The sequence below is a fragment of the Pistacia vera genome, unplaced genomic scaffold (assembly GCF_008641045.1).
Source record: "Pistacia vera cultivar Batoury unplaced genomic scaffold, PisVer_v2 Contig76, whole genome shotgun sequence".
Taxonomy (NCBI): Eukaryota; Viridiplantae; Streptophyta; class Magnoliopsida; order Sapindales; family Anacardiaceae; genus Pistacia; species Pistacia vera.
Window position 1 is genome coordinate 147,808 of NW_022196623.1, and position 66,763 is coordinate 214,570.

Below are 66,763 nucleotides of genomic sequence, written 5' to 3' on the forward strand. Positions count from 1 at the left end.
GAAAGATTTTCTTTTCTTTTAACCCTTGTTTGTTTCCCTAGAAAAAGGTTTTCTTAACCCAAAACCCATAGATTTTTCGCCAACATCTCTGTTCTTCTTCTTGGCTATCTAACGGCGGCCATTTCAACTCTACACTTACCAACCCAATTCCTGAAACCAAAGTGCAAAACCCTCTTCACAAAATAGAAATAGAGGTAACAAGAAAAAGTAAAAACAAACACAATACTGCAGTGAAAGTGGCCCAACGAGAGTGTGAGAGCTAAATCTGAGCCCAATTTCTATTTGTTCATCACTGAATCTTCATGTTCCTAAACTAAATCATGGATGGTGCACGGCACTGTGGCCGGAGCAGCCATTGCTGTAGCCATCGGAGCACGCGCTTATTAGGGTCAATCCAAGAATTTGCGGAGTCGGTTCATGGGCATCATAGCCGCTCGTTGTGCTTCCTCTCGGTTCCAGGGCAGACACCTCGTTAATATCCTCGGCAAGCCCATGATTCAGGTTCCCTTTTGGCTTTCTCTGTTAGATTCCGCTTCAATTTTTTTTTTTTAATTTTTTTAATTTGATATATTTTAATCCCTTTTAATTTAATATGAACAAGTGCATTTAAATTGAATTGCATCTTGCATTTTAGGGGAGTTATAATTCCAATACTAAGAGACAATTCAATGATAAAGTTTTCATTTTTTTTTTTTTTAAATTCATTAGTTTTTTAATGAAAAAGCTTGGGGTAATTTTGGTTATTTATGTGAAATTTATAGTTTATAATAGTATTTTATGATCTAGTGAACTGAAACTGTTTGACGCACTGTTTTGAATGGTGTTCTGCAGAGAACATGGGAAAGATCCAAACTGGCAACCACATTGGAGCACTTGGGTATTGTATATATTTCCTTACCTGATTTTTGTGTCAATTCAATAATGCGCTATGTTAACATTTGAGGTTTATCTAATATTAACTTTGTCTTTGAGATGTGTTGGTTTTGCTTTGAGCTATTCAGAGTGAATACTCGTGAAGAAGGTGTTTTTGAATTTGATTCTGGATCTAAATTCAATTGCTTCTTTTGTTAGTTTGATATTCTGTTTGCATCACATATAGATGCATGTTTAATGGTGCCTTTGTTAGTAAATTTCCCCTCTTTTCGTTGTATGATTATTTTGAAGGTGAGATATGCTTAGATTTACAATGTTGTTGAAAAATTCGTTTGGATATGGTAATGAACATAGCTGATATTATAAAAGATAGAGCATATTTTGATGTTGCAACTTTTAATATGAGTTCTAGCAAATCATTACGAGCTTCGGGTGGTTTAGATTTTGTTTTTTATTTTATGTCTGTGCTTGTTCCTATGCCTGCACTTTGTGTTTATAATGTCTCATTTTGTGCCCTTAGGATCTAGTTGTGGTTATGGATGACGGGAAGATTGCAGAATGTTGCTGAGGATTTGGCACTAATGTGATAATGACTTCAGAATCTTGCCGAAATGGTAATAATTTCATTGCAAATTTTATGTCATGATTGGATTTGCTATCTTGTTTAACTTGTAGGTACTGAACGATGCAATGAAACACTAGAAAAACTTGATAAGAAGTATGATATTGTTGTCAATATTTAAGGGGATGAGCTTCTTATTGAACCAGAGATAATAGATCTGCAGGTACAGTTTTTTTAGCATGCATATGCTTTTAATTATGAAAAAAAAAAAAGTTAATATGGCCGATCATAATCCAAATAATTCAGAGAAAGTTTCTTTGAACAATATGAGGTGTCCTTTGACCTTGCTTTGACATCCTGATACGGGTTGAGTGAGCTTGACTATATGTGTTACAAATTGTAGTTCAATCTCTTGGTTGTGTTATCATATTCACATGGTACTTTGTGTCTTGAGTTCATGTTGAAGTTTACTTGTTCTGCTGCAGGCTGCTCCAGATGTAGTTTTTAGCACTGCTATAACATCTTTAAAACCTGAAGATGCATTTGATCCTAATCAAGTGAAATGTGTGGTGGTTATGCTATTTATTTTTTAAGGGGACTGATTCCATATAACAAGTGAGAATATATATCTGTGTGTACTATGTTACTATTATTATTATTATTTTTTGATAACTTCTTGGGCTGGTTGATGAACTTGCGTACTACTTGATACAGGTCAGGAAAGGTTAATCTACAGTTTCCATATATGCTTCATCTTGGAATTCAGGTGTCAAAATGGCTCCACCCTTTTCTTGAAACAAAAACAGGAACTTTCCTCCTGTTTGTGGTAACATTATTGTTATTATTATGTTATCTTCCGGTGCAGTTATAGTGTTTTATTGTTGGGCCAGAGCTATGATTCAAAGTTTCTGAAGATATATCTACGGCTTCAACCTACCTCACTTCAACTAGAAGAAGATCTTGAACAGTTGAAAGTTCTTGAGAATGGGTATAAGATGAAGGTAATTGACTTCTTTTCTGTGCTTGTGCCTTGAGTGACTTATTTTATATTAAGTCCTCACACGATAATTTCAAAAATGCATCACTTTTTAAAACCTACTGTTAGAAGTGTTTGGATCTGTCAAGGAAATCTGATCATTTGGCTGTCTCCTTAATAGCATTGCTAGTAAACTATTTTCTTTTTGATCATATCTATGACCATATAGGTTTTAATCCTTATTTTCAGTTTAGATAGATAGATAAAATGTTCATATATTTAGAGTGATAGATGAATGCTATATTGGTTTTATCTTATAACTCTGAAGCTAATTACCAGTGATGAATTATTGGTTAGTAAATGCAGCAAACAGGATTTTCCAGCCTCCATACACTATCAGCAATGGGTATGAATCACACCCACCTCTTCGTCTCCAGTTAAGCCGGCCCCAGCCTCAAAAAAATGAGACACTACCAAAATCAATGCAACTGGGGTAAACATTTTTCCTTGATGCAGTTGTAAGTTATATATAATTGATGTTATATAAGTTTATTAATTTAATTCAACTCTATACATTTTTTTTTTTTTTTTTTTTCAATATTTGCAACATACTGTAGCTGCATTAACAAAAAGTTGACAACTGGGGAAGCATATCACTCCTTAATCTATCAATAACTTACCCCACAGTTCAAAAGTCAAGCTTGATCAGTAAGCTTCTGCTACTAAATACAAGTAAAATTAAGTTGCAAGATCAACAGATTTAGCGTGCAATATTCTATTAAACAAGCTCTATTTATTATTGTAGAACAATCTGCCAAACCCAATATCTATGTGAATTTTATGCAATAATGGGAAAGAATGTGTTAGGTCTTACACTAACTTTTATTAAAAGGTGTTGTTATGATTGATACTGCTACAGTTGTAGAACCTATATGGTTTTAATGAAAGCTCACCAGCATTTTTTAGAATCGCATTATTGTGAAGTTGGAGATTTAAACATGTTCTTTTCCTCTTTGTTTTGCATTTAATATTTGGGGTGCTTTTGTCTTTAACTTTTCTTGAATTTACAATATATTTGTTGTCATCTTTGAGAATATGCATGGGAATTGAAGATGTTTTTATTATGAATAGTTTTATAGGTTGTGAAAATGCAAGAGTATTTTTTTGGTAAAGCACAATTGGGAATGGAAGATGGTATACATAGTGGTTTTTGTTAGAATTTTTTGAATGATTGAAAAGTATTAGCTATTGTTCATAGTTAATTTTTCAATCATCTAGGTATTAGATTTTATGAATGTAAAGGATGTTAGGTGCCTATTTATTTGGCATGTATGCAAACTCTTTGTATATGGAGGTTCACCATCAATAAAATGTTTTTTGAAAAATTAGTGTATCATTGTTTGTAATTTGTATTATTAAAATAACAATTGTAATAGTTTTTATATATTCTATAACATATACATTATCACTTTCAAAATGTTATGGAAAATAATTTTGTAACATTTACAAAATGCAATGATTGATACTTGGATAACACTTTTAACATGTTATTAAAAACCAATGTTTTAAAACCGGGTTCAGCCTGACTGGTTTAACTGGTTTAATCGGAACCTAGAAGCTTCAACGGGTCGGGTTTGTATTTTTCATATTCTCCCAAAACCCTAGGATTTGGGAGGATGATCGGCGAACAATTGACGGCCAGGATGTTGGGGTTTTTGAAGAGAAAGTGTCAGTGACTGCAATGGTGGTGACGGAGTTGATTTCCGGTGAGTAAATCAAACAAAACTGGTAGCGGAAACAACCGGCTTTTGCCAGTGATTAGCAAGGCTAACAGGGGTGGGGTGAGGTGTGTTTTGGTTGGGAGGAAGAGGGGAGTAATTTCTGGGTGATGGGCAGGGTTGTTGACTTCGGCGTTGGTGAGATCTGGCCGAAATCGAACCTATATCGGCCAAATCTTGGGTATATTTTAAGGGGAATAGGCTCAAAGGATGATTGGAGTCGCATCTGGGGTGTCGTCGCGGCCAACCAGTCACCGGCTGATTTGTATTTTTGGTGTGTTTGCTAAAGTTCAAACATATAGAGATTTAACTGTAATTTTTAGGGATGTATTTGCTGAATTTTAGAAGTTTTTGTCAATTGGTTTGATCGTCGGTCAACCCGAGACCCGGCAACTTTGTCAGGTTTCACCCCGGGTTGGGTTTTAAAACATTGTTAACAGCTCTTCTGTAGCATTTTAACAATGTTAAGATAAATCAATCTACAACATTGTAAAAATGTTATAGATTTGTTATCTATAATATTTTGAGAATGTTACAAAAAACTAAACTGTAACAGGTTAAGAATGTTACAGAAAACTTATTTATAGCTTTTTGAGAATATTATAGAAAACTTATTTATAGCATTTATGCAGTGTTACAAAAAATCATTCGTAACTATGAATAAGTGCTACAATATACTTAACAACAACATTTTATTGCAGTTACTGAAATGATTAGTAACATGTAAAAAGTGTTACCAATATCTATTTTTTAGTAACATGAGCTATCATAGCATTTTTATAAATGCTACCAATTACCTATGGTAATACTTTTTACATGTTATGGTAGGCCATTTTTCTTGTTGTGACAAGTGTTGCTACATGTAAAATAGCAAGTCCCCAAGCAAAACTTGGGAGCTTTGTTCTCATAAATAATGGTCTAGCAATCAATTGGAGGCGTTTAATAACTGACTCGACTAGACCATTCTGTGTATTAACATGAGCAATCGGCTTTTCAATCGTTGTTCCGATTGACAGACAATAATCATTAAAAGCCTGAGATATAAATTCACCAATGTTGTGTGGTTAATCCGAAGAGGATAATTACCTGTTAGGAGGGAAAATATTTAGATTGACTCAATTTGAAAGGAAGATATTCAGATTAACTTAGACTCCAATTAAGGTAGTCGAAGATCATGCAACTTCTTAATTCTACGTATTTGAATCTTATCTCAACTGTATCATGTAAATGAGTGCTATATAAATCCATCATAACTTGTTTTCAGGGGGCTGGACAATTGTTCTAAGCAAATTTTCCTATGAATTATATTGTTCTTTGTAAGCTCTCAAAAGCAATAATATAACAGTGGACGTCGGCTCAAGTTCTAACTTACCGAACCACTTTAAAATTGTCTTGTGTTCTTATTTATGACTTTTCCTTTTTTGTTTATTATTGATTTTTATTAAATTATGCGCACATCCATTCCTGTTCTGACAGGTCAATCGGAATTCTCTGGTTGGTGCAGAAATTTGTATCAACAACAAACATTATCAAGTATGACTCTTTCTTTTTTGTTCATTGTTGATTTTCATTAAGTCACGAGCACATCCATTCCTGTTTCGACAGGTCAATCGAAATTTTCTGGTTGATGCAAAAGTTTGTATCAACAACAAACATTATCAAATTGTATTGTCTTAATTGTATAATCTAGAAATTGCACTTGCAGTCGAATTATTTGAGCAAGTAATCTCGCAAACGCCATGTTGCGATTAGATAATAAACATACTGATAACGATTATAGATGGTGTTAAAATTATCTGAAAGCATTGCGGTCAACATCTCCACCGCCGCATGGCCTCCCTTTCCCGATAAAACCAGTCTCAGCCCCCCATATTCAGATTAATAGAGTTCCATTTTCTAAATAAACAAACATCAAATCAACAGCAATTTCTTCGCCGATTATTTTTCCAGTGTCAAAATAACGAGATTTACAGAGTGAAGAGTGCAACAATGATGACAATTCTACCGCACATTGGGGAGATTCCGACAATATTCTGTCGAATTTACGGGCGAAATTTTCTCATCAATAATAACGGTACTAGACCGAAAATAGTTGTCTACGTGGGTTTAGTGGTTATCATAAAATATTTAAAATAATTAGTATAATTTTAAATAAATTTATTAAGCGTCAATTAATTAACGGTTTGTGGTACAAACTTGGCAATATGAGATGGATATAGTGATTTTCTTTAATGAGAATATGTAAATCTTCTTTTATAACTTTTAATCCCTCTATAGTATCGGTAAGGATTTACTTCCATTTATAATTAAAGGACTAAAAATTCAATCAGGGAAACTAATAAAATATTGGCGTGGGACTATATTCATACCCAAATAAAAACACCCCATTTCTGAAAACACTTGAGATAAAAAAAGAACAGAAAAAATTGATGCTAATAGTCACCATCCTTTTCCTAATTTGTCGGCAATCACATATTTAAATTGGTGACTTGTTTTTATCTTGTTTTCATCTCAGATCAGTCTCTATTATTTGGACCTAAAAGGTCGTTTTACAACTATTGAATTGAATCCTTACATTCCACTTAGAAAGTTATCGTTGGGATGTCCTCTCCATTTGGGTTCGGGCATGTAAAATGGGAATGAAGCCCGAAGCCCAAATAAAATTAAAAAAATAAAAAAAAATTTGAAAGAGTTCGCAATTCAACAATGAATCTTCCTCCAATCCTAGTAAAATGTAGTATGTTGTTGGTGGTGATCAAAGTTACCAATTTGGATCATAATTTCCTCTCTTGTATTGCCTCTATTGATGAGAGTACCCAAATTTTTGACACAATATATTGATACCTACTTTTGATTAAAAAAAATAATAATAATAAATTGATAATTATACGCGTCTTTGTTTAGGGAAAAGCTCTATTGTAACACATTATTTGATTAGTGAAGTTTTTTGTGGGATGGTTTGCTGTCACGTCGTGGATTTTCCTTTCATCTTGAGAGGTTTTTCACGTTAAAAACTTGAAAAATGAATCATTATTATCCACAAATCTTAAAAAATTTGTTATACGAGTAACTTGAAATATAGAAGCTTCAGGAAAATCCGGCAACACACATTCATCAAAACCTACGTTCCAATAAGGTAAATTTAGCCACAAAGAGTAAAAACAAGCAAACCCAAAACCACTACCACAACTAAATGTAGCATGAAGGACGTCAAATTCTAGTGCTATTTCTTCACACCATCCTAAGAACATGTCCAAGAATCAGATCGATAGATGATAAACAAACTCGAGTGCTATTCTGTTCATCGATAAGATTATAGATAATTTTCCCGAAATGGAGATTCAAAGATGAAGAAGCTTGAAAGAGGTTGATAAGAAGATGAATGGAAGAGAATCCATGTTTTCAGAATTAGGAGGCAGGTCATGATGTGGCCTATTTAAAGGGATTTCATTTTGGAGGGAGAAATGATTTGACCTTTCTTATAATTTGGTCAATTTCTTATAATTTGGTTGTTTATTAAGTGGATAGAGATGATGCATATATAGATGAATTAATATTTGATTGAATGTGATGTTAATTGAAACTGGAGTTCATGGTGAACTAGGTCAACAAATGTGAAACTGGTCAATAAACATGAAAAATTAATATATTGGCACTGATAGAATTTGAGCTGACTCCTCACCCAATAAGACCTTGTTGAATGAGAGGATTATCCCCTCTTATAAACCAGTAGGTTTGAGCGTGTCTAGTCATTATGAGACTCCAACACTCCTCACGATCAAGCTCATATATTGGGTCATGCCTGTTGATGGAGGTAGTTGTTGGCTCTAACTCCTCACCCGTTAGTCAAGCCCTCAATTGAACTGAACCTGGGCTCTGATACTATGATAAAATTTGAGATGAGTCTGACTTCTCATCCAATAAGGCCTTGTTGAATAGGATGATTACCCCCTCTTATAAACTAGTAAGCTCGAGCGTGTCTAGTCGGTATAGGACTCCAACTATCCAACATGCACTTTTGACTAACAGAATGATAACAGAGTTAGTGTTTGGGTTTATAAGTGATTTATTTTAAATAGTTTATGGGGGAGGTTGACAAAAACTGTAAGAGTAATAGATAAGCATCTGCTTTGTTGAACAAAATTCCATTAGCTTTATCTATTCATGGTCTAACAACAATTAATGTTACTAATAAATGAATAAATAATATTAAGAAAATAGATCCATTACCATAATCTCATTCTCATATACAATAATTAATATCTTAAACTTCAATTGTTAGATCTTCCTTTTATCTTCAATCCAGGAATTGATCCATGGCTTCCACAAAAGACCCTTTAAAATTCTCTTCATCTTTGGTAGCATTGTTAATTATCTCCTTAATTTCCAAAGCTTTCTTTTTCAATTCCTTTCCTTTCTCATTTTCATTCATCACCATCTCAATTTTCGCCACTATTTCCTCATGAAAAATCTCACAACTCCTCCCTCTAGCAAACTCCACACATACCCCAATCTGTTCTTCTAGGAACTTCACATTATAAAACTACTCCGCCGCCGTAGCCCACCTGATCATCGGCACGCCGTGGCTCAGTGATTCAAGCACAGAGTTCCATCCACAATGACTCAAAAATGCGGATAATGATTTATGAGATAAAATCTCCACCTGGGGTGCCCATTTATGAACTATTAGTCCAAGTCCCGAGTCTTTGATTCTCTCTTCAAACCCTTCTTGCAACGATTCATTGGCTCTGAATTTAGAGTTTATATCAAAGCCTAATGGTGGCCTAACAACCCAAATGAAATTCTTGCCACAACCCTCTAAAGTAGGACTGTAAACGAGCCGAGCCAAGCCGAGCTGAGCTTTTGACTTATCGAGCTTAGATCATTTACTACAGTGTCGAGCTTGAGTTTGAGCTCGAGCCTAGCGAGCCTTAGAATTGAGACTCGAACTCGAGCTCGGTCGAGTTTAAGGCGAGCTCGAGAGCCCGATATTGAGCTCGAGCTCGTTAAGGCTCGTGAGCTCGTTAAGGAATGAGAGCAATGATATGGGGGAAAGTTTTGAGTTGTTGAGCTTCAGAAGAAGTGAGTCTAGAGGAGAAGCCATGGATGACAGTGTCGTAATTGTGGATGAAAGAGGTGGAGGAGGAAAGGGAGGACTCGTACTAGCGTTTGTGAGTTGGGAAAATTGAGGGCTTGGCATTGTAGTGGACTTTGACGATGTAAGTTTTGAGGGTGTGATCATTATCAACATTAGCTGAAAGTGAAAAATGTTGATTAGCTGAAAGTGAAAAAGAAAGAAGAAGAGAGAAGTAAAATGAAGAAGAGAAGAAGAAGAAAGGTTGAAGAAGAAGACGTGGTTGAGTTGAGAGAGAAGAGAAGTGACTGAAGCATTAAAAGGACAGAAGAGAGTATGCGGAATTGTGGATACAGTGAGAGTTGGTGACTATATATGTCAGTATATGGTGCCCATCGCCCACCGCTCACTTCTATTTTATTTTTCAAAGTTTTTTATTGGAAAATATCAGTTTAATACCTCATGGTTTAAAAAATACCAAAGCACCCTGCATAAGTGTATAATGTTTACTCGAGCCGGACCAGGCTTGCGAGCCCACGAGCCGAGCTTCACTGTGTTCAAGCTCAACTCGGTTAACAAACCGAGTTCGAGCCAAGTCGACTCGATAATAACTGAGTCGAGCTCCAAACGAGCTCTAACCGAGTTGAGCCGAGCTGGCTCGACTCGTTTACAGTCATACTCTAAAGCCATTGCCAATTGCATCATATTTGATGTAGATATAGTGTTCGGTGACCCAAATGACATGTAGAGAACTGAACAAGAAGGCTTCTAATCAAGCCAATTTTCACATACCTCTACGGAGATTCCGAAATCTTTTCTGCTTCGAGCTCGGCTTCCTGGAGTCAAAAGAACAGGCCCAATAGGCCAAACTTGTCGGCCAAATTTTCTCCTAAAATACATCAGCCCAATAGTGTCAAGCTCTTCTACTTTATTGACCAAAATTCCATCAGCTTACTCGAGTAAGAAAACGCTTTCCTTAGAAAACTTGAATGTGAATCACTCTCTTCAGCAACTCTTAGGGTCTGCTTGGGAGTTTTTTTTCCTCTGGTTTTGGGGGATTTTTAATTAGACTGGTTTAGGTGTTCTAAAACCCTTACTTGCCAGATTTTTTATAGACTGGTTTTGACTGGTTTAAAAACCCCCAAAACCAGTGTAGTGTATTTTTGAGGGGTTTATAAAACACCCCAAATCGGGATGTTTTGGCTGGTTTAAAAATTTTATCCCAAAATAACCCCTTTCCACTATCATGAATCTCTTTCAGAGTTTGCTGTTATTGGATATGAATTGGGTTATTCAATGGAAAACCCAAACTCATTAGTAATGTGGGAAGCTCAATTTGGCTTCTTTTGCATATATTTTCAGCAAATCTAGTTGTTGAGTGGAAGTCAAATTACCAAGTATGCTAATAGTGCTACCATAACGAATGTCATCAACTAAATTACATATTTTAGTGAGAACATACAAATAAATTAAATAATATACAATGAAGAACTTACAAATAAATTAAACTTGGAAGGAACTTTGATACTAAGTGTTGATAATTGAAAAAAAAAAACTCCCAAGTACCGGTTGAAGTTGGGGTATTTTTATGGGCATATATGTAAATTTATCATTTTTAAAAACTGTCAGAACCATTAGAAAATAAACTCCCAAGCACAGGTTGGGTGTTTTAAAAACCGCTACTAAAAACTCTTCAAAACTGCTACGGTGGTTTACCCTCAAAACCGCTACGATGATTTACTCTCATAACCGTTACCATAAAACTCCCAAGCAGACCCTTAGAGTATCTGACATCTGAGTAACATGAAGAGTAGAAGCTTCAGGAAAATCAGCCAATACAAATTCAGTAGAATCTGGGTTCCGGTGAGGTAAATTAAGCCACAAAGATTAGAAACAAGAAAAACCAAAACCACCACCACTAATAAATATAGCATGAAACACACCAAACTCTTGTGCTATCTCTTGACACCATCCTAAAAACAAGTCCGAGATGATACAAACTGGTTTTTGTCCAATTTTTTCATGGATAAGATCAGAGCTAAGTTTCCTGAAATGGGGTTTTAAAGATAAAGAAGCTTGAAAGAGATTGATAAGAAGATAAAATGGAAGAGAATCCATGTTTTCAGAATTAGGAGGGAGGTCATGATCCGAGCTATTAAAAGGGATTTCACGGAGATAAATGGAGGAGTTTCGAGGGAGACATGACCTGAGTTTCTTGATATTTAGAGGAGTGTTAACAAATGGTATATTTCTTTGATTTCCCTATTCGAAGGGCTAAAGCTAGAGAAAGGTTTATATGGCCTTGACCCATGTAGGGAAACATTACAATATTATATTCCGCCATTGTTATTGTGTTGAGGATCAAAGAGGTAGAAGTACCTTAGGGAGGAGGATAAGGACAAGAAGAGTGGCGTGGCTGGCCCAGCCTGGGGTCTAATAATTGGGCTGGGGTTTGAGAATTATGCTGGTAAATGAATAACTATTTAAATACCTCAAATTTAAAATCTTTATGATTCTAATCTTGAGTGTATTTACCGTTCCATTATCGAATCAAATAGACTTATAGGCATTATTTTTAGATATATTTTTATGATAAAAATATTAGTTTTAAATATATAGATTCAAATTGATATGTGATATGGACTCAAAATATCATGTGATTTACATTAATGTGCACATGCACTAAAGGGAAAGATTTTCTGATGTGTGTATATATAAGATTATTTTATAATTGGATTCACGTAATGGGGTGTCTCGATTTCTGTGACGATGACTCGTGACATTTTACAAACTTGTCAGATGATTAAAAATCTTTTGCAGTTAGAGTTGTCAAGATAAAATACTACATGTCTTAAAATAAATGTTTATGTCTTTTATGTTTATTGTAAAATAGATGTGGATTATATGACGGTTTGCCATCTCAAGTAGAATATCTTTTGTTTAAAATAAAAAAAAGTCAAATATAGTAGACAAAGTGTGTAAAAAAACAAAAAAAAAAAAAAAGCCCATGTATTAAGTGTAAGCTCTTTGTATTTCTCTATAAATTAGAGAATTCTCTTCTCATTTGGAGAAGAAGAAAGCATTGTGTAAAAAATCTCTCTTGCACATTTTCTTTCCATGTTTCAAATCTCTCTTGCACATTTTCCTTTCCTGTTTCTTTAATACCCTTAAACTCTCTTTCAACCTCAAGGATGTAGTAATATTCTGATAATGGTAAGAATAGCAAAAATATTTCATATATTATCTTCATTTGTGTTTCTAATACGCTTTTATTTCCACTAACCCTTTTAGATGATGTTAGAAGGTATGTGGGTGTAAGCGTGTGTGTGGGGGATAAGATGAGAGTCTTGACCATTTGACCGATTGTTATGTTGATTGGCTATCTTCATGTAGGTCAGTTATCATAATTTCCTACATGCATAAACTTTATAATCTTTTAGCATCATTTCTGAGGTCTAGTAACCCTTTTGTAACTTTGATATATACAGTAAAACCTCTCTATAGTCTATATAGGAATAAACTCTACATAGTCATAAAAAATTCTATTCCCAATTTGGGATAGTTATAAATAAGAATAAACTCCACATTGTAATAAGTTATAATTTTTTTAATTTCCCGTCTTAAGAAAAGAGTAATAATTATTTGTATATTGCAAAAAAATATATATGCTATGTTACATTAAAGGTTTATGATGAAATAAAATATTTATCTAAAGTTGTTTGGGACAATGATTTATGCTTTGGAGTTGTTACCAAATCTTCTAACTTGCAGGTATATAATAACTCGCTAGCATGGACACATTCTTGTTGAAGCCACAATATTTCTAGCTTCTCAAGCATCTTTAGAGCTTCATGGCACAAAACTTTTTGCATTTTCATACTATCATCCTCATAATTATTTCCTTTCTCTTCTTGTCTAATTGCATTAATGATTTCTTCTTCAGTTAAAGCATATACAACTTATTGCTTATTTGGATGATCCAAGAAGACATTAATATCCATTCGATTAGTGTAGTGAAGTTGTCGAATTTGATCACTCAATTCTGCGATGACTTTTCCATTCTCTTCATCTACTTCATTTGTAACTTGCAATTCATCGATATCGGAGGTCCTAATTTTGCAATGCTTAAAACAATTGATAATTGTCTGTGGCGTCATATCAATTGACCATGCAACAACTACATTTACAATTCCATCAAGGATACTTATCTTTTCTGGTTCCAATACATGATCTTCTACCCGTTTTAAAAGTAAGCGATTAAAGCGTTGCCGATAATGACATTTGAAATTTCTAATAATGCCTGCATCACATGGCTGGATTTTGGAAGTGCTAGCTGGTGGTAGGAACAGAACAATTGTGTGATGAAGTGGGGGGAGATTCTCCTTTTTGCCATGTGCGGTACAATTATCCAATATAAGCAAGACATTTCTATCCAAACGGCTATCAAACCACTTAAGCTATTCCATAAAAAACAAAGATGTCATCCATGCATTTGAATTCGCTCGATACTTGCAATTGAGGTTATCACGGTTAACATTATTAAAGCATCTTGGATTAAGAAACTTACCGATGACCCAAAGCGGAAGTTTGTCATAGCCATCGCCATTGCAACAAATAACAATTGTAATCCTCTCTTTGTTTTGCTTTCAACCCTCCAACTGCTTTGTTGCAAGAGAGTTATCGGCTTGCACTTGATAAAATAAGCCAGTTTCATCCATATTATAAATGTTCTTCCAAGTCCATTTGTCTTATTCCTCTCTTATTGATGGCAAACTAGCTTCAATTTTCTCCATATTAACTGAACAGCTTTCCTCCAAAACGACGAAAGGAATGAATTGCATGTCGTTGCTTGAACTTTTCCAACTATCAATTTGAAAATCCAAATGAGGTAGCTTTGGGATAGAGTTTTCTTAGAAAAATATTTCCCTTCTCTTTTAATTTATGAACTATTAGTCCAAGTCCGAGTCTTTGATTCTCTCTTCAAACCCTTCTGGTAGCGATTCATTGGCTCTGAATTAGAGTTTTATCAAAGCCTAATGGTGGCCTAACAACCCAAATGAAATTCTTGCCACAACCCTCTAAAGTAGGACTGTAAACGAGCCAGCCAAGCCGAGCTGAGCTTTTGACTTCGAGCTTAGATCATTTTACAGTGTCGAGCTTGAGTTTGAGCTCGAGCCTAGCGAGCCTTAGAATTGAGACTCGAACTCGAGCTCGGTCGGTTTAAGGCGAGCTCGAGAGCCCGATATTGAGCTCGAGCTCGTTAAGGCTCGTGAGCTCGTTAAGAAGAGAGCAATGATATGGGGGAAAGTTTTGAGTTGTTGAGCTTCAGAAGAAGTGAGTCTAGAGGAAAGCCATGGATGACAGTGTCGTAATTGTGGATGAAGAGGTGGAGGAGGAAAGGGAGGACTCGTACTAGCGTTTGTGAGTTGGGAAAATTGAGGCTTGGCATTGTATGGACTTTGACGATGTAAGTTTTGAGGGTGTGATCATTATCAACATTAGCTGAAAGTGAAAAATGTTGATTAGCTGAAGTGAAAAAGAAGAAGAAGAGAGAAGTAAAATGAAGAAAGAAGAAGAAGAAGGTTGAAGAAGAAGACGTGGTTGAGTTGAGAGAGAAGAGAAGTGACTGAAGCATTAAAAGGACAGAAGAGAGTATGCGGAATTGTGGATACAGTAGAGTTGGTGACTATATATGTCAGTATATGGTGCCCATCGCCACCGCTCCTTCTATTTTATTTTTCAAAGTTTTTTATTGGAAAATATCAGTTTAATACTCATGGTTTAAAAAATACCAAAGCACCCTGCATAGTGTATAATGTTTCCTCGAGCCGGACCGGCTTGCGAGCCCACGAGCCGAGCTTCACTGTGTTCAACTCAACTCGTTAACAAACCGAGTTCGAGCCAAGTCGACTCGATAATACGAGTCGGCTCCAAACGAGCTCTAACCGAGTTGAGCGAGCTGCTGACTCGTTTACAGTCCTACTCTAAAGCCATGCCAATTGCATCATATTTGATGTAGATATAGTGTTCGGTGACCCAAATGACATGTAGAAACTGAACAAGAAGGCTTCTAATCAACCAATTTTCACATACCTCTACGGAGATTCCGAAATCTTTTCTTCGAGCTCAGGCTTCTGGAGTCAAAAGAACAGGCCCAATAGGCCAACTGTCGGCCAAATTTTCTCCTAAAATACATCAGCCCAATAGTGTCAGTCTTCTACTTTATTGACCAAAATTCCATCACTTACTCGAGTAAGAAACGCTTTCCTTAAAACTTGAATGTGAATCACTCTCTTCAGCAACTCTTAGGGTCTGCTTGGGAGTTTTTTTTCCTCTGGTTTTGGGGGATTTTTAATTAACTGGTTTAGGTGTTCTAAAACCCTTACTTGCCAGATTTTTATAATGGTTTGACTGGTTTAAAACCCCCAAAACCAGTGTAGTGTATTTTGAGGGTTTATAAAACACCCCAAATCGGGATGTTTTGGCTGGTTTAAAAATTTTATCCCAAAATAACCCCTTTCCACTATCATGAATCTCTTTCAGAGTTTGCTGTTATTGGATATGAATTGGGTTATTCAATGGAAAACCCAAACTCATTAGTAATGTGGGAAGCTCAATTTGGCTTCTTTTGCATATATTTCAGCAAATCTAGTTTTTGAGTGGAAGTCAAATTACCAGTATGCTAATAGTGCACCATAACGAATGTCATCAACTAAATTACATATTTTGTGAGAACATACAATAAATTAAATAATATACAATGAAGACTTACAAATAAATTAAACTTGGAAGGAACTTGATACAAGGTTGATAATTGAAAAAAAAAAACTCCCAAGTACCGGTGAAGTTGGGGTATTTTTATGGGCATATATGTAATTTATCATTTTTAAAAACTTCAGAACCATTAGAAAATAAACTCCCAAGCACAGTTGGGTGTTTTAAAAACGCTACTAAAAACTCTTCAAAACTGCTACGGTGGTTTACCCTCAAACACGCTACGATGATTTACTCTCATAACCGTTACAATAAAACTCCAAGCAGACCCTTAGAGTATCTGACATCTGAGTAACATGAAGAGTAGAAGCTTCAGGAAATCAGCCAATACAAATTCAGTAGAATCGGGTTCCGGTGAGGTAAATTAAGCCACAAAGATTAGAAACAAGAAAAACCAAACCACCACCACTAATAAATATAGCATGAACACACCAAACTCTTGTGCTATCTCTTGACACCATCCTAAAAACAAGTCCGAGATGATACAAACTGGTTTTTGTCCAATTTTTTCATGGATAAGATCAGAGCTAAGTTTCCTGAAATGGGTTTTTAAAGATAAAGAAGCTTGAAAGAGATTGATAAGAAGATAAAATGGAAGAGAATCCATGTTTTCAGAATTAGAGGGAGTCATGATCCGAGCTATTAAAAGGGATTTCACGGAGATAAATGGAGGATTTCGAGGGAGACATGACCTGAGTTTCTTGATATTTAGAGGATTGTTAACAAATGGATATTTCTTTGATTTCCCTATTCGAAGGGCTAAAGCTAGAGAAAGGTTTATATGTGCCTTGACCCATGTAGGGAAACATTACAATATTATATTCCGCCATTGTTATTGTGTTGAGCAAAGAGCTAGAAGTACCTTAGGAGGAGGATAAGGACAAGAAAGTGGCGTGGCTGGCCCAGCCTGGGGTCTAATAATTGATCCTGGGATAACTTTTAATCCCTCTATAGTATCGGTAAGGATTTACTTCCATTTATAATTAAAGGAGTAAAAATTCAATCAGGGAAACTAATAAAATATTGGCGTGGGACTATATTCATACCCAAATAAAAACACCCCATTTCTGAAAACACTTGAGATAAAAAAGAAAAGAAAAAATTGATGCTAATAGTCACCATCCTTTTCCTAATTTGTCGGCAATCACATATTTAAATTGGTGAGTGTAGCAGTGCAGTTTCCTCTTTTACAAAATCAGAGCTTTTTGAATTTTGATTATATTGTGACTTGTTTATCTTGTTTTCATCTCAGATCAGTCTCTATTATTTGGACCTAAAAGGTCGTTTTACAACTATTGAATTGAATCCTTACATTCCACTTAGAAAGTTATCGTTGGGATGTCCTCTCCGTGTGGGTTCGGGCATGTAAAATGGGAATGAAGCCCGAAGCCCAAATAAAATTAAAAAAATAAAAAAAAATTTGAAAGAGTTCGCAATTCAACAATGAATCTTCCTCCAATCCTAGTAAAATGTAGTATGTTGTTGGTGGTGATCAAAGTTACCAATTTGGATCATAATTTCCTCTCTTGTATTGCCTCTATTGATGAGAGTACCCAAATTTTTGACACAATATATTGATACCTACTTTTGATTAAAAAAAATAATAATAATAAATTGATAATTATACGCGTCTTTGTTTAGGGAAAAGCTCTATTGTAACACATTATTTGATTAGTGAAGTTTTTTGTGGGATGGTTTGCTGTCACGTCGTGGATTTTCCTTTCATCTTGAGAGGTTTTTCACGTTAAAAACTTGAAAAATGAATCATTATTATCCACAAATCTTAAAAAATTTGTTATACGAGTAACTTGAAATATAGAAGCTTCAGGAAAATCCGGCAACACACATTCATCAAAACCTACGTTCCAATAAGGTAAATTTAGCCACAAAGAGTAAAAACAAGCAAACCCAAAACCACTACCACAACTAAATGTAGCATGAAGGACGTCAAATTCTAGTGCTATTTCTTCACACCATCCTAAGAACATGTCCAAGAATCAGATCGATAGATGATAAACAAACTCGAGTGCTATTCTGTTCATCGATAAGATTATAGATAATTTTCCCGAAATGGAGATTCAAAGATGAAGAAGCTTGAAAGAGGTTGATAAGAAGATGAATGGAAGAGAATCCATGTTTTCAGAATTAGGAGGCAGGTCATGATGTGGCCTATTTAAAGGGATTTCATTTTGGAGGGAGAAATGATTTGACCTTTCTTATAATTTGGTCAATTTCTTATAATTTGGTTGTTTATTAAGTGGATAGAGATGATGCATATATAGATGAATTAATATTTGATTGAATGTGATGTTAATTGAAACTGGAGTTCATGGTGAACTAGGTCAACAAATGTGAAACTGGTCAATAAACATGAAAAATTAATATATTGGCACTGATAGAATTTGAGCTGACTCCTCACCCAATAAGACCTTGTTGAATGAGAGGATTATCCCCTCTTATAAACCAGTAGGTTTGAGCGTGTCTAGTCATTATGAGACTCCAACACTCCTCACGATCAAGCTCATATATTGGGTCATGCCTGTTGATGGAGGTAGTTGTTGGCTCTAACTCCTCACCCGTTAGTCAAGCCCTCAATTGAACTGAACCTGGGCTCTGATACTATGATAAAATTTGAGATGAGTCTGACTTCTCATCCAATAAGGCCTTGTTGAATTGGATGATTACCCCCTCTTATAAACTAGTAAGCTCGAGCGTGTCTAGTCGGTATAGGACTCCAACTATCCAACATGCACTTTTGACTAACAGAATGATAACAGAGTTAGTGTTTGGGTTTATAAGTGATTTATTTTAAATAGTTTATGGGGGAGGTTGACAAAAACTGTAAGAGTAATAGATAAGCATCTTCTTTGTTGAACAAAATTCCATTAGCTTTATCTATTCATGGTCTAACAACAATTAATGTTACTAATAAATGAATAAATAATATTAAGAAAATAGATCCATTACCATAATCTCATTCTCATATACAATAATTAATATCTTAAACTTCAATTGTTAGATCTTCCTTTTATCTTCAATCCAGGAATTGATCCATGGCTTCCACAAAAGACCCTTTAAAATTCTCTTCATCTTTGGTAGCATTGTTAATTATCTCCTTAATTTCCAAAGCTTTCTTTTTCAATTCCTTTCCTTTCTCATTTTCATTCATCACCATCTCAATTTTCGCCACTATTTCCTCATGAAAAATCTCACAACTCCTCCCTCTAGCAAACTCCACACATACCCCAATCTGTTCTTCTAGGAACTTCACATTATAAAACTACTCCGCCGCCGTAGCCCACCTGATCATCGGCACGCCGTGGCTCAGTGATTCAAGCACAGAGTTCCATCCACAATGACTCAAAAATGCGAATAATGATTTATGAGATAAAATCTCCACCTAGGGTGCCCATTTATGAACTATTAGTGCAAGTCCCGAGTCTTTGATTCTCTCTTCAAACCCTTCTTGCAACGATTCATTGGCTCTGAATTCAGAGTTTATATCAAAGCCTAATGGTGGCCTAACAACCCAAATGAAATTCTTGCCACAACCCTCTAAAGTAGGACTATAAACGAGCCGAGCCAAGCCGAGCTTTTGACTTATCGAGCTCAGCTCATTTACTATAGTGTCGAGCTCGAGCCTGGCAAGCCTTAGAATTGAGACGATATCAAGCTCGAGCTCGTTAAGGCTCACGAGCTCGTTAAGGAATGAGAGCAATGATATGGGGTAAAGTTTTGAGTTGTTGAGCTTCAGAAGAAGTGAGTCTAGAGGAGAAGCCATGGATGACAGTGTCGTAATTGTGGATGAAAGAGGTTGAGGAGGAAAGGGAGGACTCGTACTAGTGTTTGTGAGTTGGGAAAATTGAGGGCTTGGCATCGTAGTGGACTTTGACGATGTAAGTTTTGAGGGTGTGATCATTATCAACATTAGCTGAAAGTGAAAAATGTTGATTAACTGAAAGTGAAAAAGAAAGAAGAAGAGAGAAGTAAAATAAAGAAGAGAAGAAGAAGAAATGTTGAAGAAGAAGACGTGGTTGAGTTGAGAGAGAAGAGAAGTGACTGAAAGCATTAAAAGGACAGAAGAGAGTATGCAGAATTATGGATATAATGAGAGTTGGTGACTATGTATGTCAGTATATGGTGCCCATTGCCCAACGCTCACTTCTATTTTATTTTTCAAAGTTTTTTATTGAAAAATATCAGTTTAATACATCATGGTTTAAAAAATACCAAAGCACCCTGCATAAGTGTATAATGTTTACTCGAGCCGGACCAGGCTCGCGAGCCCACGAGCCGAGCTTCACTGTGTTCGAACTCAACTCGGTTAACAAACCGAGTTCAAGCCGAGTCGACTCGATAATAACCGAGTCGAGCTCCAAACGAGCTCTAACCGAGTCGAGCAGAGCTGGCTCGACTCGTTTACAGTCCTACTCTAAAGCCAGTGCCAATTGCATCATATTTGATGTAGATATAATGTTCTGTGACCCAAATGACACGTAGAGAACTGAACAAGAAGGCTTCTTATCAAACCAATTTTTACATACCTCTACGGAGATTCATAAATCTTTTCTGCTTCGAGCTCAGCTTCATGGAGTCAAAAGAACAGGCCCAATAGGCCAAACCTGTAGGCCAAATTTTCTCCTAAAATACATCAGCCCAATAGTGTCAAGCTCCTCTACTGTATTGACCAAAATTCCATCAGCTTATTCAAGTAAGAAAACGCTTTCCTTAGAAAACTTGAATGTGAATCACTCTCTTCAGCAACTCTTAGGGTCTGCTTGGAAGTTTTTTTTCCACTGGTTTTGGGGGATTTTTAATTAGACTGGTTTAGGTGTTCTAAAACCATTACTTGCCAGATTTTTTATTGACTGGTTTAAAAACCCCCCAAAACCAGTATAGTGTATTTTTGAGGGGTTTATAAAACACCCCAAATCGGGGTATTTTGGCTGGTTTAAAAATTTTATCCCAAAATAACCCCTTTTCACTATCATGAATCTCTTTCAGAGTTTGCTGTTCTTGGATATGAATTGGGTTATTCAATGGAAAACCCAAACTCATTGGTAATGTGGGAAGCTCAATTTGGCTTCTTTTGCATATATTTTCAGCAAATCTAGTTGTTGAGTGGAAGTCAAATTACCAAGTATGCTAATAGTGCCAGCATAACGAATGTCATCAACTAAATTACATATTTTAGTGAGAACATACAAATAAATTAAATAATATACAATGAAGAACTTACAAATAAATTAAACTTGGAAGGAACTTCGATACTAAGTATTGGTAATTGAAAAAAAAAACTCCCAAGTACCAGTTGAAGTTGGGGTATTTTTATGGACATATATATAAATTTATCATTTTTAAAAACTGCCAGAACCATTAGAAAATAAACTCCCAAGCACAGCTTGGGTGTTTTAAAAACCGCGACTAAAAACTCTTCAAAACTGCTACAGTGGTTTACCCTCAAAACCGCTACGATAGTTTATCCTCATAACCGTTACCATAAAACTTCCAAGCAGACCCTTAGAGTATCTGACATCCGAGTAACATGAAGAGTAGAAGCTTCAGGAAAATCAGGCAATACAAATTCAGTAGAATCTGGGTTCCGGTGAGGTAAATTAAGCCACAAAGATTAGAAACAAGAAAAGCCAAAACCACCACCACTAATAAATATAGCATGAAACACACCAAACTCTTGTGCTATCTCTTGACACCATCCTAAAAACATGTCCGAGATGATACAAACTGGTTTTTGTCCAATTTTTTCATGGATAAGATCAGAGCTAAGTTTCCTGAAATGGGTTTTTAAAGATAAAGAAGCTTGAAAGAGATTGATAAGAAGATAAAATGGAAGAGAATCCATGTTTTCAGAATTAGGAGGGAGGTCATGATCCGAGCTATTAAAAGGGATTTCACGGAGATAAATGGAGGAGTTTCGAGGGAGACATGATCTGAGTTTCTTGATCTTTAGAGGAGTGTTAACAAATGGTATATTTCTTTGATTTCTCTATTCGAAGGGCTAAAGCTAGAGAAAGGTTTATATGGCCTTGACCCATGTAGGGAAACATTACAATATTATATTCCGCCATTGTTATTGTGTTGAGGATCAAAGAGGTAGAAGTACCTTAGGGAGGAGGATAAGGACAAGAAGAGTGGCGTGGCTGGCCCAGCCTGGGGTCTAATAATTGGGCTGGGGTTTGAGAATTATGCTGGTAAATGAATAACTATTTAAATACCTCAAATTTAAAATCTTTATGATTCTAATCTTGAGTGTATTTACCGTTCCATTATCGAATCAAATAGACTTATAGGCATTATTTTTAGATATATTTTTATGATAAAAATATTAGTTTTAAATATATAGATTCAAATTGATATGTGATATGGACTCAAAATATCATGTGATTTACATTAATGTGCACATGCACTAAAGGGAAAGATTTTCTGATGTGTGTATATATAAGATTATTTTATAATTGGATTCACGTAATGGGGTGTCTCGATTTCTGTGACGATGACTCGTGACATTTTACAAACTTGTCAGATGATTAAAAATCTTTTGCAGTTAGAGTTGTCAAGATAAAATACTACATGTCTTAAAATAAATGTTTATGTCTTTTATGTTTATTGTAAAATAGATGTGGATTATATGACGGTTTGCCATCTCAAGTAGAATATCTTTTGTTTAAAATAAAAAAAAGTCAAATATAGTAGACAAAGTGTGTAAAAAAACAAAAAAAAAAAAAAAGCCCATGTATTAAGTGTAAGCTCTTTGTATTTCTCTATAAATTAGAGAATTCTCTTCTCATTTGGAGAAGAAGAAAGCATTGTGTAAAAAATCTCTCTTGCACATTTTCTTTCCATGTTTCAAATCTCTCTTGCACATTTTCTTTTCCTGTTTCTTTAATACCCTTAAACTCTCTTTCAACCTCAAGGATGTATTAATATTCTGATAATGGTAAGAATAGCAAAAATATTTCATATATTATCTTCATTTGTGTTTCTAATATGCTTTTATTTCCACTAACCCTTTTAGATGATGTTAGAAGGTATGTGGGTGTAAGCGTGTGTGTGTGGGATAAGAGGAGAGTCTTGACCATTTGACCGATTGTTATGTTGATCGGCTATCTCCATGTAGGTCAGTTATCATAATTTCCTACATGCATAAACTTTATAATCTTCTGGCATCATTTCTGAGGTCTAGTAACCCTTTTGTAACTTTTATATATACAGTAAAACCTCTCTATAGTTTATATAGGAATAAACTCTACATAGTCATAAAAAATTTTATTCCCAATTTGGGATAGTTATAAATAAGAATAAACTTCATATTGTAATAAGTTATAATTTTTTTTAATTCTCGTCTTAAGAAAAGTTACCTCCACACAGTAATAATTATTTGTATATTGCAAAAAAAAATATATGTTATGTTATATTAAAGGTTTATGATGAAATAAAATATTTATCTAAAGTTGTTTGGGACAATGATTTATGCTTTAGAGTTGTTACCAAATCTTCTAACTTGCGGGTATATAATAACTCGCTAGCATGGACACATTCTTGTTGAAGCCACAATATTTCTAGCTTCTCAAGCATCTTTAGAGCTTCATGGCACGAAACTTTTTGCATTTCCGTACTATCATCCTCATGATTATTTCCTTTCTCTTTTTGTCTAATTGCAATAATGATTTCTTCTTCAGTTAAAGCATATACAACTTATTGCTCATTTGGATGATCCAGGAAGACATTAATATCCATTCGATTAGTGTAGTGAAGTTGTCGAATTTGATCACTTAATTCTGCAATGACTTTTCTATTCTCTTCATCTACTTCATTTGTAACTTGCAATTCATCGATATCGGAGGTCCTAATTTTGCAATGCTTAAAACAATTGATAATTGTCTGTGGCGTCATATCAACTGACCATGCAACAACTACATTTACAATTCCATCAAGGATACTTATCTTTTCTGGTTCCAAGACATGATCTTCTACCCATTTTAAAAGTAAGCGATTAAAGCGCTGCCGATAATAACCTTTGAAATTTCTAATAATGCCCGCATCACATGGCTGGATTTTGGAAGTGCTAGCTGGTGGTAGGAACAGAACAATTGTGTGATGAAGTGGGGGGAGATTCTCCTTTTTGCCATGTGCGGTACAATTATCCAATATAAGCAAGACATTTCTATCCAAACGGCTATCAAACCACTTAAGCTATTCCATAAAAAACAAAGATGTCATCCATGCATTTGAATTCGCTCGATACTTGCAATTGAGGTTATCACGGTTAACATTATTAAAGCATCTTGGATTAAGAAGCTTACCGATGACCCAAAGCGGAAGTTTGTCAGAGCCATCGCCATTGCAACAAATAACAATTGTAATCCTCTCTTTGTTTTGCTTTCAACCCTCCAACTGCTTTGTTGCAAGAGAGTTATCGGCTTGCACTTGATAAAATAAGCCAGTTTCATCCATATTATAAATGTTCTTCCAAGTCCATTTGTCTTATTCCTCTCTTATTGATGGCAAACCAGCTTCAATTTTCTCCAATTACTGACAGCTTTCCTCCAAACCGACGAAAGGAATGAATTGCATGTCGTTGCTTGAACTTTCCAACCATCAATTTGAAAATCCAACGAGGTAGCTTTGGTAGAGTTTTCTTAGAAAAATATTTCCCTTCTCTTTTAACAATCACCATTCATAATGACATGCTCTTGATGGCATACAAACCATTCATGGAGGGAGACTCCATTGCTAGGTACTTTACCATCTTGCATGTTTTGTGTTTGGGTTCAACAATCCTTCTCTTGAAGGAGGTCAGCTGTCGTTTGGTTGTCTTAGATATTGCTGCTTGTAATACCTTAGACCATGAGTATCTCTAACCACTTCAAGATCTTTCTGCTTCCAACTAGGGTTTGATTCTTTCATTTTGCACAATTCACACGAATACTTTCATTCAATTGAGTTCGTGTATTAACTTTGGGTGGCATGATTGATTGCTAAGGAACAAGAAGGATCACTTGAATTGGTGGAAGATTTTATTGAAAACTGGATTTAATAAGTGAAACATAACAACCTTATTTAGAGCAGGCTAATCATAATTCTACTAGGATAATAAATAAGAAATTCTAATATTACTACTAAACATGAATTGAAATTCTCCTAATACTAAAATATGAATTGAAATCCTAGTACTACCAAACATGAATTTTAAAATAGGAAATCAAGTAATATTAAAAGTAAATAGGAAATCCATTACTACCAAAACATAATTATAAAATAAGAAACAAGTAATTTAAAAGTAAATAGAAATCCTAATACTACTAAAACAATTAATTGAAGTCCTAATACATACTACTAAAACATGAATTATAAAATAAGAAATCAAAATAGTTTTTTCTAACTACACATTTATTAGTTATAACCTCCTTAAGTAATAAATTAGTTTGATCCCAAATTAAACTATAGAAAGGTTTTACTGCATATATTATATATAATTAATAATATATATAATATTATATATATATATATGTAGTCTTGAGCTTAGAGGAATTTTTTTTTTTTTTTTTTTTTTTTTTTTTTTTTTTGGTAATGCGATGTGAAGGGAGATGTATCTGAGCTGTATTTTTAATTTTGGAAAATGGACTTCATAGCCTAGGGTGTAAAAAAAAGGGCCAGGGCTTTGGTAAGAAAATCCGGCCCCCCAGCTCTGGGTATATTTTATAAATTATTTCAAATTACAGATAGCCCCTTGTGTAAAATTCAGAAAAGCTTTAAAGCGTTTTGACAGACCCCCTAAAAATTACATGCAGCCTTTTTATTATTTAAATTATTTTAACCCCTAATAAATTCTATAACCCCCACTGTTTAATAAAATTTAAAACAAAAAACCCATTTTTGTAACCAAACCCGGGCTTGCTAGGAAAAAAAAAAAAAAAACCGGCCTGGCCGAGGCCTGGGTTTTAACTTCGCTAACTTCAACCTCAGAACAAGCAAATTAGACTTTGTGGACCCTCCACCTGATTAAATCGACTAACTGATGCCCCACTTCAATTCTTAAAAATGTATTCTAATCTCCATTTAACCTTTATAAGATAATTATTCTTTAATTGTAGTTTGTAACATATAAAACGTGTAGTTAATTAGTTTGACCCTTGTTCTTATACATATATAGCCAATATCCATGTGAAAGAGATGATAAATACAATCTCTTTCTCACTCTCTCACTCACATTCTGCATGTGATGTTACTTACCGTTAGTATTTTTTTCTCTTGTACATGTGCCACAATGAAAGTGAGAGAGTAAAAAGGGGAGCAAGAATCCACCTAGATTGCTAATAAGGGTAATCACTAAGAGAATTTTTCTAACTGTCAACTTCAAAACCTAAATGATTAATTGAGATACACGCAAATTAGTTTGGACACCATCCCGATCAAAAATAAAAAAAAAAAAAAAAAAAAAAAAAAAAAAAAAAAAAAAAAAAAAAAAAAAAAAAAAAAAAAAAAAAAAAAAAAAAAAAACCTAACAAAGAGGTGTTGCTAGCACTCCCATGACAAAATAATTTGAAAGATACATCAATCCGAAACTATTCTAAAAAGTAACTGAGTGCATTGAATCTTGTTAAAATTTGAGTGCAAAAAAATAAAGAAAAGTTCAGTGACATTTGAGTGTACTGAGAAAATAGTGCTAGTCAACTATCTTTAAGGGTTGAGTGGTTCGATAGAAATTTTTAAGTGTATTATTCAAAAGATTTTGAGTTCGAGTCCCTCCTCGGTTACTAATAAGGGTAGCTACTAGAACTCTTCTCGACCGATAATTCTAGGGTCTCGAGGGATTAGTTGAGGTATGCGTAAATTAGCCCAGACTCTCCCGATCATTAAAATAAAAAAAAGGCATTAGTGAAATATGAGTGAACTACCTCTTGGTAAGTATACAATTCACTTAGGACTATTAAGTGTTTTATTCAAGAGGTCCTGAGTCAAATCCCCACAACTACTAATAAGGGATAGCCATTGGAGACTTACCTAATCGATAACTTCAAGATCCCTTAGTTAAAGTGTGTACAAACTGGTCCAAACAACTTTGGATATGAAAAAAAATATTAGCTCAACGAATTAAACGAAGTGTGAGTGGAGAACACGAGTGTGTTGAACAAATTAAAATTTATATACTATATCTTCTCTTATTTGTAAATTAAAGGTGAAAGCTTATAATTTTAACATCGATTTAGTAATTTTTAGATAAAAGAATCATGAATGATGATAAATTAACTCACAAATTAAAATTGATACAATAATTTAAGGAAAGGAAAACGAATTACTGGATCTCCTCATTCCCCTGGAACATGATCTTCCAAGTGGAGTTGAGAAGAGAAATTATTGGCTGTTTTTTCTGTTTTTCAAATGCAATATTTTTCTTCATAACCTGACGAAGGAGCTCCATGGATTTTCCCTTTGTCTTCTCCCCTCAGCTTCAATGCAGCGTCCAAGAATTGATCCATGGCTTCCATAGATGACCCTTTAAAATTTTCCTCATCTTTGATAGCATTGTTAATTATCTCCTTAATTTGTAAAGCTTTCTCTCTCATTTCCTTTCCCTTCTCTCTCTCATTCATCACCAACTCAATTTTTTCCACTATATCTTCATGAAAAACCTCACTCCTCTTCCCTCTTGCAACCTCCACACATACTCCAATCATGTCTTCCAACAATTTTACATTATAAAACTGCTCTGCTGCCACTGGCCACCCTATCATTGGCACGCCATGGCTCAGTGATTCAAGCACAGAGTTCCATCCACAATGACTCAAAAATGCAGATAAAGATTTATGAGATAAAATCTCTACCTGGGGTGCCCATTTATGAACTAACAGCCCTCGTCCTGAGACTTTGATTTTTTCTTCAAATCCTTCAGGCAGCCATTCATTTGCTCTAAATTCAGAGTTTATGTCAAAGCCTAATGGTGGCCTAACAACCCAAATGAAATTCTTGCCACAACCCTCTAAAGCCATTGCCAATTGCATCATTTGTGATGCTGATATTGTGTTCATTGAACCAAATGAAACATAGATAACTGAACAAGAAGGTTTCTTATCAAGCCAATTTTTACATTCCTCTGGAGAGATTCCAAAATCTCTTCTGCTTCGAGCTTGGCTTCCCGGGGTCAAAAGAACAGGCCCAACAGGCCAAACCTGTCGACCAAATTTTCTCCTAAAATGCGTTAGTCCAAGCTTGTCAATCTCCTCTACTGTGTTGAACAATATTCCATCAGCTTTACTCCATTGAGAAAGCGCTTTCCTTAGAAAGCTTGAATATGAATCACTACCATCCGCAGATCTCAAAACATCTGTCATTTGAGTAACATGAAATACAGAAGCTTCAGGAAAATCCGGCAAGACAAATTCTTCAGAATCTGTGCTCCGATGGGGTAGGTTTACCCACAAAGAGTAGAAACAAGCAAAGCCAAAACCACCACCACTAATAAATATGGCATGAAAGACGCCAAACTCTTGAGCTATCTCTTGGCACCATCCTAGGAACATGTCTGAGATGATACAAACCCTTTTTTGTCCATTTTGTTGATGGATAAGATTAGAGATAAGTTTCCTGAAATGGGGTTTCAATGACAAAGAAGCTTGAAAGAGATTGATAAGAAAATGGTATGGAAGAGAATCCATGTTTTCAGAATTAGGAGGGAGGTCATGATCTGAGCTATTAAAAGGGATTTCAAGGAGATGAATGGAGGAGTTTGAAGGGAGAAATGATCTGAGTTTCTTGATGTTCAAAGGGGTGTTAACAAAAGTTATGGTGAATTTCTTTGTCTTTTCTATACGGAGGGCTAAAGCTAGGAAAGGGTTGATATGACCTTGTGCCATGAAAGGAAACATCACTATCAGGGGCGGATCCAGAAATCTTTATTAGGGTGGGCCAAACAAAAATTTTTAGTTCTAAAATTGAGAGTGGGCACAATTTTTTAATATTTGACAATAAAAATTAAGGGTGGGCCAAAGTCAAACTAAATGAAAAAATGTATTTAATTTTTATTTTTTAAAAATTGAGGGTGGGCCATGGCCCACCCTTAATACACTTTGGATCCGCCCCTGATCACTATGTTCTCTTTCTTTTGTGCCATTGTTGTGTTGATGATCAGAAAGCAAGAACCGGAAGATGAGGATGAAGAAGAGATGAGTATACTAAGGTCAATCCGATCTAGATTTATTGGCAAGTTTGTTGTAGTGTGAAGAAATAGGGGATGGGGGTGAAAGACATTTAATTAATGGCTAACTTGTAGGCGGTCCTGTTAGCTCTGCCGGAAACGTAAAGGAAAGAATCTGCAGAAAGTCGTTTCGCTTGTTTTGTTGAATCTTTAGATTTTGTTTGTTTCTCTGTTTTTCTACTTTTTATCACTTCTCATTTTGTTTCTGATCTTATATTATCATAGATAAAGTTTCACTTAAATACACAAATATGACCTGCGGCCAAGTTCGTGACACTTGACAGTATCATGATTCAAGAGTGAACTACTTGATTCAGCGTGAACTGTAGCCACCCATTTCGTATAAGAGACTTAACATAAATACAAAAAATATAATATTATTAGACTATAAACCAAGAATCAAAGGATTACCTTCGGCCATTAAAACAAACTCACGAAGCTATATTTTGGCTCTTCTAAGCTTTCAAGACACTCTAATATTGATAGCGTATTTTTAGTTGAGTACTTGAGCTTAGGGACCAAAATATTATATATAGTCGAGCTTCCATCAAGCTCTTAATGACATTACTTAATGGTGCCATAAATCTCAATCAATGATTAAACAAAAAAACGTTTGAAAAACTGAAGCAACAAATGTGGACCATTAATCTTCAAAACTGATTTATATTTAATGAAAATCAATTATCAACGTTACATGAGTAACGTAAGTTTTACATTCTCTCACTTAGTCTACAAGTTTAACTATTATTTCATTAAAAAACAAATACACGAATCATGGTGACAAGTCCTCAAAAAAATGAGTATTATCTTTCATGTACTACAATGCATTTGATTTCTCAAGTTTACTTTATATATGACAACCTTACTTAATGAATAAACCCTATGTTTATTATTGGTCCTACAGATGAATTTTCTAAAATGAAATTAAGTGCACATGAATATGAGAAAACATGTAAATAAGAGTTTTATTCAAACATTGTATACACAACTACATAATGGAATGAAGTCTCATTTTTTCTACATGATCCTTGAATTTCAATGGTGGCATGCCTTCAGTCAAAGGATCAACGATCATCAATTCAGTACTTATGTGCTCAATGACCACTTTTTGTTTCCTTAACACGCTCTGTAACAACTGCTGGAAACTAGTACAATGCATGCATAATAACAATATAAAATTGGGCCCAAAACTTTCTTTTCATTATAATTCATATGTCTTTTATACACAAAGAGTACTGTTTACAAAAATGCATTTTAAAAAGATAAAACAGGGGAAACAGTGTAGCTATTTCTCTTCGCTTGCCGACGCCCCTCCGACTGCATCATCACCTAGATCCTGCATCCACAAAGGAAAATAACGGGGTGAGCACAAAATAATGCTCAGTAAGTAAAACCCTCTATCTGTCTGTCCCCGTATGTATAACTCTTAATTCTTTCCTTATACTATTTCTGTTTCTATTTCTGTTTCTACTAAACATCATGGCCTCATCTTACCGGAGGTACGGCCGGATGGCGTTCACACAGCACCATCTCACTCTCCATGACTATCGGGTGGAATTCACACAGTACCAACCCGTTCTTAGTGACTACCGAGTGGGGATCACAAAGCACCTACTCGGTTTTCCTAACTATCGGGTGGAGACCACCTAGCACCTACCCGTTTCTCATGACTTTTGGGTAACGATCACCAAGCATTAACCCGTCTCTAATCACTGTCGGGTGATGATCACAAAGCATCAACCCACCTCTAATAAATGTCGGATGATGATCACAAAGCATCAACCCTTTCTCTAATGACTAACCGGGTGGGGATCACAAAGCATCCACCCGTTTCTACTACTCATCGGGTGACGATCACAAAGCATCGACCCATCTCTAAGGGCTATTCGGGTGGTGATCACAAAGCATCAACCCGATTCCCATAACTATCGGGTGATGATCACAAAGCATCAACCCATCTATTCTACTCTTCTAATTCACTCTATTCTAGCATTTTTCATTCTCTCTACCCTTAGAGTAGTTGCATCCACCAAGCTCTCTACTCATAGGGTAATTGCATACACAAGTTTCCTACACTTTCTTAGGTCACTTTTCAATGCACAATTAGTGCCTATGGATGGTTCATCTCCACCAATGCACTTATGAAATGCCAACATGCAATGTTGCAAGAATTAAGGTTCACTACTCATACTCAAACCTCTATTAGGCATTTCATCAAACAACTCAAGTGCATTATAAAACTCTACTATAGCAATGATTCTAAAACTTTTTCTAACCATCCAAAATGGGGAGAAACCCCTTCACATAACCATAAAACCTGTCAAAGAAAACACTTCCAAAAAGGGATCCACAATACCCCTTCAATTCCATCTCAAACTACCTTTCCAACCCAACAACTCATTTCTCATATTTGCAAAGTATAAACAATCACAAGGCATAGAAATCTCTATTTAAGCCTCCATACATGGCATATCACATGTATATCACATACATACATCATTTCTATCAAAACCCTAATCAAGAAAATTCTTAAATCTCAACTTGGGTTGGGATTCACTTACCTTGTTATGGAGAGACTTCACCAACTCTTCCTTTCACTTGGTTTGCTTGACTTTTTCTCTACTCATAACCAAAAGAACAAAAACCCTCAAACTTCAATATAAACTAAAACTCACAAATCACACAACTTAAGTAGGAATCCTTACCTTAGGAAGCCTTAGGTTGATTTTCTACCCCAAATCACTTCAAAAACCCCTTGGAACTCCTTGATCAAAAGAAAGAAAAGTTGAGAGGAGTAAGGATGGAGAGCTGCGTTTTTGGAGAAGAAGAATGAGGGTTTGCTAACTCTTAATTCCTTTTAATGAACTTTATACCAAAGCATTCCCATTTTGCCCTTACTCTTCTTTGGGAATTCCATCTATATCCTTTGATTCATTACAAACTCACCCCCATAACAACATATTCTCCATGAAAAATCCTTACAAATAACTCCCCACTTTTCTTGCTAATTAAGGGTAGAAAGGTCAAATTGCCCTTAGGGAAGAAAATATCTAAAACTCAACAAATATTTTAAACGGCCTGTCGCCGCGGCGAAGAAACTTCTGTCGCCGCGGCGAAACTGTCCAGAGAGTTTCCCCATGGTTTCAACACATCTTCGTCGCGGCGAAGACTATTCTTCGCCCTGGCGAAGCTTGGTACACTGAACTTCTTCTATTTTCAACCAATTTCAGGGCAAACATTCATCACAACACTCAATCAAACAATCTTACCATAAGAGCGAAAGAAGAAACAACAACTACGTACCTCAAGTGGGGCGTTACACGCTCTCTTATGGTTAAGTACTTAATGTCAATGTGTTTACTTCGACTTCCACTTTTGTTGTTCTTAGCCATAAAGACAGCAACTGAATTATCGCAGTATATTCTCAATGGTTTAGAAATGGAATTCATAATTTTAAGCCCAGATATGAAACTCTTTAACCATACACCATGTGAAGTAGTCTCAAAACAAGAAACGAACCAGCTTTCATAGGGGAAGTAGCAGTCAAGGACTACTTGTATTCTTTATATTTTTGTTTAGATTGTAGATAAGTTTCTTACCGTTGCTATCAAAGCCATATAATACCTCTGCCTTGATGTTTTGCAAAAGAAATTTTTGAAGCTCTTTGCTCATGGCTGTTTGAAATTTTTTTTTTTAAATAAAAATTTGTTTTTTAGTTGTTTTTAATGAAAATAAATGTTATAAATCATTAGGAAATTGGATTTCTATCATTTCAGGGCTTTGAAGCAATTATTTTGGCGTTTAAATGGTGGATTTTCACCCGAGTTTGGCTACTGGGTCATTTTCACGTCAGGTATCCGGTTATAGATCCAATCAAAGGTTGAAGACAACTGGAGCCCAAGATTAATGACATGTCAGCTTTCCTTAAGTCTTGAAAACGACATGTCGTTTACCTGTCAATTAAAAAAAAATTAAATCTAACAGTTCTGGGACTTGAACCCATGATCTCCAAGTAAAGAAGCATGCTCTGATATCAACTGTAAGAAACTTATTTGTAATCTAAACAGAAATACAAATAATACAATGTTCTTAGACTATAAATCAAGAATCAAGAATTACCTCCAGCCATTAAAACAAACTCACGAAACTGTATTTTGACTCTTCTAAGCTCTCAAGACACTCTAATATTGATGGTGTATTTTTTGTTGAGTACTTAAGCTTAGGGACCAAAACATTATATATAGTCAAGCTTTCATCAAGCTATCAATTGCATTGCTTAATGGCTGTCATAAATCTCAATCAATGGTTAAACAAAAAAACGTTTGAAAAACTGAAGCAATAAATATGGACTATTAATCTTCAAAACTAAATTATATTTAACGAAAATCAATTATCAACGTTAGTAATCGTAAGTTTTACATTTCGCTCTAATTTTCTTCTCCTTCTCCTTAGTATACTTGAAAGCATAATCAAAGCCCTCCATTTGTAGCCTTCAAGAGTGAACTGTAGCCACCCATTTCGCTTGGCCACAAAGTGACCGCTTAGCTGAACTATGACCACTCACTCAGAACTTGGCTATCATTTAACTATTTGGCTAAATCTCCACCACTCACTCCACTTGTCCACCGCTTGACCAAATCAAGACTTATTATTTGTTTGGCTAAACCTCTACCACTCATTTCACTTGTTCATAAAGAGATTCTTCAGCCAAACCATAATCACTTATTTGCTTGCCACCATTTAGCCTCTCCGATAAATCTCCACCACTCATTGAACAAAACTTGGATGAACTCATTTCTCATACTTGAGCTTTGATAATGGGTCTAATCCAAAAACACGCTATTTTCAAAACATTTGAGTTAATGCTTGGACGTGTGATCTGTAAATTTTGATTTTGATTTTTTTTTTTAGGGACAAAAAAAATAAGAAGTCTAATAAACTTCAGTCAACTTTCACATGTAAGATTGACTAATACTCATAAAACTTTTTAAGTCTGCATTTTAAAAAGAATGGAGACATTCGGATGCAGGGGAAGCGAACTAATGTAAGTATACATACATGTATCTGCCAATAAATTATAGAAGGAGAATCCCGCTTAAAACTAGGCCCAATATTTAAGCACTGTTGGGAATTCGGTGTGTTCTAATAAATCAACACTTCTTTTCCAGGAAAACAGGGTTAGTTTTTTTCTGCTTGTTAACAGCTCATTTCAAGGTTATCATGAATTATAGAGTGCCTGATTATGTTTCTTTTCTAAATTCTTGCATCAAGAGCATTCTCTGAACCAATTAATCTTTCTTATAGTGCTTGTTACACTATTAAAAGAGGAACAAGTTAAATATTCATGATCATCTTTCTTAATTTACGACCAAAAAAATACATGATCACATTGACATTATGATACATGTAGGCATCTGCTGCGCATATATGAGTTTATACATTCATGATCTTGATTCAAACTTAATCCATTATAAAATCATATAGTGCTTAAACATCATTGTTGGATCTTCTTTTTGTCTTCAATGCATCCAAGAATTGATCTACGGCTTTTGTAGAAGACCATTTTGAATTTGATTCATCTTTGATGGCTGTGTTAATTATCTCCTTAATTTCCCTACATTTCCTCAGGTTGATATTTTTATCTTGTTATACATAAAATCACAGGGCATGAATTCTCGACAGAGTGACTAAGCAAACTAGAGCATTCATTCTCTCCACGGGTCTCATGACTATGCATCTATCTAGGTTACGTGTCTCAAATAGAAAGAGTAACTTCACTTGTAAGGCTACTAAAGATTGCTTCAATAATAAGGTTCAAGATTGAGCTATCATCCATGTAGTGTGACACCTTATGAGATGACTACTTCACCGTTAAGTCTCTAATAAGGGCTGTTTGTCAGGCCACATATCATGCAGTTAGAGGGTTGCTTCATGAGTAAGATCACCCATCCAACAATATAAATAGGGGTCTCTCACCCCAAATCAAGAATCAAGAATCAAGAATTTCATTTTCTCAATAGCTAAAGAGCAATTATCTCTCTTGAGAATAAATATCTTTTGTAAACGCATCAACACATCAATAAGATAACGGTATAGGTAGGATTTGCACCTTGCATCTGAACCATTTTAAAATTATTCTTTGTCTATTCTCTTTTTTTTTAATTGCACGTGTTATCGTTATTATCGCCCACAAATTCAATGTCATATTTCAGGGTTTGGCACAGACCCTTTACGCAAACTCCCCTAGAAGGCTCACATACTTCTCGTTGGTGCGAAAAATCGTAACACGATATCTCATAAATCTTTATCCGTATTTTTGTGTCACTGCAGATGGAACTCTGTGATTGAAGCACTGAGCCATGGGGTGCCAATAATTGGGTGGCCATTGTTGACAGAGCTGTTTTACAATGTGAAGTTGCTGGAGGAAGAAACTGACGTTTGTGTGGAGTTTGCGAGAGGGAGGAATGACAGCCCTCGTCCAGATTCTTCGATTCTTTCTTCAAATCCTTCAGGCAGCCATTCATTGGCTTTAAATTCAGAGTTTATGTCAAAGCCTAATGGTGACATAACAACCCAAATGAAATTATTGCCACAGCCCTCTAAAGCCATTGCGAATTGCATCATTTTGATGCAAATATCGTGTTCTGTGAACCAAATGGAACACAGAGAACTGAACAGAGACGTTTCTTATCAAACCAATTTTTGCACTCTCCGGAGATTCTCTATTGCTTTGCGTTTGGCTTCCTGGAGTCAAAAGAACAGGCCCAACTGGCCGAATATGTAGGCCGAATTTTCTCCTAAAACACATTAGTCCAAGCTTGCCAAATAAATTATAACTAAACTACATTGATAAGAAAATTAAAAGCTTGTGTGATTCAATTAAAACATAATTCAAAATTTTGAGTTGTATCTTACTATTTTTATTATTTGAAAATGTGTTTGATATAATATTCAAAATTTGTTTTTAATAAAAAAACAAAAAAAAAACAAAAAATATTGTGAAAACAATTTTTAATTGTTTTTTTTTCACTGGTTTGAAGGATTATATCCAAAAAAAAAAAATGTTTTTAAAAACATTTTGATTCATTTCAACCAACTTATTTTTATAATATTTGTCGTATCTTTAAAAAAAAAAAAATTACATTTAAATTATATATCAACAAGTCCAAAAAATTATTAATTAATAATTCTAGGAAACAAGTTAGTGAAGCCTCATGATTTGGATTTATTGGTAGGGCCTTAGAGAATTGTGGTTTTTAAGGGCTTGGACACCCTCTCTTGACAAGCCGATTTTACAAAGAGAGTTCTACCCAAGCCCACAAAAGGACCACTGCCTAACTCAATTCCTATAAAATGCTCACTATCCAACCAATTCATATCAATTTGGGAATGGATTCCTATCAAATAGTATCAAAGCATAATCATGCGCCCACATGGACGTTGCCTACATGACAGGCTGACATTGGGCTCGGGCTACTACCCCAAGAAAGGGTATGGAGGCTAGAGGGAAAGGGGATCTGCATAGTCACCCAATGGATAAAGAGGCCGACGGAGGTAAAGAGGCCAATGTAGATGTCAGTTGTAGAAGCGTGGTAGTGTATTAGGATCCTGCCTTGAAAGGGAAAAGGGGTGTGCATGTGGTTTATAAGGGCTTGGGCACCCTCCCTTAGCAAGCCGATTTTCCAAAGAGAATTATATCTAAGCTCATAAAAGGACTACTGTCTATCCCAATTCCTATCAAAAATTTATTATTCAACCAATTCATATCAATTTGGGAATGGGTTCCTATCAGTAACTAAGCAAATCTTTGTAATTTTATGTACTCCCCTTCTATCATTATCGTTACTTTCACTTTTTTCGAAACCCTACCTATGTCATGTCCATGCTCTTTTTTTCTCAATTCATGCCACCAAAATAATGCAACAAATTATAATCTAATTTCCATACACAACACCTTATATTGTCACATCCTAATCCAGGAAAAATGTAACAATCAATATATTGATTGTTGATGCGTGATTTTGGACACCAACCAACTGACACGTGGACAACGTTGATTGATCAAGAAGTACACGTGATCTTGAATAAAAAGGAAATAAATGCGATGAGAGCTTTTAAAGTGGTTCAGATGCTAAGGTAGCAAATCCTACATCCACTGATATGTATTAATATGGTGGGTCATGTCGCTAAAGCGGACTGACTTAAAAATGATTGAAAAGTAGAATACAGAGCCTTTTTGAGAGAGAGATTAAATGTCAAAATGATCGAATCCCCTTAATGAAGGGGTCTTCCTCTTCTTATACCAAGCTGAATGTGTGTAATCATCATTAAATCCTTGGGTTGGTGTGAATGTCAGAACATAATCAGGCTTTACGTCCCATTACCCACTTCCGAAGCTGATTTTACCCGATTTGGAGCAGATAAGCGGACACGTGGGAGCTCCAGGGTGCATGGCAGGCCTGACGTGCGCTTATCATTCTGACGGGAGCAGGCCACATCTCGTCACGTAACTCCACGTCAACTCTTTATTTCCCGGGCATAACATTGATCTAATAACATTATTAGATTGGTATGAAAAGATAAAGTTATTACGTAACATCAATTAATATATTATTATCACGTAATTTTTTAAATTAATTACTATCAATCACTAAATTATACGTGCGACCAAGCTCAACTAATATAAACATCCCATTTCTTCGAAAACCTCAAAACAGAAAATAATAATAAGTGATGCTAATAGCCACTGTCTTTTTCCTAAATTAGTCCCGGCCCAGTCACAAATTTAAATTGGTAGTCTAAGGTCATGCAGTAATTTCCTCTTTGACAGAACCACAGCTTTTTTTTTATAATAGGTCCCAATAGACAAAACCTGTCGGCCAAAATTAGTCTCTAAAATACACCAGTCAAAGCTTCTCAAGCCAAGCTCCTCTGCTCTGTTTCCTTTTTATCTCTATGAGAAGAGCCAATGCAAGTAAAGGAACCATATGCCATTAATGATAATATTACAATGCTTACTTTTGTTTGTACCGTTGTTGTATTGAGAATAAAAGAGGAAGAAATACAGGAAGAGGATCAATTCTGAAGAAAGGAGAGGACAGTGAAGTAACCTGCAGGGTGAATTATTATTAAGCTGGGGTCTGAGAGCATGTGGTCACAAATTTCACTCTATATCTCTTCTTTCTGAAAGGTCGGAGCGTAAAATTCTAATATCAAATTCTTGACTTAGAAATGAAAGCATTTCCCGCCATAGATGAATGATTGTAAATTAATTCACAAATTTAAAATATATGCAATAGTTTACCTAAAGGAAAATTAATTATAATCTTGGGCAAGCTCACTCTTAATCATAGTAATAGGGATCTTACAAAGTACAGTTGATTAGAGACAGTATTACTTTCTTTGATGTTATTTAATTAATGCAAATGCAAGATTTTTCTTCATGAACTGACAGAGGAGCTCCATGGATTTCCCCTTTGTCTTCTCCCCTTAGCTTCGATGCAGCATTCAAGAATTGATCCATGGCTTCCATAGATGACCCTTTAAAATTTTCCTCATCTTTGGTTGCATTGTTAATAATCTCCTTAATTTCCCAAGCTTTCTTTCTCATTTCCTTTCCTTTCTCACTCTCATTCATCACCAACTCAATTTTCGCCACTATTTCCTCATGAAAAATCTCACAGTTCTTCCCTCTAGCAACCTCCACACATACTCCAATCTTCTCTTCCAACAACTTCACATTATAGAACTGCTCTGCCGCCATTGGCCACCCAATCATCGGCACTCCGCGGCTCAGTGATTCAAGCACAGAGTTCCAGCCACAATGACTCAAAAATGCAGATAAAGATTTGTGAGATAAAATCTCCACTTGGGGTGCCCATGTATGAACTACTAGTCCACGGCCTGAGTCTCTGATCCTTTCTTCAAATCCTTCAGGCAACCATTCATTGGCTTTAAATTCTGAGTTTATGTCAAAGCCAATTGGTGGTCTCACAACCCATATAAAATTCTTGCCACAAGCTTCTAAAGCCATTGCCAATTGCATCATTTGTGATGAAGATATGGTGTTCTGTGACCCAAATGACACATAGAGAACTGAACAAGAAGGTTTTTTATCAAGCCAATTTTTGCAAATCTCTTGTGATAGACCAAACTCTTTACCAGCTCGAGCTTTGTTTCCTGAAGAGAAAAGAACAGGCCCAACAGGCCAAACCGGTCGGCCGATTTTTCTCCTGAAATAGTTTAATCCTGTCTTGTCAAATTCCTCAACTGTGTTAACCAAAATTGCATCAGCTTTGACCCAAAGAGGAAACACTTTCTTCACAAAAACTGAAAAAGAATCACTCCCATCAGCAGCTCTTACAGTATCTGACATCTGAGTAACATGAAGAGTAGAAGCTTCAGGAAAATCAGGCAACTCTAATTCATCAGAATCTGAGTTGCTATGAGGAAGTTTTAGCCACAAGGAGTAGTAACAAGCAAAGCCAAAGCCACCACCTGCAATAAATATAGCATGAAACAAACCAAACTCATAAGCGATCTCCGCACACCATCCAAAGAACATGCTTGAGATGATACGGTTGAAGTATGAATCTTTTGGTAGAGGCATGATAGAAGAATTTCAGTTTGAGATAAACTCAAATAGAAGTTTTTTTCTATTTTATTATTTTGTAACTTCTTGTGACTGTTGTTGTCAGTTATCCCTTCAAAACTTATAAAAGGGAAGGTTAGCTGTATGTTTTAATTGAGTTCAATTAATAATATTGTTTTCTTTTTACACAAGTTTATCTTCTTCTTTATCTTTATGAAATTAGAAGCCAGATAACTGTATTTCCTGGCTTCTAATTTCCAACAGATACAAAGTGGACGTTTATGCTCATTTTCATCCTGGAAAAGCTTGGAGATGAGGTTTCGGAACTGGGATTTGAAAGATAAAGAAGCTTCAAAGAGCTTGGGAACAAGATCATAGGGAAAACACTTGAGATAAAAAGGAAAAGAAAAAATTGATGATAATAATCACATCCTTTTCCTAATTTGTTGGAAATCACAAATTTAAATCGGTGAGGGTTGAATTTTGACTTTTTGTATTCACTCTTTTATTCATTTTGTGTCACATCAGTTTGTACACAAATCTTTATAAGATTTATTTGCACATAAGTGTATTTTTAATTTCCAGTTAACCTTTATAATATAAATTAATTCTTTAGTTGTAGTTTGTAACATAAAAAACGCATAGTTAATTAGTTTGACCCATGTTCTTATACATATATAGCAAATAGAATCTCTGTCTCACTCTCGCCCTCTCATTGTGACATGCTATATTACTTATCTTGTGTAGTGAAATATGAGTGCAATGAATAAAACGAAGTGTGAGTGGAGAACACTGAGTGTATTGCACAAATTAAAATTTAATACAATAATTTAAGGAAAGGAAAATGAATTACTGGATCTCCGTATTCCCCTGTAACATGATCTTCCAAGTAGAATTGAGAAGAGAAATTATTGGCTGTTTTTTCTGTTATTCAAATGCAATAATTTTCTTCATAAACTGACGAAGGAGCTCCATGGATTTTCCCTTTGTCTTCTCCCCTCAGCTTCAATGCAGCGTTCAAGAATTGATCCATGGCTTCCATAGATGACCCTTTAAAATTTTCCTCATCTTTGATAGCATTGTTAATTATCTCCTTAATTTGTAAAGCTTTCTCTCTTATTTCCTTTCCCTTCTCACTCTCATTCATCACCAACTCAATTTTTTCCACTATATCTTCATGAAAAACCTCACTCCTCTTCCCTCTTGCAACCTCCACACATACTCCAATCATGTCTTCCAACAATTTTACATTATAAAACTGCTCTGCTGCCACTGGCCACCCTATCATTGGCACGCCATGGCTCAGTGATTCAAGCACAGAGTTCCATCCACAATGACTCAAAAATGCAGATAAAGATTTATGAGATAAAATCNAGGAGATGGGGAATGAAGACGAAGATGTTTTGCAACAGAAAACGAGTTTTTGTTAAATTTTTTTTTTTTTTTATTAAAAGTATGGACGAGCGTCCATTGGAATGGACGCCCGTCCAAATTAAGGGACGCCCGTCCATAATTTATGGACGGGCTTCCAAATTTTTTATTTTATTTTTTAAAACAAATTAAGTTTGGACGGGCGTCCCGTATTTGTGGACGCCCGTCCAAAATTAAGGGACGGCCGTCCACAACCTATGAATGGCCGTCCATAATGTTTTACAAATTTTTTTATTGTATTTTATTTATGGACGGACGTCCTTTAAATGGGGACGCCCGTCCCTTGTATATGGACGCCCGTCCATATAATATGGACGGGCATCCATGTGAGTGAAAGGCCGTCCAAATTTGATGGACGGCCGTTCACTATAAAAAAATTATGAAAAAATTCAGACGCGCGTTACACGTATGCCGGTACAGAATTTCAGTGTAATTTTTTTGGTGTCTGTAGTGTTATTGAAAAAAATTCTGACGTGCGTTACACGTAGGCCGGTACAGAATTTCGGTGTAATTTTTTCGGTGTCCCTAATGTTATTGCTATTTTAAAACCCCATAGAAACCTCAAAGAAAGGCTTTGGACTCAGTTAAAGCTCAATTAAGATATTTATTGGACTGTCATGGAGATTGGAGAACCTTGGAGAGACAAGCTTTGGGGCATTTGAAGCCCGACCAATTAACAGAACTCTGTTAACCAATAATAATAAGAGTAATGCTACACTTACAAAGAAATTTTACAAAGATCTCTATACAAAGTGATGTAGCAAAAAATGAAAGGAATAGTGAATTTAATGAGTTTGACCTTTTATTTCACTCTTCCATTCATTTTTTGCCACCTCACTTTGTATGCAAATCTTTGTAAGATTTCTTTGTAAATATAGTATTATTGTAATAATAAACACTCAAACAACAAATGTTTTATAATTCTTGATAATTTTGTTTTAGTTTTTATCCATTAGTGTTAATCTAAAACATTAAATCCATTGGTTAGAAAGGTTCGCACGAGAGACCAAATGTATAATATTTGAAAATATGTCTAATATAATATTTAAAATCTATTTTCAGATTAAACGGCATAAAAAACTATGAAAAATGGCTTGTAATCGTTTTTTAATTTTACATTAGTTTTTAAGATTGTGTTCGAATATTATTTTTGAAAACAATTCTATTCGTTGTTATCTAACAAAATGTCACAAGATTAGTTATATTCTTTGTTTTTAAAAAACAAAAAAAAAAAAAAAAAACAAAAAAAAACTCTCACAACTTCTTTTGTCAATCTTTCTTAATCTTTAAAAATAAAAATAAATAAATAAATAAACATTAGATACATATAAGCATCCAAGAATCGAAGTTATACAATATACCAGTACATAATTTTATGCTTAAATCTCATTGTTGGATCTTCCTTTTGTCATTAATACAGCATTCAAGAATTGATCCATGGTTTCCATAGATGACCCTTTAAATTTTTCTTCATCTTTAATGGCATTGTCAATAATCTCCTTTACTTCCAAAGCTTTCTTTCTCATTTCCTTTCCTTTCTCAGAATCATTCATCAACAACTCAATTTTTGCCACTATTTCCTGATGAAGAACCTCACAACTCCTCCCTCTAGCAACCTCCACACAAACTCCAATTTCTTCCTCCAGCAACTTCACATTATAAAACTGGTCTGCCACCAGTGGCCACCCAATCATCGGCACGCCATGGCTCAGTGATTCAATTGCAGAGTTCCATCCACAATGGCTTAAAAATGCAGATAAAGATTTATGAGATAAAATATCAACCTGTGGTGCCCATTTACAAACTAAAAGCCCACATCCTGACTCTTTGATTCTTTCTTCAAATCCTTCAGGCAACCATTCATTGGCTTTCAGTTCTGAGTTTGAATCAGAGCATAAAGGTGGCCTAACAACCCAAATGAAATTCTTGCCACAACCCTCTAAAGCCATTGCCAATTGAATCATATTTGATGCAGATAGGGTATACTGTGACCCAAATGACACATAGAGAACTGAACAGGAAGGTTTCTCATCAAGCCAATTTTTGCATTCCTCTTGGGAGATTCCGAAATCTCTGCCGGTTCGAGCTTGGCTTCCCGGGGACAAAATAACAGGTCCAATAGGCCAAACTTGTCGTCCGAATTTTCTCCTGAAATACATTAGTCCAAGTTTGTCAATTTCCTCCACTGTGTTGAACAAAATTCCATCAGCTTTTCTCCAGTGACAAAATAGCTCGTTTCTTAGAAACACTGAAGTAATATCAGTTCCATCCGCAGCTCTTAAAACTTCTTCCATCTGAGTAACATGAATCGTAGAACCTTCAGGAAAATCTGGCAACATAAATTCATCGGAATCCGTGTTTCGATGAGGTAAATTCATCCACAAAGAGTAGTAACATGCAGACGCAAAACCACTAGAACTGATGAACATTGCATGATATATTCCAAACTCTTGAGCTATCTCGTCACACCATCCTAAAAGCATGTCTGAGATGATGCACATTGGTTTTTGTCCATTTTGTTGATGGATAAGATTAGAGATAAGTTTGCCAAAATGGGGTTTCAAAGACAAAGAAGCTTGAAAGAAATTGTAAAACAGATGATCTGGAAGAGATTCCAGGTTTTCAGTATTAGGAGGGAGACCAAAATCTAAGCTATTAAAAGGGAGTTCAATGAGATGAATGGAGGAGTTCTGAGGGAGAGATGATCTGAGTTTCTTGATATTTAAAGGGGTGTTAACAAAAGTTATGATGTATTTGTTTGCTTTTTCAATTCGACGAGCTAAAGATAGGAAAGGATTTATATGGCCTTGTGCCATGAAAGGAAACATCACTATGTTTTCTTTTGTTTGTGCCATTGTTGTGTTGAGGATCAAAGAGGAAAAAACTGGTAGAGGATGAAGAAAGAGAGGAGTATAATAAGCAAAAAGAAAAATTAATTATTTGCAATCTGTTGAGATAAATGGTGAAGCCGATCTAGATTTATTGGCATTTCGTTTGTGGGGGAGGGGGTTAGAAGTGTTGAAACGTTAAGCCATCTTTTGCACATGTTTTTAGTAGATGTATGGACACTACAATCCTTTGACACATTGATTTTTACTGTGAAAACAAGTAAACATGGCATTAAATTTAGGAGAAAAAAAATGGTGGATTAGTTAACTTAAAGATGACAATTATAGATGGTGTTAAAATTATGTGAAAGCATTACGGTCAACATCTCCACCGCCGCATGCATGGCCTCCATCTCCCAATAATCAGCCTCCCATATTCAGATTAATAGAGTTTCATTGTTTAAATGAACAAACATCAAATCAACAGCAATTTCATTTTCGAGATACTTAACATAAATTTATAAATCATCCCACACAAACAAATACGGTGTTTACTTGATTCAACATAACTGGTTTATATTAATTAATGCATGAGAGAGAAATCTACTATAATTTCATGAATACAACATACAATACTATGGACAAGTAAAAATCTTTTAACAAGAATATTACAATATAATTCTATATCTCAAGTTTTGAATTTCAAGCAATGTGTTGATACTTTAAAGATGCACATCATAAATTACTTAATAATATAATCTAATTGTAAGACTGATAATAATGTTATAACAATCCTAATATATAAATATTCAATTATTTATTAAAACCATTCATATTTCCTTATATATATTAATTCGGATACAAGACTTTTGTAGTTATATGATACAAAATGGCAAAATTTTGTAGGTGCAATATGAGTTAATGACGAAAATTCAAAAATACCTATCCAAAATTGGTAAAGCCTAACCATCATTAGTGACAAAATAAACATAATAAGAAGTAATTAAACTATCAACGCAATCGATTTATTAAACATAAAAGAAACATTATTATATTATTTAAATAAATTTTTATTAGACTCTTACTTATAAAATTGTATAAATTACATATTAATTAAATTAGGCGTAATCCTCTTCATATTTTAATTATTAAGAAAATTTTATTTATTTTAAACCAATAGTAATTAATTGAACAAACAATCATACTAGTTTACTAACCCATTAACGTTGTTAAATCGGTCTTGATTCAAATCTATTCTTTTAAAAAATATATATATAGGTTATAAATTTTTTTATTTTTTATATCAAATTAATAATTTCTAAAATAATGAATTGTATTGGATAAATTTTATAGATAAAATGTTAAGTAATAATTTAGTAATACTATTATGCTAAAAAATTTTATTAAGGCGCAAATTGTTGCTTCAGATATATTAGGGAGGAATCATTGTTTTATGATATCTACGGGGGAATATTCATTTAACCCAATAACAAGATTATAAAATCCTTATATTGAATCAATATTTTAACCAAAACAGGCATACTTATATAGAAGATAAAATAACTCATGTTTGAAGAAAAGAAATTTGTGTAATTAGTAGACACTTGTGATCAGGTGGATAGAGGGGCACATGGTTGAAAGTGTCCCTCAATCTTGAGTTCGAGTTATACCAAAGGGTGGCCAATTACCATAGCAAAAAAGAAAAAAAAAAATTGTGTGATTAGAATTTAATCAATTCTTAATATACCTCATGGTAATTAGGTAATTGTAATAAATTTCCAAGGTTTTAGCTTATGTAAATATATATTAGGGGGTTAATTACTTTGGGATCCATAAGGTTAGACTTAAGTAACGTCATATTCAGTCTAATTTTAAAATGAAACTTAGGCTAGTTTCAATTAACAATTGTCTCGTATGAATGACATTAAACGTATGAAAATTATAAAATAAAAGTGAATGACTATTAATCAATAATTCTGTTAAAAAAATTTAGACAAATTTGGTTAATTTTTACTTATGACATGATGCAGTTACGATATTGATATAGTATATCTTAGACATGGTTTTGTATACTTCATTCAAAGGGTTAAAATCATAGCCCCCTTGAGGTATAATATAATAACAAATTCGTCCAAGGTTTCTAAAATAACAAAAATCTTTTTACCGTTAAGAGTACTTCAAAGTAGGGTTTGGGCAGCCTGATAAAAATATATATTGGGGCACATTGGGCTGCTGGCTTAACAGATTGTTGGGCTAAGCTCCATTTTATAAGGCCTAAAAACTTTCAGGACAGGATTTGGGCTCAACTGAAGCCCAATCAACATTCATATATTGGGGGAATTGCATAACAGGTTGTTGGACTAAGCTCCACACTAGAGTCCAATCATAGAGAAATATATATTTTTTAGTTGCGTACGTTCTGAAATTCTTAAAATGCAATTCTCTGTTAATTGATAAAAGTAAACACTTTACGAAAAATCTTTTATAATTTTCGATAATTTTGTTTGAGTTTTAATGGTTTAGTGTTAACCAACAATATTAAAATGGTTAAACAAGGTCCGCAAGAGAGATACATTACATGTATATATCCCGTCCCTTATTATTATTATTATTATTTTTTTTTTGGTAATATCCCTAATTCTCTTGTAATTTGAACTTTATATATACCATGATAGAGGATGCACTTGGTTTTAAATAATTAACTTTTTTTTTTTTTTAAATTATACAAAACCAAAACAAGGTGTAAGAAGGAAAATTATATAGACATTGACTTGATTAGGTGGGATATTTCACATCCTTTCACTAAAAATTGTTGTCCGTACTCCATATTATGATCTTAGCAATTTAGAATTTTATCACCAAACCCAAATATAAATAAATAAAATAACTAAAAAAAATAAAAAAATAAAAATTTATTTGGCAAGATAGGATTCCAATTATATCACTTCGACATTCTACCTAACCCCCCACCAATTAAGTTCCATACATTCCATTCCTATTTCATTTTGCCCCCCAAATACAAAAATTAACTTAAAATTCATTGAAGTAATAATAATAAAACCACCTGAAAATTTATTAAAACAACATCAATTTGATAGTTACAGACACCAAATTCTCAATTAATTTAAGCTACAGATTTGTACCTGCAAAGAACCTTACATCTCAATACTCTATCCTGCACATAAAATCCTGGCATTACCATTATTTTAACCCTGCTAGGCCCCTGTGATTTTTGCCTTTCCAAGAACAAATCCTCCATGTAATGCCCATCAAAGCTCCGGTTTTCTTCAACCCTCAAGATCCCCAATGGCGGATTGAACGAAAACGCTAGCAAATGAAGCAACCATATGCATTTTGCAGCCACAAAAAAGGCCTGCAGAAGATGTTCCGGCCATGGCCTAGTCCAATTTAATGTTGTAATTATGCAGCTCATTTTTTGGTCACAGAACTTGCTGAATTCTTCACTGTAATATTTAGTCCCTTTCCTTAAGACTTCATTCCAGCTCAGATTTCTCAGCGCAACGAAGGAGGAAAACTGCGCTTGGCGATCTTGTTGAGGGTCTAAATGCTTTGGTGAACCGTTTTTCTGAAACACACAATTCTCAAAATCCATGTAGAGTGTTTGGTTTATTATTGCTTCTAAATGGTATGAAACCGCCTTGGAGAATTTTGAAGTTAGTGATAATTTGTATGGTTGAAGAAGGGAATTCAAGTTGTCCACTAGAGATTGATCTGTATCTTCTATTTGCGTGACCAGCGTCTTACAGAATTGCTTTACTGACAATCTTGCTTCGGAAACTATCTGCAGGAAGCCTTCCACCATTACTTCTTCACTCACAGGCATCAAGTTTTCCGAATTTCCATCAATGGACTTGCCTCTCCTGGGAAAGTTTCCAAGCTTTTCAGGCAATTGAGAGTCCTTTAAATTTGTTGCTTGTCTTAATGCTTTCTTCAGGTCTTCACAGTAGGATTCCAAGTACTCCAGTCTTTGTTTCAGATCCCCTAAGGAAGATTTCATTTCAGAAACTTCATTCAACGCCGCGTCGCGATTCTCATTTGCCTCTATCAACTCTCTCTTTAATGTTTCAACTGACAAAATCCCCAAGTCCTTGAAAATCTGTGACACTTCTTCAGATTCTGTCCGGTTTGGGGAATTCTCCCACTTGTGCTTCTTCTTCAACCTGGGAAACAACCACGAAATCACTCCCCGATTTTTTGGTTGGGATTGGACTGATGAATGAGAATCTGTCAATGGCACAACAGTGTTAGAGTTCTTGATGTTGTTCCTGGTGACAATTTCGGGCTCGGTTGTGATGGTTGCAGGTTTGCATCTATTGCAAGACGATATTGATTTGAAGTCTCCCAAGCTGTTTCTCCGGGAGGATTTGTAGAATTCTGTTGTTCCTGGAGAAGTTTGAAGAACTGTGATGTGATTAGTGGTTGAACCAGTGACAGATTTTTGGTCCTCAGCAGGACAAATATGTGACTCTAAAATGGCAAAACCTGAAGGCCATCCTTTCTTTGAAGCTGAATTCTCCTTCTTGTAATCTGAAAAACCACTTTCATTTCCTTCAAGTCCATAATCATCCCAGGTTCCTGATTGATTCTTGGACGAAATTGGATGATACCCGGGTACCGGTTCGTCGTCATAACTCTGCCAAAACCCCCCAACACTCAGTAAAACACATCAAAATCGCCATTAAATTGCAGTACAATAAAGAAAAAGAAAATCACATTATAATAAAAATGCAAACTTGCAACTTACAGGAGTGAAAACGGGGTAATCCTGAGCAGTGAACTGAGAAACAGGGCGAGAAACAGGGGAGCTAGAAGGGTATCGAGAATTGGCGGGGCTGTTGCCTTGCATCAAAGCGGCATGAAGAGCTCTCAACTCAACGGCTTTTGCAATGGCGGCTTCAATTTCTTGCCTGCTAACTGGGGTATTGTTATTATTGTTGTTGTTGTTGTGATTTTGAAAGATTTGAGAAGAAGCAGTGGTGGCAGCAGCCATGAACAGGGGATATAAAGAAACCGAGAGAGTAAAACCAAAGAAAGGATGGAAAGAGATGGAGCTGCAGAGGTTGTGTTCAATGGAGGAAAAGAACAAAGGGGATTGAGGAGAGGGAATTTAAGGGATGGATTTGGGGGGGGAGATTAACATGATATTTATCTGGTGTACAATACGAAGGAAAAATCAAAAGATATTGAGAGAGAGAGAGAAATTTGAAGGAGTGAGAGGTATCTAGGAGTCCAATGAGTTTTTGTCTTTGCTGTGAAAGGAACTGAGAGCATGTGAATCAGAGAGAGGAAGAGAAGAGACAAGAGAGAAAGAGAGAGATTGGAGTTAATATTATATTAATAGAATGAGAGAGCATGTGAAGAAGTGAAGCAATGGGAGAAAGAAAGAGACAGAGAATCAATGAGTGACGTGACTTTACTAAAATACCTATTTACACAAAACATTCGATTAAATATTGAAATAATACCCAAATAAAAAAGTATTCCATGCTTAAATAAAGAGGTTGGCACAATTTTTATTTTCTAATTAGGGAATTTTTTTATATTTTCGTTTTAATGTAAATTTTAAATAATTTAAACACATGTTTATACACAAATCATATAAGTTCGAGTGTCTTATATAAGAATGATACTAATAGAAATATGTTTTTATAATTTTAAAATTCGTTCAAAATATTCTTAAAAATTATGAAAATCACGAAAAACATGTTTTTAAATTCCTATAAACCTAAAAAAGTAAATTTTCAATAAGTAAGTCTACTTATAATTGGGTCAAAGTTAGAATAGTAAATTAAATTTCTTTTTATTATTTATTATTATTATTTTGAAAATAACTCAATGACCAACATGATTATAATAGTTCCACCATAGAGCCAGTATTATTCCTATTTTTTTTTTTTTTATTTTGTTCTTATTATTGTCTTGAATTGATACTATATAATCTTTGTATAATTATCATAAATTTATCAAATGTTGCCTTCTAAGGGGGTTGCTTAGACCCACATCGATGGACTTGTTTCTTGTTTAATCTCAATTTTATTTAAACCATTTTCCGTCTACTTGGTCCCTAATTTTGAATTTTCAACCTAATCAAGATTTAAATTCATCCAAAAGGACAATTTCTTCTAAATAGGTGCGACTAAATTTCAAAGGTTTGATATGTATCGATTAAGTAATATGACCTTACATGGTCACAGGTCACACACATCTCAAAAATATTGAGGGTAAAATCATCCAAGTAAATGTCCAAAGATGAAGTAATTTAGGGTGAAACACAAAATAAAGTTAATCTAATTTTAATATAAGTCGATCTATGATATTGTCAAACCAATAGAATAGTTGACCCTACGCGGTTATATTACAGCTGGGAAATAAGAAGGGTAAAATAGTCCAAAGAAGAGTACAAGGTGCCCAGAAGCAGAAGCAATTTTGCCGAAAAGGGCGTGAGGTGGGGGACCGAGATATCCAATACCTCCCGAAGACTCACTGTGCCATCTATCTCTTTTCTCTCGAACAAGTGATTCCTGTGAGGGAGGATAATGCCACGTGGGGACCAAATTGTATAATTTTAAAACTTGATTACTTGTAAAGTAATTAATTAATTACTTAATTAAAGCAAAAGAACATGAACTGCCTATATTAGAGGAGAATTTCAAGGAATCAAGATGTAATTTACAAGTAATAAAACAGGGCTTAATTTAATTTAGTTTATCCAAATGGAATTCCAAGTAGGATTAATGTAGATATGTTTATTAAATAAAAAAAATTGTTGTTTCCCAGAAGCACTTTTGTTATAAATAAAACAATTCCCAGAAGCACTTTTGTTAAATGATTATATTATTGAAAATTATACAATAAACTTTCTAAATTCTAAGCCAACCACCATCAAAAAGCAAGTAGGTTAGTCAACCTCCACATGCAAAAAAGTGCTTTTTTTTTTTTTTTAACAGAGAAATTTAGGGATTAAGGAGACTGATTAATAAATTAAGCTATGACTCCTTAAGTAATTTAATTAATTAAAGATTAATCGGCAATTAGGTTTCATTGTTTTGACATTAACTAGCAAAGTCAAGAAAAAAAGTTTGTGCCTTCTTGTGTAGGGGAGACTTTGATTAAGATTTATTAGTTGTGAAAGTGATCTAATGAAAATTTTGTCATAAGTTTTAGCATTGAAATTTTTCGATATCGTATTCTTATTTGTCGATGTCGAAAAACGCTAAAAAAAATACAAAAATACGAAAAAAAAATATGAACTAATTAGTTTTTTAGCATATTTTATCTAATAATTGCTTATCAACGTTATCTAATGAAGTTTGAAAAAAAAAAATCATGTTATATGTATAGTATTTCAAAAATATATCCATTAACTGTAGTAGCTAGTTCGACATATGTATTTAAATTTTTGAGAATCTCATCGTGGGCAAATATGGTAATAATGAAATTAAATTTTTTTTTATTATGAATTATAATTTACACAATTTTAAAGTCATAGTGGGCTATGACTTGCAAAGAAAGATTTAAAGTCTAAGAATTAGGTTTTTTCATTTTTTCACAATAAGGAAGTCAAGGACCAATGTTGTTAGGTGAAAATAGTCTAATAACATTGATTACGTTATATTATGAAAAGCATTTTTAAATTGACAATTAAATAGAGTTGTGTGGACATAATTTTTTTTTTTTTTTGTAACCAGGATGTTCGGGCAAGCTTGCCCACACTCATTAATCTATAGGTCACTCGAACATTCTACAAGCTCAAAAAACCAAGTAAGACACAATATAATAGGTGGTCCTAAGGTTCAAACGGAAAAACTCAATGACAAGAGTAAATTTCCTTGATGTCAGGTTAACCTGGGGTTAATGTGGACATAAGTTTTATCCAATTAGAATTTGTTAGTTGTCACAACACGAGTCAATGTTTGGAGTCTCATTCAATTGATGCTAACATTTTTATTCTTATGGGACACTATCTCATGATATTTTCTCAATTAATTCTTTGCTTGGAATTGAAGTCTCACTATGGAATTTGTTTCTTATGGTACTCTAAAAGTTATCACTCATGTTGCAATTTAGAATATAGATATTTATAGGTTTTAAATTTCAAAATAAATGTTTCTCATGTTTATTTACGGAATTCGTACAATACCATTATCTTTCAATCTTGAGCATATTTAACGAAATCTTATATGTTAGTTAGACCATCTTTTTTATGTATGTGACAATCTTTAAATATCAAAGACAAGAACTATTGTGTAGTTATACTATTTCAACTATAATTTTACTTTGAGTTCACAGGTTCTGAATATATGATAATCTTTATCGTATTAAGTCGATATTTTCATTTAAAACTTCATACCATCATCATTCACTGTCACAATTTCATTTCTAAACTCACCAAAAAAACATTTATAAACAATTCATGTTATGACAATCATTTTCAATAGAAAAGTAGTCAAAAACACTCATGAATCCACCATGGCTATTATCTTCTTAAGGAGTAATGGCTTCCATGTAAAGCAATGATAATAGATCTCCCAAAAGGGGTCCCTAATGAGCACAAGGGACCAATGGGTAGCACATGCATCATACTTATTTATTATTATTGTGTACTGAAGAAGAGCTTCCATAAAAGTTAAAAGCTTCATCTCCAACTTTTGGTTAATTTGGTGAAGATTTCCACTTTATATAAAAGAGAATATTTATATTTACTGGTGGTTGCTTTATGTTTGTGAGATATAGTGAGTCCCCTCTTACCTTTCATTTTCATTTACAGCTTTGCCTGAAAGAAACAACAGACAGATGCCCTTTTTCGGTCTCAAAGAAACGGCTATCAGAGTCCAAGTATAAATATACACCACCAAGCATGTTTGCTTGCTTCTCTTCTCTTTTGTAATAATTATTATTCATACTAATAAAAATACAAAATAATAAAATTGGATTTTTTTTTTTTTTTTTTGTTTATAGATTTATAGTGGAGGACAAATATAACCCAAACCCCTTAGGAAATGGTTATTATTCCATCGTCTTGAGGTTTAATTTTCTCGATAAGATCTCTGTAAATTTTCAAAATACTATTAATCTAACTCTCATGAGCCCAATTGACCTAAAATACTCCTATTATTGAAAATTAAATATTCTTGTAAAGGGTTTTTGATGCTTTAAATGGGTTTTTGGTATTAATAGAATATAATACTTTAATATACGCAAATATATATATATATAAGAATAAGAAACTTTCAGAATATGACCACAACCCACCAGAGCTATTACTTTTAGGTAATAACATAGTGTCATTTAAGTATTGTTTTGAAAGTACAAGTAGAAAGCTAGAGATACTCTTGCTGGCTTTCCTCGTATTATGTTTTGATTTTGTCCTCTTTTGATTGTTTGATCTTTGAAAAAGAGGATTCCAATTATAATATGCTTTTAAGTTAACTACAGCATTAATCTCTTGACAAAAATAATTAATTATCTTAACTTTGGTAATTAGTTTATTTCTACACTAATTAGGAAACTTTCTTCATCATTTTATCTTTAACCTTAACCAATCTCACATATCTTGTCATATATATTGTCCTACATACAACTATGGAAGTTTGAAATGAAATAATGTTTGTGATAGTTCTTGACCATTTCTTGTATAAAGGACATTTAAATAATACAAAAATGCTTGTGTTTAAACCTAAATTATAAGAGATGGGGTTTGGACTAATTCAAAGATTAATAGTTTTTTACAAAAAATAGTATTTACTCCTGTGAGTCATAAATTAATCTCATTTATGGGTAATTATTCAGTTAAATTTCTTTCTATTTGACTTTAGCCAACCTCCTTAATTATAAGTCCCTACCTCTTAGTAAGATTATGCATTATTAAATGAGATGTACCTGTTTTAATTGTTATTTAGTTAATTAATATAGCTCTTGATAATGCTTATATTAAATATAGAGTAAACTACATTTTCACACCCAAGGTTTGCCTTAATGAACTTTCCCACCCAAAGTTTATATTTTGACCAATCACTAGACGATTTCGACATCTTTTCGACCCCATGCCACCACCATTCTTTTTTGTGATTATCACTCGCAAAAACCCCTCAAACCTTGCTCCCGTCAATTGTCAAAAATCGAGCGATTTGCTTAACTCGCAACTGCCCCTCCCAAGTTAGATTCTGACCAATCTCAACCATCAAAATCCAACCTACCACCACCAAAAGACTCATTGATATCTCTTCTTCGAAAGTCCCGACAGCTTTGACCAAGTTTTCTCTGCATTGGTTGTCGAATCGGAAAATGTATTCTAAATAGTAAACGAAATATAAATGTAGGTTTATGAGTCACATTGGACACAAATGAATGAATAATCAAAAGTTAAAAATTACTAAATGTAGGTTTTTTTAATTTGGTAGGGGAGTATTTGTAAACTTTTAAGGTATTTTTATCATTTTTTAAACTAATTGAGGGGTAATTGATTTTTTTATAGGATAACTGGGTAAGGAACTTGTATTATGTGGTTCCAGTTCTGGTTTTTTCTGAAAAATACAGTGTATCCGAAACCACTCACCTCTAAAAGAGTGATATTTTGAAATTTTTTAAGTGAAAAAGTATCGTGAAGGAAAACCTTGTATGTACCATTAGATAAAACGAATATGCCCACTATATAATAATAATAAAACATAAAATTGTTCACTAATTCTCGAAGGATGCTCCATTTATACATGCTCAAAACGAGAAGTAAAATACTAAAGACCAATTAGATTTTATACCCATGCTCATCTACTCCAATTAAGCATCATGATTTACGAAATTTCCAAGGGAAGTAGTATAGCCTCTTCTGATTGCCATAAAATCAGGTCATTGTGTTTCTATATCACGAAAATAGAGACATTCTTTTCCACCTTTGACTACCCCCCCATGCATATATGCATGCAATTTTTGGTTTCCTCAAGAGACAGAAATTAGGTTTTTAAATTTATTAATTAATTGCTTCTTCATTGAGCCCTAGAAGAATGTTGCCAAAATTCATAATGGAATGACAAAACATGCTCACTGTTTCTCTTGCTTTGCCTAACAGTAATTATCAAGATTTCATAATATTAGTAGATGCATTTTCGATGTAAAATAATTACGGGAAACCCAGAATGCACTTTCGTGTGAGTTAAGCTTATAGAATTCGGGCTGAACAAATTGGGCGCAGGCCCAAGAAGAAATTCATTTAGGCAAGTTAAGAGGAAAGTTTGCTAATCAATATATTACACAATTCTCGATATCATTTTCTCTCCCAGAAAGCATGATAGTTCATTACTCAAATTCTAGGAAGTTTACAAGATCAAAACAAACAATATTTATTTAGTTGAACTCAGAGTCATACAGTTAATATCAATGAGTATATCAAATTTTACTTTCAAAACTAAAATTAAAATTCGGTATAAGATTATCAGTATCAAAATTTTCTACCAATAATAGTAGATATTCCCAATTAAAAACATTAATTTTCATGAATTTGGCTTAGATGACCGTACTTATCTTTTAGGTAAATGTAGATTTGATAATGTTACATTGTACATCGTTAACAAATAAAATATGCATTTGTTTATAAGTTTTGGATCGTTTTAAGTTTTAACTAAATACTTTTTCAATAAAGAATCTTAGCGTGAACCCCAAATATAGATCCTCGTGAGTAAGATTCAAAACAAACAATTTCTATGTAATTCAACTATTAATATAAAATTGCATATACTTTTGATCTCTAGGTAATGAGAAGTGACACTTACATTCATTTAATAGAGAGCAGTTAGACAAATTTTGCCCCCATCACTTGCCATACAAATTGAACACTCCCATGTGAGAATTTGCAGCGAAATTTTATACCGTGACTAAAATCTGTCTACATTTGCTTGTCTCGAATACTAGCATTAAATATTTGTTGGTAGGAAGCGAAGAACTTGCCAACATTTTGTCTTTGCACTTCTTAATCAAAGTCTAAATTAAATAGCATATAGTTATTTGGTGGAGTAGATAAAGAGCGTTTTTAGTAATATAAAGAGTATAGTTTAAACTATTATTTTTTGTTTGGTATTATTAAAATCCTTGTAATACTGATATAGAACATAAATTATAGATGAAACTTTAAGAAAGATAATTTGTTGTATTGTAATCCAACTGGCGGGTTTAGAATTTATAAGGGTTAATATGTAGTATCACCTTTTAGGCTAATTAGGTCTGTTAGCGACAATAACGTTTTCAATAGTGGTTACACATCTTATGTCATTTGATACAAAAAAATTAAATAAGATATATTATATTCCTTCGTGTCACTTGGTACGAAGATGTACAACAATTGTCCCTAACAGATCTTTTAGAATAAAATTTTGGATAGTTGACAAGCATTTGGGACATTCGATGCTGATTAATAGAGTTTATATTAATATTAACTTGTTAATACCATAGCTTTTCCTTTTATTATAAAGATAGTAAGGAAATTAAGCATGGCTATAAGATGGTATCATTGCCTATAAAATCCCAAGGGACCTAAACCAATTCAGTTGTAATTTGCAATACGATTTGACCAAGAACAATGCTCATGGCTATAGTTGTTAGATTTTGGGCCTTGCATAATGACATGAATACCCATAATTAATAAACTTGATCCATTACAACTATAAAGTTCTATTGACTCTTAAAATTTACGTTTTGCATTTTCTTAGTTTAGTTTAATTTTTTTTTTTTTTCATATTTTGAGACACAATCTTTCATTATCTATTCAAGAAAAGTTTTAAAAAATTTCTTCATTTTTGCAAATATATGATTTTCCATATAATATCATCTACAAAGAGTATTACAAAAAAAAAAAAAAAAAATTAATAATCTATTTTGTGGGTTATAAATTTTTATAGAGGAAATAAATTTAAATTAGTTTTTTTAACAAATTCTGCTTAAATAATGAAGTGAAATTTTTTGAAATGCTTTGATACATTTGATGAAGAATATTATTAAAAAAATTATTGCCTAAAATTTTTAGATATAAACCCAATTTTATTTTTCCATTATTTAATTATTTTAGATTGAATTTAATATTTATCCATTACATTTCAATTTTTTATGATAAATAAAAGTAAGAGATTTATCATCTTTAAAAAAAGAAAACACGCTATTGGCTCATTCATATTGATGCGGATCACAATCCGTGTCACAAACTCCAATAGAGAATTTTAGCCGTCGAATACTGACAATTCAAAGGTCGCGATTCACTTTCTCTAAAACATTTTGAAATTTTCACTAACTAGAAACTCCCGCCTAAATAAACCAATCCTCTCGTCACTTTACATACCCCGCGGATCACGATCCGCGTCGTTGTTTTCTTAATGATTCTCAACCGTAGCTTACAAAAACATCCACGGTCCAAACTCGCTCTTGAGCTATCAAAACAAACACAAAGCTCCACATCTTTCCCTATAAATAACCCCAATTCCTTTCCCCTCTCATACAATTACTTCAAGCCTTCTCTATTTTTCTTGAGAGACAAACACTAACGCACTCTTTCAATCCTTGATATAAGAAATGGCTCGTACAAAGCAAACAGCAAGGAAGTCCACCGGAGGCAAGGCGCCGCGAAAGCAGTTGGCCACCAAGGCTGCTAGGAAGTCAGCTCCGGCGACCGGAGGAGTGAAGAAACCTCATCGTTTCAGGCCAGGAACTGTGGCCTTAAGAGAGATCAGGAAGTACCAGAAGAGCACTGAGCTCTTGATCAGGAAGCTTCCATTTCAAAGGCTGGTGAGAGAAATCGCACAGGATTTTAAGACCGATTTGAGGTTCCAGAGCAGCGCCGTCGCGGCTCTTCAAGAAGCTGCTGAGGCTTATCTCGTCGGTCTTTTTGAGGACACAAATCTTTGCGCAATTCACGCCAAGAGAGTCACTATCATGCCTAAAGATATTCAACTTGCTAGGAGGATTAGAGGTGAGAGAGCCTAGAGAAGTATTATAAGTTGAATATCTGGATCTGTGTTGTTTTTCAGGGTTTAGGTTTTAAGATCTGGAAAAACATGTAAATCGATTTGAAATCTGATGAAAATCTCTGTTCTATCCTTGTTCTAAACATGAAGTCAAATCAATCAACTCTCATTGATGCTGAGAAATCCTCATTACTGCAAAATATTGTATGTTTAAGCTTTTGAATCAGATGTGGTTAGCATTTTGATACATTTTATGATGTTTGGAGATCAAAAAGACAAAACTATACTTGGCTTGTTCAGATTATCTGCTACAGGCTTAATTCTTGTGTTCTTGGTTTGTGAGATTTGCATTTTGAAAATTTTGCTTCTAATTGTGATAACATGTATTAATGAAGAACCTGATGGAACATTGGATTTAGCGTGAAGTAAGTAACTGGTTTGATGTGAATATCATAGAGAATAAGAAACTTAGTTTAGTTTCAAATGAGATTTCAGTCTTATTAGGATCTCTTTATTGAATTGTTTCCATTGAGAGATCTAGAATTACATGTTGTAAATGTAATGATATCTAGTAATCAACAATCCATGGCATAATTGTAGAGTTAATTTTGCTATTCAGAAAACAAATCAACTAAACATCATCCCTGACTTTGTCTATGCTGTATAGTTGGGTCTGGAAAGTACCAAATGTTTATTTGTGTGGGGACATGGCATCTCACAATTTGGTTAGCTTCGAGCAGTCTGCCATTTAAGGAGTATACCGTATACGTAATATGTCTTTGAATTGAAAGGGAGGTAATAGGTTTAGTTACTTCTTCCTCCCCATTTTGCTGAATACCTTAACCTGATGCTCTTGTGGTCAATGAACAGAGCTTCGTCACCCAAGTTGTACACTCTAATACATTTCTTAAGCGAAAAGTCTATACTATAAAGTTGTGGATGACTTGGGTGAGTATATTTAACTACCAAAAGATTCTCATTCCAAGCCACGAACCTAATGTTCTTGGTTGAGTCACCAACTATACTGCTGAGTAGAAAATGCACCAAATGAACAGATCTCCAGTTGAATTTCCAAATCTGAAGGTAGCTATATTTGCTAGCTAGAACAAATATCCTGCCTTAAAAGACAACTAGATCCCAAAAATCCTCAAAACATGAATGGAGTATTGTATTTGTATAATTGTATCCCCTTGCTATCTCTAAACACATAAAACTGCCTAGAGTTTTTGTAGACTATCACAAGAATATAATCTAAACTGGACCCAATTGAAGCGAAGATGACGCGTTGAGGAGTACCATTATGTTGGGGCATGGTGGAAAACTGGAGTTGCTGTTCTGTAATAGGATTTACAACCCGAAAATGTCCAGTGGAACGCTCTTTCATGATCAAGTACCCACTGGAAATACTAATAAAGAAGTCTAGACCCAAATTTGGCAGCTTAGTTTTATATCTGGTTGGATTAGTTATCTGGTAGGAATAACAACACTTCTGAGCATGAGTTGATAGGTAAATAACGAGAGGCGATTGTGATACCATAAACCCTAGCTTGGTTTCTGAATAAAATAATCCCCAACTTCTGCAAACTTTGCCAAACCTTATATAATCTGCTACACCCAGATTAGTAAAGCTAATTATTTCAAGTTCATTCGGAAGATCAGTCCATGATTTCAAATGGGATAGGATTTTGTTTTCGCTCTTCTTCTTCTATTCCCTTTAGATTTTCTCAACACTTTGCCTGCAACAAGCATAGTATTTACAAACCATGTGATATTATAGACACAGATAATTGATTTACAGAACAATAAAACACACCTGAATCCATGGCGAGTTATTCATCAATCAGTAATGGAATCTACGGTGAGGCAGAAAATAATATACCCTAAACCTAAATCTACACATTTATAAGTTTCTAGACGGCTTATATCCCTAAACTCATAGAAGTATAAATTTAACCAAATTCACTCATGAAGCCCATGTCTATTACTTATGCCAAGCCCAAATATTAAGTTGAATTGAGGCTGATAAATTTTCAATAAGATTGCTTCAGTATTTTGTATGCTTGTTAAAATTTCTGATTGTGAAATGAACGATATTATTGTTAGAAAAATCTGCCTGATTGTAAGATAACATTAATTATAATTTTGTTTTAATAAAAAATTGGGTAAACGTGTAGTCCAAATGAGATATCCTCTTGGGTTTTATGTGATTGTTTTAGGATTGTCTAATTAATACACTTCATTATAATAATTTGGGTTGACGACTAGTATGAGTTTGCGCCTGAAATGGGTTTCAAGGTTTATTTGACCTTTAATAGGAGGACTCAATAAACCAATATTAAAATTGGCTAGGTCTCCCTCCCAAACGCATGAGAACAACTTAGTACATTTGTAAGTTAAACCCATTTGTAAGTCGTCATACATAATGCATTATCGAAAAAAAACATTATTGGAAAGAAAGGCTTGTTGCTCTCTATCGCTTCTATTAGGATTTCAAGAATCGGCAATCATGGCACATAGAGGTTTGTCTATAATCCTTGATTGTTAATTTCAGTATTTTATAACCTGTAACTAATCTTGGGATTCTGAAATTGATTGATTGATTATTGTTCATAATTGAATTGTGATTATAATTTCGGAAATTATCTTACAATTACTTCATGTGTAGATTAATATTACAATAATACTATGCTTACTCACGATCTTACTAACCATCTTATTATCCTGTGTAAATATAAAGCATAGTACGGGTACCATACGCATAGTACGAATACCATATGTAATTTTAACAAAAGATAGTAAGATGGTTAGTAGTAAGCATAGCATTACTCTTAATATTACGGAAAAATTTACAACTTTTGGAGAAAATATGAGGTTTGATCTCTTCTTTTGTGTAGAAAAACTGTTGAATATTGCAGAGAATTGGAAACTGAGTTTAATTACAAATGAATTGAACCTTATTCATCTGTCCTATAATATCTTTACTGATTCTTAGGTAGAGAGTTTCCAAGCAACATCTGGAATTACATTTTGCAGAATTTAAATGATAACTGATAATGAAAAACCAAACTAATCATCATCCCTGACATTGTCTATGGACTCTATGCTGCATAAATGATCTAGAAAATACCAACTACTTATGGGTTCCTCCCCATTTACTTGTATTGCTTAATCTGCAGCTCATGTTATCAATAAAGAAAGTTTCATCTCCCGAGTTCTCCACCTTAACCCATTCACTCCTCGAAAAGTCTATCCTGTAAACATTGAACTCAGTGGCAGTCAAGTTCACTACAAAAAGCTGCTCCTTGGAAGCCACCAACCTGATTTTTCCGGTCAAGTAATGAGGTTCGTATGTAAGTGTTGAAAACACCGAATTACCGGATCTCAAGTTGAATTTCCCAATCTGCCAAAGGCTAGTTACGACGAATAGCCTGCCATAAAAAACAACTACAGCTTCAACACATCCATGGTTGCAGCAGACGAGCTAGAAAAGAAAAAAAGAGTGAAGATTTTTCATCTGTGCACAGTTTCCAGCAAAGCTACGATCTCACTTCGTTTGTGGTTGGATCGAGCTCAAATTTGGAAGAGAGACTCATGATACAATGAGGTACAATCTAACGGTGAAGATCAGATTTATGAGTTCCGAAACTGGTGTTTTACTTCTGTGAACAGTAACTACGAGTTTTGGTGAGATCTTCCCAACATCTCTTTGTTGGTCATGATAATAATCTTATTGTGATTATATTTCATGATTTGGTTATTCTTGATGTTTATGTTTGCTGGATACATCTAGTAAGAATTATTGTAAAATACTAATATATATTTTATAGTCTTACATGCATCAAATGCTTCTCTCTCCATGCATTCCTACCAACACTTATTCCACAACACATAAGCATTTATTTTATTCCTAATGAGATTGCGGACATTATCATCCACCCATGTCCGTATGTACCCACATACTTGCCTATTCAACAAAACCCATTCATCATCCTTCATGTTTTCAGCTTAGCTGAATCACCTAAAATAGGAGTGTGATAGTTCTTACAATAAAAGAGATCTTCCATTTTACCTTTCCATGTGTGATAGTTTACCCTATCCAAATTGATCATTTTACTGGTGTTAACATCCATCTCTACACACACAAAACCACCAATCAGACTTTGATACCACTGTTATGTCAAACTAAGGATTCAGTTTTGTGAACTATTGACTAGAGAATAATTACACTAATATAGTGAAAATTCAGCATCAAACAATCACATAAAAACATAAGAATTTACGTGGAAAACTTTTCAATACAAAGGAAAAAACCATGGAATCGAAATCCACTAAAAAACTCCACTATCAACCAAATAATTTCTTATAATGATTCTTTTTAGCATACTCAATATATCTAGCAAACACAAACATTAAGAACAACCAAATCTTGAAATACAATCATAATAAGATCATTATCATCATAGTGGAAACATGATCAGGTTGGAAAGATCTTACCAAAACCCCGTAGTTACTGTTAACGGGAGCAAAACACTAATTCCAGAACTCACAAATTTGATCTTCACCGTTCAGATTGTAACTCTTTGTCTCACGAGTCTCTCTTTCAAATTTGAACTCGATCCAATTACAGACAAAGCAGAATCACAGCTTTTATGGAGCTGTGCCGAGATGAAAAACCTTCACTCTCTTTTTCTTTCCCACTCGTCTGCTGCAACTGTTTTTTTTATTTATTAACTCCAAGCCTTGTTGGGCTTTGAATGGGCCATTTCAATTTCTATGTTCAGGCTCATAATAAGACTATTGGGCTCAGCTAAGGCCCGTGCAATTCATAATGACATAACACTATTTTTACTTTATTTCCTCATTTGAGCCATAAAAGAGTGATTCTATTGGTACCCCATCATCAAACTAAACACACCTCCGCCTTAATTTTTTTTTCTAAATCATAAGTTTACCCTTATATTAAATAAAAAAATTTATATTTAATTAATTTTTCACTATCAATACATTTTACACCCTATATACATATTAAAATCCTAAATTTTCATATTCTTATAAATATTTAAGATAAGTCGGTAAGTGGTAATTTATTAAAGAATAATGAATGACACTTAAACAAAGATAAAGCTCCTAGCACTATGACTCGGGCACAAAAACACACAAGTCGAAGAAGTGCAAAAGAAACACACGGCTGGATGTTATAAATCCTATACAACACAACTCAAACCGAACCAAAAAGAGGCAAGGGAGCCTTTACAAAAACTTTAAAAAAACCAGGCCAAGCGACTAGCTTTTGCACAACACTTTGAGCGGAAAAACATCAGCAAAAACAGGAAGGATGCAGCCAAGTGCAGCAAAAAAAAAAAAAAAAAAAAAAAAAAAAAAAAAAAAAAAAAAAGACTAGCGGCTAAAGCTTCTGGGAACTATAACCAAACAAAAATATGCCATCTCAAACAACCAGCTTTCGAAAAGCACCTTGAGCAGGAAATCAACAGCAAAAAGCAAGGAAAATGTCACAAATTCTGCAATCATTATAAACCCGAACAAACATGCAGAAATGCCATGACAAGAGGACAAAAGGCAGACGACCACCACACAAAAAACCAGCCTGAGAAAGAACAAGGTCAACAATAAGAAAAGAAAGCCCCAAGTGCCAAACACAAAACAAAAAAAAGCATCAACCCTCCCAACACACCAGAGTTAAGAATCCTATAACAATCTCCATACCCCAACACACCCACCCACCGACCAAAACAAACCCAACCAGACACATCGACGATCCCCAACACACATCTGACCAGATGCAAGAAACAAAACTCAACACCCACCCTAATCACCGGAAAAACCACCAAGAATCCCCTAAAAAAAAAACAAAAAGACCAACCAAATCCACCCAAACAAAAGACTCAAAACCATCTTATCCCTTATTAAAAAAGATCCTAGGAATGTCCCATTCCTTCAAATCTTCTCCGACCCTTTCAGTATCCTTAAACCTAAGACTACTGAGCCTGAGCCTCACCACATTAAAAATCTGGTTCACAACCCATTGATGGTTCTTACTAATACCTTTGAAAAGCCGAAGATTTCTTTCCTGCCATATCCAGTACGTAGAGGCTGCAATGAGGAGACGCTTTATAACATTTCTGGCTCCTTTACCCTTGAAATTACTAGAACACCAGAAGATGATGGTATCCCATCCTTCTATAGGAACCCTGAAATTACCTTTTGCTTGCACTTTCCGCCAGAAGAGGTGATTATGAGAGTCCATAGAGGTATTGCAAACATGAGACAAATCAAAATAAACCTGCTTAACCGAGAACTTAACAGCTTTCCCCTCTTTAGTCTTCCACGCCATCATATCTCTGGAAAAAGAACTGGGAATGCTAGGCGATTGTCTAACAACTTGCGGGAAGCGATCAGAGAGCACATCAGGCCAAACCCACTGACCATTCTGGATTATCTTGCTAACCATAGCACACTGGCCCAATCTCGAATCATAAACTGATCTGGAATTAATAATCCTGTCAAGAGGACCCAAAGGGTACCAAGAATCATGCCAAACAGAAATAGAGTCACCATTTCCCAAAGTAGAGCCAATATGCATCCGGACTATATCCCTCAACTCAAGGAGTTTCCTCCAACTCCAACTAGCATCCCATGGAATTTTGATGCTCCAAAAAATTCTACCCCGAAGTTTAAACGTGTGGATCCATTTTACCCACAAAGAATCCTTGCCCGAAACAACACTTCAGAGGCGGTACAACATTAGTTTACAGGATCTGGTAAAATCACCTTCACCGGAGTTAGCCGCTAACTATTGACAAAATTGTAGTGATGCTAAGAGCGTGTATAGTGACGCTAGGAGCAAGATTTCAGCGTGTGTCATCTCACTGCTGCACAATTACATTTTATAGAAGTCTTCAGCATGAGAGACTATAGGTTGTTTATGTTAAGGAATATATGGTTATTTTGTTTTATTATTTATTAAGGGAGGATCTGTCTCTTTATTATTTTTTTTGTATAGCCTATATATAGTCTCTTTGTATTTATGTTAAATTATTTAATTACATTGTGTAGTATCAATGAAACCCTAGCCTCCTCTTTTTATTATTTCTTTGGATTGTTTAACATGGTATCAGAGTAAGGTTTCATGGGATGAGGCTTAATCTTAAACACAGCTTACGCAGATCCAATTGGTATTTCATTGGTATTCGTTCAATTTCTGCAATCAGGTATTTCGTTTTCCTTTCTTTTGCATACTAGTTTTCTTTGTTTTTGATTATGGCTACTGAAAGAGACGATTTGTTTAAGTCTGTGAGTGTGAGGTTAGATGACAAGAATTATTTGTATTGGAGTTATGTGATGAGAAATTTTCTTAAGGGTAAAAAGATGTGGGGATATGTTAGTGGAAATTCTGTGAAACCTAGGAATACTGATGAGGGTTATGCTGCTTTGATAGATGCCCGGGAAGCAAACAATGCAAAAATTATTACTTGGATTAACAATTCTATTGAGCATTCCATAGGTACATAGTTGGTGAAGTATGAGACAACAAAGGAGGTTTGAGATCATCTGCAAATGTTATTTACTCAATCGAATTTTGCAAAGCAGTATCAATTGGAGAATGACATACGAGCTCTTCAGCAGAAGAATATGAGTGTTCATGAGTTTTATTCTGCTATGAAAGATCTTTGGGATCAATTGGCTCTTACAGAATCTGCAAAATTAAAGGCATGTGGTGCCTATATTGCTCCTAGAGAGTAGCAACGGTTGGTACAATTTATAACGGCAGTTCACAGTGATTTTGAAGGACTTGGAGGTTCAATTTTGCATCGTTCTCCACTTCCTTCTGTTGACTCAGTTGTCAATGAGTTATTGGCTGAAGAAATACGCCTTAAGTCGTATTCTGAAAAGGGAATTCTTTCTACTTCTAATCCTTCTGTGTTAGCCGTACCTTCTAAGCCATTCTTTAATAATCAGAATAAGCCTTACACAAGGGTTGCCTTCGATAAGTGTAGTTTTTGTAAGCAAAAATGTCATTGGAAGGCTCAGTGTCCTAAGTTGAGACAGCAGAATAAATCGCAGCAGCAATCTCAAGCTTGGAAGCCTGGCAACCAGTTACAATCTAATGCTCATAGACCACCTCAGGGTTACAAACCACCACAGTCTAATACTGCAGCAGTTGTTTCATTAGGTCCTTTCATCGATCCTAGTACTCTGGCTGAGCAATTTCAAAAGTTTCTCTCTTTACAGCCAGAAGCTATGTCTGCTTCTTCTTTCATAGGTCAGTTCCCTCATAGTTCTTCAGGTATGTCACATTCTGTATGGGTCTTGGATTTTGGTGTTTCACATCATATGTCTCCAAATTCTTCATCTTTTGCTTCTGTGTCTCCTTCGTCTTCTATTCTTGTCATGACTGTTGATGGCACTCCTATGCCTTTAGTAGGTGTTGGTTCTGTTGTCACACCTCACTTGTCTCTCTCTAATGTTTATCATATTCTGAAACTTACATTAAATCTTGCTTCTGTTGGTCAGTTATGTGATTCTGGTAATTTAGTCACTTTTTCCTCTTCTTCTTATTATGTGCAGAATCTGCAGTCTCGGAAGCTAATTGGGACAGGCCATAGGAAGGGGGGACTATATATTTTGGATGAGTTAAAAGTGCCAGTTGCTGCATCTACTATGTTGATGCTACTGCTACT

At 34.6% G+C, this 66,763-nt stretch overlaps 5 protein-coding genes and 3 pseudogenes across 7 annotated transcripts; 2 read left to right on the forward strand and 6 right to left on the reverse strand.

Moving 5' to 3' along the window:
• The first annotated feature begins 1,462 nt into the window (after window positions 1-1,462).
• On the forward strand, window positions 1,463-3,460 carry LOC116116016 (annotated as a pseudogene).
• A 5,026-nt stretch (window positions 3,461-8,486) lies between these two features.
• Window positions 8,487-11,607, reverse strand: LOC116116017 (annotated as a pseudogene).
• Window positions 11,608-21,531: 9,924 nt separating this feature from the next.
• Window positions 21,532-22,123, reverse strand: LOC116116018 (annotated as a pseudogene).
• Window positions 22,124-27,297: 5,174 nt separating this feature from the next.
• Window positions 27,298-28,921, reverse strand: LOC116116051 (UDP-glycosyltransferase 92A1-like). The gene has a single exon (XM_031402153.1). The coding sequence runs from the start codon at window positions 28,919-28,921 to the stop codon at window positions 27,434-27,436; it is 1,488 nt and encodes a 495-aa protein (XP_031258013.1). The 3' UTR covers window positions 27,298-27,433.
• Window positions 28,922-38,539: 9,618 nt separating this feature from the next.
• On the reverse strand, window positions 38,540-39,859 carry LOC116116019 (UDP-glycosyltransferase 92A1-like). Its single transcript, XM_031402122.1, has one exon. The coding sequence runs from the start codon at window positions 39,857-39,859 to the stop codon at window positions 38,663-38,665; it is 1,197 nt and encodes a 398-aa protein (XP_031257982.1). The 3' UTR covers window positions 38,540-38,662.
• A 646-nt stretch (window positions 39,860-40,505) lies between these two features.
• LOC116116056 (UDP-glycosyltransferase 92A1-like) lies at window positions 40,506-44,127 on the reverse strand. The gene is made up of 2 exons (XM_031402160.1): window positions 42,865-44,127; window positions 40,506-41,027 (listed from the first exon to the last, which is right to left on the reverse strand). Exons 1-2 carry the CDS (start codon window positions 44,125-44,127, stop codon window positions 40,773-40,775), a joined length of 1,518 nt encoding a protein of 505 aa, XP_031258020.1. The 3' UTR covers window positions 40,506-40,772.
• Window positions 44,128-47,140: 3,013 nt separating this feature from the next.
• LOC116116046 (IRK-interacting protein-like) lies at window positions 47,141-49,122 on the reverse strand. Of its 3 annotated transcripts, none has more exons than XM_031402149.1 (3): window positions 48,866-49,122; window positions 48,604-48,754; window positions 47,141-48,504 (listed from the first exon to the last, which is right to left on the reverse strand). In XM_031402149.1, the coding sequence occupies exons 1-3, from the start codon at window positions 49,109-49,111 to the stop codon at window positions 47,225-47,227; spliced, it is 1,677 nt and encodes a 558-aa protein (XP_031258009.1). In that variant the 5' UTR covers window positions 49,112-49,122; the 3' UTR covers window positions 47,141-47,224. The 3 variants fall into 3 exon arrangements, with proteins under 3 accessions (XP_031258009.1, XP_031258008.1, XP_031258007.1); XM_031402148.1 differs by having other exon boundaries at window positions 47,141-48,522; XM_031402147.1 differs by having other exon boundaries at window positions 47,141-48,754.
• An 8,464-nt stretch (window positions 49,123-57,586) lies between these two features.
• On the forward strand, window positions 57,587-58,247 carry LOC116116043 (histone H3.2). The gene has a single exon (XM_031402144.1). The coding sequence runs from the start codon at window positions 57,673-57,675 to the stop codon at window positions 58,081-58,083; it is 411 nt and encodes a 136-aa protein (XP_031258004.1). The 5' UTR covers window positions 57,587-57,672; the 3' UTR covers window positions 58,084-58,247.
• The last annotated feature ends 8,516 nt before the right edge of the window (window positions 58,248-66,763 follow it).

Bases quoted from the DNA above. Each gene is read 5' to 3' on its own strand.
- LOC116116051 (XM_031402153.1), bottom strand. From the start codon at position 28,921: ATGTTTCCTTTCATGGCACAAGGTCATATCAACCCTTTCCTAGCTTTA.
- LOC116116046 (XM_031402147.1), bottom strand. From the start codon at position 49,111: ATGGCTGCTGCCACCACTGCTTCTTCTCAAATCTTTCAAAATCACAAC. The intron at 48,755-48,865 runs GTAAGTTGCAAG...GGGTTTTGGCAG, and splicing joins ATTACCCCGTTTTCACTCCT to AGTTATGACGACGAACCGGT.
- LOC116116043 (XM_031402144.1), top strand. From the start codon at position 57,673: ATGGCTCGTACAAAGCAAACAGCAAGGAAGTCCACCGGAGGCAAGGCG.
- LOC116116056 (XM_031402160.1), bottom strand. From the start codon at position 44,127: ATGGCACAAACAAAAGAAAACATAGTGATGTTTCCTTTCATGGCACAA. The intron at 41,028-42,864 runs GTTCTTCATCAG...AAGAGGAGTGAG, and splicing joins CTAGAGGGAGGAGTTGTGAG to GTTTTTCATGAAGATATAGT.
- LOC116116019 (XM_031402122.1), bottom strand. From the start codon at position 39,859: ATGCCTCTACCAAAAGATTCATACTTCAACCGTATCATCTCAAGCATG.